Genomic DNA, 72089 nt, shown 5'->3' on the forward strand with positions numbered 1-72089 from the left:
CATTGAATTTTGCAAATGCGGTTCGTCCAAGCAGGGCGTGATAGCCGCTGCGGAATGGGACTATGTCGAAGATTAACTCTTCGCTCCAGAAGTTATCCAGGGATCCGAATACCACTTCGAGTGTAACCGAGCCTGTACAGCTGGCCTCTACACCTGGTATGACGCCTTTGAAGGTTGTCTTTGTGGGTTTAATCCTTGAAGGATCGATGCCCATTTTTCGCACTGTGTCCTGATAAAGCAGGTTCAGGCTGCTGCCGCCATCCATTAGGACTCTGATAAGGTGAAATCCGTTGATAATTGGGTCTAGGACCAATGCAGCGAATCCGCCGTGACGGATGCTGGTGGGGTGGTCGCTTCGATCGAAGGTGATCAGGCAGGAGGACCATGGGTTGAACTTTGGGGCGACTGGCTCCAACGCATAGACGTCCTTGAGAGCACGCTTCCGCTCCCTTTTGGGGATGTGGCTGGCGTATATCATGTTCACCGTCCGAACTTGCCGGGGAAATCCCTTCTGTCCTTTGTTGTTCGGCGGCCGGGGCCCCTCCTCGTCATCGCTATGTAGCCCCTTGTCTCTGGTTTCGGCACTTAACTTGCCTGCCTGCTTGAACACCCAACAATCCCTGTTGGTGTGATTGGCTGGCTGCTCGGGGGTTCCGTGTATCTGGCACGAGCGGTCGAGTATCCGGTCTAAGCTGGATGGGCCCGGAGGGTTTCTTTTGAATGGCTTCTTCCGCTGACCGGGTTTAGAGCCTCTGAATCCGGCATTGACTGTCGTATCTTCAGTATTGTCGCCGTTGATGTGGCACTTATGCTTGTTGCGACGTGACCTGCCGTTGTTGTCCTTGGTATCCGAATTGTCGGGGCTCTTGGTTATGTTATTGCTACGAGCTAGCCAGCTGTCTTCTCCCGCACAAAAGCGGGTCATGAGTGTTGTGAGGGCTGCCATAGATTTGGGCTTTTCCTGTCCTAGGTGCCGGGCAAGCCATTCGTCTCAGATGTTGTGCCTGAAGGCTGTAAGGGCCTCGGCGTCCGGACAGTCGACTATTTGGTTTTTCTTGGTTAGGAACCGTGTCCAGAATTGTCTGGCCGATTCCTCTGGCTGCTGGATTATGTGGCTTAGGTCATCAGCGTCTGGTGGTCGCACATAAGTGCCCTCGAAGTTGTCAAGGAATGCGGATTCCAGGTCCTCCCAACAACTAATTGACTCTACTGGGCTGTTAAGCCAATGTCGAGCTGGTCCTTTAAGCTTGAGCGGGAGGTATTTGATGGTGTGTAGATCATCACCATGGGCCATGTGGATATGAAGGAGATAATCCTCGATCCATACCGCGAGATCTGTTGTGCCATCGTATGATTCGATGTTTACGGGTTTGAAGCCCTCGGGGATTTGATGATCCATTACTTCGTCTGTGAAGCATAGTGGGTGTGCGGCGCCCCTGTACTGGGCTATATCACGATGCAGCTCGGATGAGCTTGGTCTGTTGTATTCGGCCGAGCCGTACTTATTATGTCCAGCGTGACGGTTAGCGTCACGTGAAGCGGGGCGCCCATGCGATCCGTAGATCGATCTTGTTTGCCTTGCCTTATTCTCCAAGATGTCTCGCAGGTCTGTTGCGTCTTCCCGTACTCTGGTATGTTTTGAGCGGTGCCGGGGTGCGGCTTGGGTCGAGGGCCTGAAGGCCTCTCTATCGCGGCCACGGGGTGGCCGATTAGGCGCATCGTACGCTGGTGATGTAAGTTTAGTTGCTTCCTCCTCAAGTTGGGGTAGCAGCCTGCGCTTTGGGTAGCTCTTGGAGGGGCATTCTAGTTTATACTCTTCGGCCGCCAGGACTTCGGTCCATCTGTCGGCTAGCAAGTCCTGGTCAGCTCTAAGCTCCTGTTGTTTCTTCTTGAGGCTGCTTGCCGTGGCCACAAGCCTGCGTTTGAAATGCTCTTGTTCGACGGGATCCTCTGGCATGACGAATTCGTCGTCGTCGAGGCTTGCCTCGTCTTCGGAGGGAGGCATATAATTGTCGTCCTCAACCTCTCTGTCGGCCGCTCTCTCATGAGGGCTGGCTCCTTCGTCCTCCTGCATGGAACCCTGCTGGAGGGGGTTGTCTTCGGCACTATCCGGCGTGTTGTTATCTCCGGTGCCGACATCGCCGTTTTTGCTTTGGCGGGACTTAGAGCGGCGCCGCTGACGTCGGCGCTTGGGTTGCTTCTTGGAGGGATCATCCTCCGTTTTTTCCTTGCCATCCCCCGCTTTAGGGGTGTCCACCATGTATATGTCATATGACGAGGTGGCTTTCCAGTTCCCTATAGGTGCTGGTTCTTGATCGTCTCCTTCATCGGCGTCCATGCCGTCGATGTCTTCGGAGTCAAAGTCGAGCATGTCGGTTAAATCGTCGATAGTGGCTACAAAGTGGGTGGTGGGTGGGCCTCGAATTTCTTCGTCGTCCGTATCCCAACCATGCTGGCCGTAGTTCGGCCAGGGCTCTCCTGACAAAGAGTGAGACTTTAGTGAATTCAGGATATCGCCAAAAGGCAGTGCTGAAAGACGTCCGCGGTGGTGAACTCCATGACCGGAGCCCAATCGGGCTTGATCGGAAGAGGTGCGGGATATACGGAGTCCGGAGCGGAGTCCAGCACCTTGGAGTAACGGGCCTTGCGAAGGACCAGGCTGGTATCCGGCTCTATCGCCGTAGAGATTGCAGCTTCCGGGGCGGCGTCCAACCGTCCATCCCCGACTAGCGCAGTGGGCTCCGAGCTAATGGTTGGAGCGGACACCTGAGCGACGCTCTGAGCGTTGTTCGGCGGCAGAGCTAAATCATGCCCATCGTGACAGTGCGGCGCGCCCGGTCGTGGCTCGAATCCGTCGAAGATCAAGTCCTCGCGGATGTCGGCCGTGTAGTTTAAGCTTCCAAACCTGACCTGATGGCCAGGGGTGTAGCTTTTGATCTGCTCCAGATGGCCAAACGAGTTGGCCCGCAGTGCGAAGCCGCTGAATACGAAGATCTGTCTGGGGAGAAAAGTCTCATCCTGGACCGCATCGCGATTGACGAGCGAAGAAGCCATCGGGCCTAAAGGCGACGACACAGAGGAACTCTCATTGAAAGCACCAATGTCGGTGTCAAAACCGGCGGATCTCGGGTAGGGGGTCCCGAACTGTGCATCTAGGCGGATGGTAACAGGAGACAAGGGACACGATGTTTGTACCCAGGTTCGGGCCCTCTCGATGGAGGTAAAACCCTACTCCTGCTTGATTAATATTGATGATATGGGTAGTACAAGAGTAGATCTACCACGAGATCAGAGAGGCTAAACCCTAGAAGCTAGCCTATGGTATGATTGTTGTTCGCCCTATGGACTAAAACTCTCCGGTTTATATAGACACCGGAGAGGGCTAGGGTTACACAGAGTCGGTTACAATGGGAGGAGATCTTCATATCGTATCGCCAAGCTTGCCTTCCACGCCAAGGAAAGTCCCATCCGGACACGGAACGGAGTCTTCAATCTTGTATCTTCATAGTCCGGGAGTCCGGCCAAGGGTCTTAGTCCGGCCATCCGGACACCCCCTAATCCAGGACTCCCTCAGTAACCCCTCGGTATTTGATACTGGTTCAGTTGCTAAGAGTAGTAACTCGAAACGGGAGTTCCATAATGAACATAGACTAGTTAAGGGTGAAGTGACGATGTGTGTTGGAAATGGTTCCAAGATTGATATGATCATCATCATCGCACACTCCCTATACTTTCGGGATTAGTGTTGAACCTAAATAAGTGTTATTTGGTGTTTGCGTTGAGCATGAAAATGGTTTGTTGGATCTCGATCGTAGTGATACACATATTCATAATATTGAAGTCAAAAGATGCAAAGTTAATAATGATAGTGCAATTTATTTGTGGCACTGTCGTTTAGGTCATATCGGTGTAAAGCACATGAAGAAACTCCATGCTGATGGAATTTTGGAATCACTTGATGCTTGCGAACCATGCCTTATGGGCAAGATGACTAAGACTCCGTTCTCCGAAACAATGGAGCGAGCAACAGACCTACGGAAATAATACATACTGATGTATGCGATCTGATGAGTGTTGAGGCTCACGGCGGGTATCATTATTTTCTGACCTTCACAGATGATTTGAGCAGAAATGGGTATATCTACTTGATGAAACATAAGTCTGAAACGTTTGAAAAGTTCAAAGAATTTCAGAGTGAAGTGGAAAATCATCATAACAAGAAAATAAAGTTTCTACGATCTGATCGTGGAGGAGAATATTTGAGTTACGAGTTTGGTCTTCATTTGAAACAATGCGGAATAGTTTCGCAACTCACGCCACCTAGAACACCATGGCGTAATGGTGTGTCCGAACGTCGTAACCGCACTTTATTAGATATGGTGCGATCTATGATGTCTCTTACCGATTTACCACTATCGTTTTGGGGTTATGCATTAGAGACAACTACATTCACGTTAAAAGGGCACCATCTAAATCCATTGAGACGACACCATATGAACTGTGGTTTAGCAAGAAACCTAAGCTGTCGTTTCTTAAAGTTTGGGGTCGATGCTTATGTGAAAAAGTTTCAACCTGATAAGCTCAAACCCAAATCGGAGAAATATGCCTTCATAGAATACCCAAAGGAAACTGTTGGGTACACCTTCTATCACAGATCCGAAGGCAAGATATTCGTTGCTAAGAATGGATCCTGTCTGGAGAAGGAGTTTCTCTCGAAAGAAGTGAGTGGGAGAAAAGTGGAACTTGATGAGGTAACTGTACCTGCTCCCTTATTGGAAAGTAGTTCATCACAGAAATTTGTTCCAGTGATTCCTACACCAATTAGTGAGGAAGTTAATGATGATGATCATGAAACTTCAGATCAAGTTGCTACCGAACCTCGTAGGTCTTCTAGAGTAAGATCCACACCAGAGTGGTACGGTAATCCTGTTCTGGAAGTCATGTTACTAGACCAATATGAACCTACGAACTATGAGGAAGTGATGATGAGCCCAGATTCCGCGAAATGGCTTGAGGCCATAAAATCTGAGATAGGATCCATGTATGAGAACAAAGTATGGACTTTGGTTGACTTGCTCGATGATCAGCAAGCCAAGTTAAATAAATGGTTCTTCAAGAGGAAGACAGACACTGATAGTAGTGTTACTATCTACAAAGCTCGACTTGTTGCGAAAGGTTTTCGACAAGTTCAAGGTGTTGAAAATGATAAGATTTTCTCACTCATAATGATGCTTCAGTCTGTCCGAATCATGTTAGCAATTGCCACATTTTTTGAAATCTGGCAAATGGATGTCAGAACAACATTCCTTAAATGGATATTTCTTAAATAAGTGTTGTTATGATACAACTAGAAGGTTTTGTCAATCCTAAAGGTGCTAACAAAATGTGCAAGCTCCAACGATCCATCAATGGACTGGTGCAAGCATCTTGGAGTTTGAATATATGCTTTGATGAGTTGACCAAAGCAAATGGTTTCATGCAGACTTTTGGAAAGGCCTGTATTTACAAGAAAGTGAGTGGGAGCAATACAGCCTTTCTGATAAGTATATGTGAATGACATATTGTTGATCGGAAATGATGTAGAATTTTCTGGAAAGCATAAATGAGTGTTTTAAAGGATTTTTTCAAAGGAAGACCACGGTGAAGCTGCTTACACATTGAGCATCAAGATAGATCAAGACGCTTGATAAGATTTTTCAATGAGTACATACCTTGATAAGATTTTGAAGTAGTTCAAAATGGAACAGTCAAAAAGGAGTTCTTGCATGTGTTGCAAGGTGTGAAGTTGAGTAAGACTCAAAACCCGACCATGGCAGAAAATAGAAAGAGAATGAAAAGTCATTCCCTATGCCTCAGTCATAGGTTCTATAAAGTATGATGTGTTGTGTACCAGTCCTATTGTGTACCTTGCCATAAGTTTGGCAAGGGGTTACAATAGTGATCTAAGAGTAGATCAATGGATAGTAAAGAAATGTTTCTCGGTGATGGGGGTGATAAAAGAGTTTATCATAAAGAGTTACGTCGATGCAAGCTTTTACACCGATCCAGATGACTCTAAGTCTCAATCTGGATACATATTGAAAGTGGGAGCAATTAGCTAGAGTAGCTCCATGCAGAGCATTGTAGACATAGAATATTTGCAAAATACATACGGCTCTAAATGTGACATACCCGTTGACTAAACTTCTCTCACGAGCAAAACATGATCACACCTTAGTACTCTTTGGGTGTTAATCACATAGCAATGTGAACTAGATTATTGACTCTAGTAAACCCTTTGGGTGTTGGTCACATGACGATGTGGGCTATGGGTGTTAATCACATACAGATGTGAATATTTGTGTTAAATCACATGGTGATGTGAACTAGATTATTGACTATAGTGCAAGTGGGAGACTGAAGGAAATATGCCCTAGAGGCAATAATAAAGTTGTTATTTATATTTCCTTATATCATGATAAATGTTTATTATTCATGCTAGAATTGTATTAACCAGAAACTTAGTACATGTGTGAATACATAGACAAACAAAGTGTCACTAGTATGCCTCTACTTGACTAGCTCGTTGAATCAAAGATGGTTGTGTTTCCTAACCATAGACATGAGGTGTCATTTGATTAACGAGATCACATCATTAGAGAATGATGTGATTGACTTGACCCATTCAGTTAGCTTAGCACTTGATCGTTTTAGTTTACTATTATTGCTTTCTTCATAACCTATACATGTTCCTATGACTATGAGATTATGCAACTCCCGATTACCGAAGAAACACTTTGTGTGCTACCAAACGTCACAATGTAACTGGGTGATTATAAAGGTGCTCTACAGGTGTCTCCGATGGTACTTGTTGAGTTGGCATAGATCGAGATTAGGATTTGTCACTTCGATTGTCGGAGAGGTATCTCTGGGCCCTCTTGGTAATGCACATCACTATAAGCCTTGCAAGCAATGTGACTAATGAGTTAGTTGTGGGATGATGCATTACGAAACGAGTAAAGATACTTTCCGGTAACGAGATTGAACTAGGTATTGAGATACCGACGATCGAATCTCGGGCAAGTAACATATCGATGACAAAGGAAACAACGTATGTTGTTATGCGGTTTGACCGATAAAGATCTTCGTAGAGTATGTAGGAGCCAATATGAGCATCCAGGTTCTGATATTGGTTATTGACCAGAAATGAGTCTCGGTCATGTCTACATAGTTCTTGAACCCGTAGGGTCCGCACGCTTAACGTTCTGTGACGATTTGTATTATGAGTTATGTGATTTGATGACCGAATTTTGTTCGGAGTCCCGGATGAGATCGGGGACTCGATGAGGAGTCTCGAAATGGTTGAGCCGTAAAGATCGATATATTGGAAGGCTATATTCGGACATCGGAAACGTTCCAAGTGATTCGGGTATTTTTCGGAGTACCGGAGAGTTACGGGAATTTGCCGGGAGAAGTATTGGGCCTTATTGGGCCATACGGGAAAGATAGAGGGGCTGCATAGGGCAGGCCGCATGCACCCCAAGGCCTAGGCCGAATTGGACTATGGGGAGGGGCGGCGCCCCCTCCTTCCTTCTCTTCTCTCTTCCCCTTCCTTCTCTCCTACTCCTACTACTTGGAAGGGGGGAATCCTACTCCCGGTGGGAGTAGGACTCCCCAGGGCGCGCCATAGAGAGGGTCGGCCCCTCCCCTCCTCCACTCCTTTATATATGGGGAGGGGGGCACCCCATGGACACAGAAGTTGATCATTGATCTTTTAGCCGTGTGTGGTGCCACGCTCCACCATAATCCACCGCATTCATATCATAGCGGTGCTTAGGCGAAGCCCTGCGTCGGTAGCTTCATCAACACCGTCATCACGCCGTCGTGCTGACAAAACTCTCCTTCGACACTCTGCTGGATCGGAGTTCGTGGGACTTCATCGAGCTGAACATGTGCAGAACTCGGAGGTGCCATGCGTTCGGTACTTGGATCGGTCGGATCGTGAAGATGTACGACTACATCAACCGCGTTGTCATAATGCTTCCGCTCACGGTCTACGAGGGTACGTGGACGACACTCTCCCCTCTTGTTGCTATGCATCACCATGATCTTGCGTGTGCGTAGGAATTTTTTTGAAATTACTACGTTCCCCAACAGTGTTGATGATGAACTCCTTGCTCTTGTGCTTCAAATGATAGTCTCCCCAACACTCATCTCTCTCTCACAGATTTGACTATGGTGGAAATATGTTTTGAGTGGAAAGCAACTTGGGGAAGCCTAGAGATCAAGATTCATATGGTTGGATTGGAATATCTTGGTATCAACACATGAGTAGGTGGTTCTATCTCAGAAAATAAATGGTGGAAGTGTAGGCACGTTCTGTTGGCTCTCCACACGAACGAAGAGTGGGTGGAGGGGTATATATAGCCTCCACACAAAATCTAACCGTTATACACAGATTCCCAAACTCGGTGGGACCAAATCATGAAACTCGGTCAGACCGATTCAGGTCAAAATATGAACGTTAGGATTTTCGGTGGGACCGATACAGTCAACTCAGTGGAACCAATTTGCTAGGGCTAGGGTATAACGTAATCTTGGTGTGACCAGTCACATCAACTCGGTGGGACCGATTTCAGTAATAGGCACATTGAGAGTTGGTCAGGCAAACTCGATGGGACCGATTCGCTCACTTCGGTGAGACCGAAGTGTTATGAAAAGGAAACAGGGAGTTTGCATTGTAGACTCGGTGGGACCGATTCGCCCACCGAAGTGTTAAAAAAAGGAAACAGTGAGTTTGCAATCCCATCTCGGTGAGACCGAAATCCCTATCGGTGAGACCGAAGTGACTAGGGTTTGTGGCAGTGGCTATGTCAAATGAAACTCGGTGGCGCCGGGTAGATCAAATCGGTGGGGCCGAATTTGACATTTAGGTTTGGGACATATGTGGAATTGAAGAAGTAGTTGAGGGTTTTGGAGCATGTCACTAAGCAATTTGAGCAAGAAATCCATTAAGCAACACCTCATCCCCTTTTAATAGTATTGGCTTTCCTATGGACTCAATGTGATCTTGGATCACTTAAATAAAAATGAGAGTCTTGAGCTTGTTTTCAATATGTATCCTTTGTATTTTGAGGGGTCCACATCTCTAGTCCATGCCATGCCAATTATTGAACTCTCTGAAATGATCATCTTGAAAGAGTATTAGTTCAATGAGCTATATGTTATTAAGAATTACCAAAACCACTCAGGGATTAGTTGCACTTTCACTTGGTGACGAGGACGTTGCTGATGGTTGGCATGCAGAGCATCAGGAGCGCGCCAGCAGCGGTGGGGCACTTAAGTTGGTCCTTGGAGTCGAAGTTGATGGTGTGCTTCGACCACCTGAGAGGACGCACCGCCTCAAGCTTTGAGAGGGCAGCGTTCACCTCGCGAGGGAACTGCTTAAAGATGTGATGTGAGGCGGCGGCTGATACGTCTCCAACGTATCTATAATTTTTGATTGTTCCATGCTATTATATTATCTGTTTGATTGTTTTATATGCATTGATATGCTATTTTATATTATTTTTGGGACTAACCTATTAATCTAGAGCCCAGTGCCAGTTTCTGTTTTTCCTTGTTTTTGAGTTTCGCAGAAAAGCAATACTAAACGGAGTCCAAACGGAATAAAACTTTACGATGGTTTTTCTTGGACCAGAAGACACCCAGGAGACTTGGAGTTCAAGTCAAAAGAGCCACGAGGAGGCGACAAGGGTTGAGGGCGCGCCCCCCTACCTTGTGGGCCCCTCGGTGACCCCCTGACCTAGATCTTCCTCCTATATATTCACATATATTCTCAAACCCTCAGAAGCATCCACGAAAACACTTTTCCACCGCCGCAACCTTCTGTTCCCGTGAGATCCCATCTTGGGGCCTTTTCCGGCATCCTGTCGGAGGGGGAATCGATCATGGAGGGCATCTACATCAACTCTTTCCGATGAAGCATGAGTAGTCCACTTCAGACCTACGGGTCCATAGCTAGTAGCTAGATGGCTTCTTCTCTCTTTTTGATTCTCAATACCATGTTCTCCTTGATGTTCTTGGAGATCTATTCGATTTAATACTCTTTTGCGGTGTGTTTGTCGAGATCGGATGAATTGTGGATTTATGATCAGTTTATCTATGAATATTATTTGAAACTTCTCTAAATTATTATATACATGATTTGGTATCTTTGTATTTCTCTTCGAATTATCGGTTTGGTTTGGCCAACTAGATTGGTGTTTCTTGCAATGGGAGAGGTGCTTAGCTTTGGGTTCAATCTTGCGTGATTTCACCCAGTGACAAAGTAGGGGTAGCGAGACACGTATTGCATTGTTGCCATTGAGGATAAAAAGATGGGGTTTTCATCGTATTGCTTGAGTTAATTCCTTTACATCATGTCATCTTACTTAATGCGTTACTCTGTTCTTATGAACTTAATACTCTGGATGCAGGCAGGAGTCGGTCGATGTGTGGAGTAATAGTAGTAGATGTAAAATCACTTCGCTCTACTTGACATGGACGTGATGCCTATATTGCATAATCATTGCCTTAGATATCGTCATAACTTTGCGCTATTCTATCAATTGCTCGACAGTAATCTTTTCACCAACCGTATTATTTGCCTTCATGAGAGAAGCCTCTAGTGAAACCTATGGCCCCCGGGTCTATTTTCCATCATATTAGTTTCCGATCTACTATTTTGCAATCTTTTATTTTCAAATCTATAAACCAAAAAACCCAAAAATATTTTATCTTTTGTTTAGTTCTATTTATCTATCTCTTTCAGATCTCACTTTTCCAAGTGGCCTTGAAGGGATTGACAACCCCTTTATCGCGTTGGGTGCAAGTGTTTGATTGTTTGTGCAGGTATTGGTGATTTGCACGTTCTTCTCCTACTGGATTGATACCTTGGTTCTTAACTGAGGGAAATACTCATCTCTACTTTGCTGCATCACCCTTTCCTCTTCAAGAGAAAACCCAACACAAGCTCAAGAAGTAGCAGGGGCCTAAGCACCACCCAGGATGCAAGCAATCGCCTGAGGCTCCTGGAAGCCCCCGGCCCGTCGTATTCTGATTGTCATCGTTTCTCCTTCGTGGCGGCGGTAACAAAGGAAGGCTAGCATTGCCCTGAGGGCGGTCCTCGCGAGGCTGGTCTTGCCAAGGGCCATCACGAGGCTGACCCTACCAAAGGTCCTCGCGAGGCTGATCACGCCAGTCCTGACGAGAGTCACGGTTGTCCCAGCAGCCTCCATCACGGCCTCCTCCATGGCCGTAGCGCGGTCTCCGTGCTTAGGGCGATGACCGAGGCACCCGTCACGGAGCGCCCTGAGCTCCTGGCAGTCGTTGGAGTTGTGGATGTGCATGTTGTGGAAGATGTAGAATGGGCGATTGCCCCTCGAGGGTTCGTCGTGGTCACGGCTGTGCTTCATCTCAGGCTTGGCCGCGAGCACAGCGGGGTGATGTATACTCCAGAACCTTCTTCTTGTAGACGTTGTTGGGCCTCCAAGTGCAGAGGTTTGTAGGACAGTAGCAAATTTCCCTCAAGTGGATGACCTAAGGTTTATCAATCCGTAGGAGGCATAGGATGAATATGGTCCCTCTCAAACAACCCTGCAACCAAATAACAAAGAGTCTCTTGTGTCCCCAACACACCCAATACAATGGTAAATTGTATAGGTGCACTAGTTCGGCAAAGAGATGGTGATACAAGTGCAATATGGATAGTAGATATGGGTATTTGTAATCCGAAATTATAAAAACAGCAAGGTAACTAATGATAAAAGTGAGCATAAACGGTATTGCAATGGTAGGAAACAAGGCCTAAGGTTCATACTTTCACTAGTGCAAGTTCTCTCAACAATAATAACATAATTGGATCACATAACAATCCCTCAGCATGCAACAAAGAGTCAATCCAAAGCCACTAGTAGCGGAGAACAAACGAAGAGATTATGGTAGGGTACAAAACCACCTCAAAGTTATCCTTTTTGATCTATCTATTCAAGAGTCCGTAGTAAAATAACATGAAGCTATTCTTTCCGTTCGATCTATCATAGAGTTCATGCTAGAATAACACCTTAAGACAAATCAACCAAAACCCTAATGTCACCTAGATACTCCATTGTCACCTCAAGTATCTGTGGGCATGATTATACGATATGCATCACACAATCTCAGATTCATCTATTCAACCAACACAAAGTACTTCAAAGAGTGCCCCAAAGTTTCTACCGGAGAGTCAAGACGAAAACGTGTGCCAACCCCTATGCATAAGTTCACAAGGTCACTGAACCCGCAAGTTGATCACCAAAACATACATCAAGTGGATCACGTGAATATCCCATTGTCACCACAGATAAGCACGGCAAGACATACATCAAGTGTTCTCAAATCCTTAAAGACTCAATCCGATAAGATAACTTCAAATGGAAAACTCAATCCATTACAAGAGAGTAGAGGGGGAGAAACATCATAAGATCCAACTATAATAGCAAAGCTCGCGATACATCAAGATCGTATCACCTCAAGAACACGAGAGAGAGGGATCAAACACATAACTACTGGTACATACCCTCAGCCCCGAGGGTGAACTACTCCCTCCTCGTCATGGAGAGCGCCGGGATGATGAAGATGGCCACCGGTGAGGGATCCCCCCCTCCGCAGGGTGTCGGAACAGGGTCCCGATTGGTTTTTGGTGGCTACAGAGGCTTGCGGTGGCAGAACTCCCGATCTGTTGTTGTCCTTGATGTTTTTAGGGTATATGGACTTATATAGGCGAAAGAAGTCGTCGGGGGACGCTCGAGGGGCCCATGAGACAGGGGGGCGCGCCCCCCACCCTCGTGGCCACCTTGAAGCTTCCTTGACTTCAACTCCAAGTCTCCTGGATCACGTTCGTTCCAAAAATCACGCTCCCGAAGGTTTCATTCCATTTGGACTCCGTTTGATATTCCTTTTCTTCGAAACACCGAAATAGGTAAGAAAACAGCAATATGGGCTGGGCCTCCGGTTGATAGGTTAGTCCCAAAAATAATATAAAAGTGTATAATAAAGCCCATAAACATTCAAAACAGATAATATAATAGCATGAATGCTTCATAAAGTATGGATACATTGGAGACGTATCACGGGGCCCTTGCGCTTTGCCTCCTTAGCCTTGGCCTTCTTGTCTTCTGGGTCGGCCTCAGGAAGCTCCAGGAGGGAGAGTCAGCCTTCCTCAGCCCTTGCGCGCTTGTTTGCCAGGTTGAACATCTCCAGGGCCGAGTCTAGATCCTCGTGGATGGAGAGTTCCTCCTTCATCTTGACATCTCGGACCCATCAGTGAACACTGAGATGATGGCCTCGTCCGAGGCCTTCGGGATCTTGAGGCGAACATTCATGAAGCGTCGTATGTACTTGTGCAGGGTTTCGCCCGGCTGCTGCTTCGCTCACCGTAGGTCACCCACTAAGGAGCGCGGTCGCGGGTGCCATGGAAGTTGGTGATGAAACGCTCGCGAAGCTCGTCCAAGGAGGAAATCGACCCTCCGGGAGGTTCAGGAGCCAAGACCGTGCGCCATCCTTGAGGGCCATGGCGAACCAGTTGGTCATAACCTTCTCATCATCGCTCGCCGCTTCGATGCTCAGCGCATAGAGCTGGAGGAACTCCGCGGGGTCGGGGGTGTCGTCATAGCATGGAGGCATATCCGGCTTGAACTTGCTGAGCCAGACGATGCAGCACAGTTCCGTGGTGAAGGCACGGCAGCCCGCCGCGCTCGGGGGCACAACGCGCACGGGAGGAGCTCGGTCTTGATGCCCACGCGCCACAGGCTCTGGCGGCGCAGGGTCCTGGGGCTGGCGCTGGGAGCGCGCGCGTCGGCCTGCGGTTGCTACACCACCTAACGGCTTGCTTCATCCATCACCCACGCCTCGCGTCGTCGGTCATGCGGGGGAGCGTCGTGCCTAGCTTCCTGGTCAGCACCACGCCGAGGAGGTGGAGGAGGCTCGTCGTAGGCCACGTCACCCGCTTGGGATGGCGGGAGAAGGAGCGAGCGGGACGGCACAGGGGCCTCACCGGCGGTGTTGACGAGCTCAGCAATGTGGCCGAGCCAGTCTTCGTAGAGGTCGTTGGTGGGGCTATAACGCAGGAGCTCGCGCGCCATGAGCCGCACAGCCTGCACGTTCTCTGGGCCACGGCGAGCATGGGAGGACGACACCGCGGCGGGAGTAGGTGACGGAGTGGCGGTGCAGCCATCACGCCACACGGGAGGCAGCAGCGACGAGTCCTGCTGCTCGTGAGCCGCAGGGTCAGTGGCAGCGTTGGCCACGGGAGAGGCAGAGCGGCGAGGAGCACCGTTGCCCACGGGTGCCGTCTAGGCGACACGAGCGGCTCAGTGCTCTGCACGGACATGGCGTGCGTTGGCCATGGGGGAGGCGGAGCAGAAGCGACGCGGAGGTGGAAGAAGGACTTCGACACGCCCCTACCTGGCGCGCCAATGTCGGATTCTGGGCTCCGTAGACCCACAAAGGTTCGAACTCTGTGGTGTGTGCGAAGAACTCAACCTCTCAAGTTTCCAGCTCGCCGCTCTACAGCCTAGCTTTGCTGGGTTCGCGTGAGCGAGGAGGAAGATGGACACAGCCAGGTTCGGGCCACCTTGCGGTGTAAAACCCTACTCCTGCTTTGGGGTGGATTGGTCTCACGAGGAGTTTTGAGGATGAACTAGTAAAGTGATTGAGCTGCCTTGCGAGGGCTCGGGAGGTGAGGAATGAGTCGACAGCTCGAATCGGACCCCCCCCCTCTACGGTGGTGGCTAACCTATATTTATAGTGGCCTTGGTTCTCTTCCCCCAAAACATAGGCGGGAAGGGATCCCACAACGGCCAATTTGAAAGGGGACAAGTAGTACATCTTATCCTGACGAAAGGTGGTATTTGCGTGCAAAGCTTCTGGTCATGACGCAGCGGTGGACTCGACGATGACCTCTGTCCTGCCGAGCCCGTGGTCTTGGTCTCGTTGCACCGGAATGGAAACCTTTGACAGATTCCTCGGGAACCCATGCCTGTCCTTGCCTCCTTAGCACCAAAGAGGAAATTGTCTTCTCTACGCCCGGTGGCGCCTGCCTGGCCTTGGTCGTCATGACTTGCCTCACCGCAGCCTCGTGAGGCTGGGTACCTGCATAGAAAACTCCGCTCCTCAGGAGGCAGCCTGGGGAGGCCGCTCCTTCTGGAGGTCTTGGTGTCGTCCGCCTCGCGAGGCCAAGGGGGCCCCGCGAGGGCCTTGTCTTGGTAATCTTGCCAATGGGTCGTGCCAGTCTGTCGAAGAAGCCACGCTGTGGGCCACAGGCAGACAAGTCTGGGTATCCTGGTTACCAGAACGCCGACAAAGGCTTGGGGCTTGAGTAGAGTGGATGAGGTGTGGGAGACTTGTCGGTAGAGCGTCCCTACCGTAATCGTGTGGAGTGTGGATGTTTTGCTCCACAACGACAGTGCGGCACCTCATGATCGGGATCCAGATCCGACGGCCCGGAGCTCAGGACCTGAAAAAAGTGCAGTTGCGCTTTTTAGAATTTAGGCAAGATAAATGGTGTGGCGAAGCGCAGGAGGCGGGCGTCCAGCTACCTTCATCCTTGTTGTCACCTCGGCGGCCCTCCATGTCGGTCGTCGTGGTTACCAGGTCAGTTTCCACGACAACAGCAGGTGAGTCCCAGTTACCTCCCCCTCGATCCCCATGGGCCATATTATTTCGAAACCTGTTGCTTGGTTTATACTTTGAAGTATTGTGTGTTGGGCGTGGTTTCTTGATGAACTTTCACTGAATAAGCATCTATCTTATCCCCTACGCATTAGTTGGTTACGCACAAGGGCTAGCTAGGGATTTGGATCCTACAATGCATATATGCACCGTTAGTCTGATTCAATCTCTCCAGCTTCTTTATGCCAATTAGGACAGCATGTTATCAATATAGACAGTACATTATACTCTTATTTGTGTAACTCTTCCTTCAGAGCCTTATTCTCCTGAATATTTGTGCAACTTGCGTTGCTTTTTGCTCTGCTAAACTTGTGGATATAGCTGTGTTTTCTTACCCTTTGGAGAAGTTCCATTCAGATGTAGCTCACAGGAGCTTTCACAGTGGACGGTTCATACAGAGGATGCGACAGAAAACTGCATCTTTGCCTAAGTAATACCTCACGGTCCATACAAGATATCTTGAGTACTTATCTGGTTTACATTTTTGTGTAGTTTTCATCTGGTATTCTTCTATACGATCACTTCATTTTGTCCGTAGGATATGCGTCAGAATGATAATAGTTTAGGAGCGCCATTCAGAAAACTGCATCTTTGCCTACGTAATACCTCAAGGTCCATATAAGATATCTTCAGTACTTATCTGGTTTTCATTTTTGTGTAGTTTTTCATTTGGTATTCTTCTGTATGATCAATTCATTTCTCCGTAGGATATGTGTCAGAATGATAATAGTTTAGGAGCGCCATTCTGTACGATGGTTTAATTCAGACCATGACAATGTTCTTGCATATGTTGTATTTATTTTCATGTTCTTCTATTTTATATGGTATTACTTTAAAAATGGTTACCTTTTGCATGTTCATATAATTTTCGCACACCTGGTTTTTTAACCAAGAGTATTGTTTGACATACAGCGTCCAGTTGGAGCAAGGAAGGATTAATTACATTTGCTTGATATATGATTGAGGGTACAATACTAGATCAAGTCAAGTGAAGAAGTAAAAACTTATGTGCCATTGAAAATAGTATGTCATGGCTGCTTTTCAAACATAAGGGATGTCCATTGCTCTCCAAAGGTACAATTCTCACATTGCACTCGCTTCTGAATTTTTGTGGTTTACTATACTGATATAATGCAATTTTACACTTAGGTTGATGTGGCATCTTGCTTTGTTGTGAGCTGCCAACTTCCTGGCATCTTGCTTTGTCCTGACAGTAGCTTGCTGAGCTTGGTTCTAGGAAGATTTGTGCATGCAAAGAAGCAGTGACTTTGGCTGAAGGCCTGAATTCTAGGAAGATATGTGTAACCTGGGACTACTTAGGAGTTGTCAAGGAGATAAATCAAGGAGGAATAAGGCCATGGAATTCATCTGCAAACGACAACAAGTTATGGAAAATGAACTACTCCCTCTTCTTTACCACCTCCCATTTGAGCTCCAACAGCATGCATCTATATTCAGTTTTTGATGATCCCAGTTTGAACTGGAAAGAGGTTTTCCACAGCAAGCATGCAGGTAATGCTCCCGTGTGTTAATATTCTCGATGGAACTTACACTTGGCAACTTACAATGTTACCCCCAAGACATGCTGAATTATCATTAATACAGAGTGCATAAGCTGGAGTACCGCAACAAATAGAGCAATTTGTCGGCAACGCCGTTCAATTCTTAATTCTCTGGCTGAGCAATTTGACGCTAAAATTTGTAATCATAATATCCCTTTCGCGATTGATCAGACTTTTGGCTGTGTAGTCCACAAGTCATTGTTATTTTTGTTACTTTTGCTCTGCACATTCACTGGATATTCAGCTGTACATTAATTTGTTGGGCTGATTTCACTCTTTCATGTACCAAGTTGTTTGTTACACCCTTTAACGGTCTTATATTTCCTTACCGAGGGAGTATATATTAAATGCTCGTGATCGACCGTCTTCGTCATCTGGCAGTGACGATGCAAGTAGTGATTCTGAAAACAATGTGCCCAGACAACTTTGGAATTCTCATGTTTCAGTGAATTTGATTGTATAGCTGTGTAAATTAGTTTTATGGTACCGTTTCAATTCTGACAATTATGGACACCAGCATTCGCCCTGCTGCAATTCACCATCAAATGTTCAATGAGAACATCTAAAATTAAGCGTTCTCCTCCTACACCGCTGTCAACAGAGCACTAAAAGCAATAGCTGTTGATACGAACAAGTGCTCATGTGTCCAAATGATTTTATATATTTCTCATGTTTTAGCAAGTACCATTTTGATTTCTTGTACTCCCTCCGTCTCAAAATTCTTGTCTTAGATTTGTCTAGATACAGATGTACTCCCTCCGTCCTTTGAAGAGTATACTTCCAACTTTGTTGGAAAATCAAATACTTTTATGTTTGATCGTATTTATACAATAATGCACCAACATTTATGCCATTAAATTAGTAGCATTAGATTCATGATAAAATATATTCTCATCATATACCTATTTGATTTCATAAACATTGATATATTTTTGCACAAACTCGGTCAAATATTGAGATAGCTTGACCCTCCAACAAAGTTTTTTTTTTTTGCCTGGTAATACGTGTCTCATTCATATCATAAAGAACAAAGTACAAGTCACGTAAAAACCGACATGACAAAACAGAAAAGATGGCAGAACATCTCTGAGCTTGACACTAACGCCCGTCACCTGCCTCCGGCACCACCACAGCAGCCACCGAAGAAAAGAATGACGGATCACCTCCTCACCCGAGCTCGACGCGGCTCCATCGCTGATATGCAGCTTTGCGGACCTCCAAGGTGGCTCACCAAAAGTGAAGCCATTGCCGTTGAACGAATCAGACCGGGGCAACACTCCGGACACGCCATCTAACTCCAGATCTGGCACCCCACCACGACTAAGATGCCGAAGGAGGAAACCATACCTGTCATCCACGAACCACGAACCCAGCACACGTTCTGTCTTCCAGATGTCGTCGATGCATACCACAATCTGCATCCGCTCCTGGACTACCTCCCAAGCTCCACGCCGACGCTGGAGCAAACGTCGTCGCAACGACGGAGCCCGAGGACACAGGTCCACCACGAGGATGCCGCCGCCGCCACGCCATCCTTGCTTGAACAGACTAATTTCTAGATCCATCCCCAACCATAGGACCGATGGCCTCGTCAGGAAAGGATCTGAAGAATATTTATTCAGCGTCGTCATCGTCGCCGGCGAAGCAAAGACGATGAACAACCTAAAAACCTAGACTATGAAAGAGTAAAAATGATCCACACGCGTGGATCCGGCGACCCCCCTCACCACCGACGACCGAGGTCGACGGCGGAGGGGAGCCGCCGGAGAACGGCGTTGAAAATCGGCCTCTGGCGGCAGCTAGGGTTGCAGCCGCCACGTACAAGAGGAAAACAGCCTCGTAACCCACCAACAAAGTTGAAAGTACATTCTTTAAAGAACGGAGGGCGTATCTAATACTAAAACGTGACTTGAACATCCGTATTTAGGCAAATCTAAGAAAGGAGGGAGTAATTTCCAAGATGTTAATGCTGTATTTACTTCTCAATCAAAGGCTCAATACCCAAGAGAGAGCGTTGAAATTCAAGGTGGTTTATACATACACAAGCCACAAGTGATCCGACAAATCTAACTAGACGCTTCAGCACACAAACATGATAGACAATACATTCATCCGAATCAACTGAAGCCTCCAGGATGCATAGGCATATCGACACCAACAAACGATATAAACCCCACGAATTACAGAACACCCAAAAGAGCCACTTCATTGTGTATATGAACCCAAGGAATGACATAACACCAAAAGAGCCACTTCATTCATTATAGCAAGTCTACTAAAGTCGCAAACATCACTGCCATATTACACCAACACGACTTGCAAGTGAGGATGCTACGTTGAACATAGAATTGGAAACAGGATATTGAGCAAAAGCTGGCATGACTTTTAAGTTCGTAGAAGTTGCACGTCATGACTACTGACCGTGCCAGGGTTTTGACCAGATAGTGGTATCTACTATCAGCTACGGACATGGAATCACAACCATCCTTGAAAACCGACGAGTAGTGATCAACTTTGAAAGTAAATCTGCGCAGGGTACTCTCTACCGTTCTAATGCTGCTTCTTATCCTTGGACGGACCCTTGGGAATCTTGGACAGGCACTTCTCATCGAAGATGGCGTAGTACTTCTTCAGCTCGACCATGGCCTTCTCTCCAAAAGCATCGATCTTGTCCTCATACTTCTCGTACAGAACAGGCACGGTGTAAAGCACCATGAAGACTGCAAACAAGAAGGCATGATCAGTGAAACAATGCTACGCAAGCTTATTGCACATATGTAAGTAACAAACAGACTGTAGCAAGAAACCACATTTACCTATGTAGAACAAGGTCAGGAAATTGCAGCAGCTGCCAAGGAAAGAGAGGATCCACAGGCCTGCAACCACCTGAGAACAAAGAGACGACACAATATAAGCGACTGATAACATAAACAGGGTTTAAGCAGTGAAGGCTAAAGGAAACTAAATCACACAACCAATCAACGTACAATCAGGAATTTCTTCAGGTCACGGCCTTGACCAATCGCCCTCAGGCTAGCAAAGCCCCTGTTGATCTCGTATCGCAGCGAGCGGGCAACATTGACAGCCAGGTCCTCGGGGATCTTCACCTCTGGAATGTTGGGAGGGCACCTGAAAACAATTGCAAGCAGTTGTTTACAACCAAAAACTAGAGCAATTGCTAAAACTGTTAGGATCATTGTGATTACACAGCATTGATCCAGGTTAACCAGGCATTGTCATCCTATAACTGATCTGGGTGCAAATAACAAGGGAAATTTAGTGAAGCTCACTTGTTGACGAAGGCAGAGGCGTTGGACCAGAGGAAGAGGATGCCCAGGGTGAGGATGAAGCCGTGGCAGAGGAGGGTGAGGAGATGGTACTCCAGGACCTCAAACAGCAGCCAGATGGCGGTGGCGCCCGCGAGCACCCCACCGGAGATCTTCTTGTTCCTCCACAGGAAGAGGTCGGCAGCTGCAAAAATAACACATAAGCACAGCACATCAGAAGCCCAGACCAACAAGCAATCTATCAACTCCTAGAAAACAAACAGAGCATCTCAGGGTTTAAGCTAGTACTAGGATGCAGCAGAGCAGAGCAGCAGAATCGCACAATCACTTCAATCACAAATAGTACTAATCTGATGTATGCTACCCTATTCACACCCTGCGGACGGGCAATGCCGCGGAACCTGGGCTCGGAAAATCGCAGATCGGGACGCTTCCTACGCACACTAGCAATCAGCGAGACCTATCTCGACGGACACGAAATTTTCCAGAGAGACCAGAGCAACCGCAGGTTTCCTCTTGAGCGCCCGGGCAAGCCCCGCGGGAGCGCGAGACCCCGGTGCGGCCGGATCTACGAAACCACGCGGCGGAAGCGAAGCGCGCGAGCGGGGGGAGGGGGGGACTCACGCTTGCCGCCGCCGAGGACGGAGTGGACGGGCTTCTCGCGGCCGAAGAGGCGGTAGATCTTGGCCTTGACGGACGACGACGACCCCGACTTCCTCTCGTCGTCGTCGGACGACGAGGAGGACGAGGACCCGCCGTGGAACTTCTCCGTGATCTTGTCCATCACCGACTCCTCCTTGTGCTCCGCCATGGATGCTTCGCTCGCTCGCCCGCCGCTCCCCCTCTCTCCCCAACGCGACGCTTCTGTTTGGCAACGCCTTTTCTGCCTGCCTGCCTGCCGTCGCCGCTGGAATCTCAATCCCTCTCTCCTTTCCTTTCCCGTGCTTCGGGGCCGCGTGTTTTGTGCCCCGCGTGACGCGCCCCCCAGCCGTCCATCTCGGCACGGACGGCTCAGGGAAAACGCCCGCGCGGGGCCGCCTCCTGCTCGCGTGGGTCCGGCCCCGGGAGTCGGGGGCGTGGGGCCTACCGGGCAGTGAGTGTGGGGAGACGGGGTGGGTGCACGGGGCGAGTACTTCTCGGCAGCAACGGCCGCGACAGGGATGGTGGAGGAGTCATTCCTGCCGTGGGGCCCACGCAGGTGGGGGCCGGGGTGATGATAATGAATGGGACGGACGGGTGGAGATCGCGAGGAGGGATGGGGAGCCGATGGTGTGTGGGCGACGCGTGGCGGGGCCCTGGCATCCGTCGGCGGGGACGGGGTCGCGGCTCGTGCAGGCTGGAACCTTCTGGATGGACGCCGGCTCGGTTCGGTCCCGTCATTTTTATGGGCCGGAGGGCACAGTTGCCGAAAACGAAAGTCTTTGAAATTTTGTCCGGATAATTCTTTTTGCGAGTTTTTCGGGCGGTTCAGCGTCGTGAGCAGCACGTCAAGATCGTTTGCAAGCATCGTGATCTCGAGCTTTGACATGGCGGAATTAACAGCTGAGCATATATAGATAGCTCTAGAGCCGGAGCCTAGAGGAGTGGAGGTACACATACAAAACGCACTGACATGCACACAAAGACTCTCTAAACAAAAGACTTGCATTTTATTCTCGCCGTGACATTTTGAATTGCTCGGAACTTCCGAACCAATATTTCGTTCGCCAAGCTTTGTTTACATACTTGAATTCAGGGGGACAAAATCTTCAAAGCAAGACCGATGCTAGATGCATTTTGACTAGTTTGAACTTATTGTTTCTATCATTTTACAGTTTCAGTTGTTGGAAAAAGATTTCACTAAATAATTTCACTCATTTTTAAAAGTTGATTCCACTAAACAAAAAAAAACACTCATTTGAAGTAACCGATTCACTCATTTGAAAATACAGATTTTGCTAATTTCGTAAATATTACATTGTTCCACTCTTTCAAAAAATGATATTTACATTTTCCCACTATTTCATAACAGTGTTTTTGACTGTTTCAAAAGAGTCATCTTTATTACTTTGCTCATATAAAAAAGTTTCACTCATTTCAAAAAACTATTTTCACTTTTTGATTTCACTCATTTCAAAGAGGAATATCTCTATCTCTTATCTCTTATATCTTATATCTTATACTACTTAAAAATAATGTAACATTCTCATTTTACCCTTCTTCCCATCACCCCTTCGTCCAACTTTCCATGTATATGATAATCAATCACTTTAATTTACTTACCTTCTGAATCAATTTCACTTTAATTACTTACCAGACTTCTAATCAAAATATAAGGTAATTCACGGGCAGAATTTGATCAGCATTTATTTACACAAATCACATTATTATTGACAGGTAAATCACAAGCTAACGTACTAGAATGTTTATATCCGGTTGCACCGCACGGGCATTGTTCTAGTCATTTACAAAAAGTGGATTTCACTCATTTCAAAAGAATAGATCGTTTATGTATCTCTTTTGGAAGAATCAAATTCACTCTTTCATTCTTTTAGGAAATATGAAAACCGAAAGAGATGACATAAACCTAACATCAAAGTGTGAAACTATTGTTCACTCATTTTCCAAAAAAAGAAGTGATTAGCTCATTTCAAAAGCAGCTCTAAACACCGACGAGGTTTTCCACTTGGCCATAATACTAAGAGATGAGGCTTGTGGAAAATAGGCCTAATACTAAGAGATGAGGCTTGTTTTCTTGTGAGCTGGGGTCCATGGCCCAGGTTAGCCCCCATGAAGCTCTGCCACTGATGAGGCCCATGCACGCCATGGAGTATTTACACACGAGTAGAATGGACCTAGATGGACCGTAAATTCAAAACAAATAGCAAAAAAATAAAAAAAATAAACCAGATTTTTTGTGGCAAACATTGACAAAAGTTTGCAAAATTTTATAATGGAATGACATTCATGAAGTCATGGCAAAAAAAGATGCTCCAAAAGTGTCGTGGAATTGTCACGTCAGATGTCCTAGCGTAAGGACTTAGTCGTGGAGCCATCGCAACTAGGAAGCTTAAAGGGGTTAAACGGGACAAAGGACATGAGGTTTATACTAGTTCGGCCCCTTACGGTGAAGGTAAAAGCCTACGATCCAGTTTTGGGTGGGATTGCTTATGAATCGATAACCATGGAGTGAATCCGCTTGACCTAGTTCTCGATCTGACGTTACTTGCCCTGAACCGCCGTCGGGTCGTCCCTTTATATACAGAGGTCGACGACCAGCGGCTCACAGAGTCCTGGCCGGTTCATAAACAAGTCCGGCTCGGTCTCTCTCTATTCCTTACTTACAATACAAGTTTATGCATACATGGCGGTTTATCTCTACAGGCCTTAAGCCTTTTAAGTGAGCCGTCATCTTCAAGTGTCTTCGTGGGCTTCATCGTGGGCGTGACCCGGCCCCTCCTGGGCGGGTCATGCCTAATAGTTATATTCCCAATATTAGGCCCCAGATTGATTTGAACTGGTTCATGGCAATCTTCAACACTTTAAAAAATCTTGTGCTCCCTGCTTGTGTGATAGCTTTAACCCGCCATGATGTCATCCTCTAGATTATGGATAACCCATCGTGATGTCATCAATCATCAATTTACACTTTATCCAATGTACCTCAACGGATTCTTATCTTAAAGACCATCCCGAAAGTTGAGGCGTCCTTGTAGTTGGATAACTTATGCCTTTGGTCTCCTCATTTTTCGCGCCCAGTCCTCAGTTTTCCTTATAAATAGACCCGACCGGGTCCTTTCTAATTCTTCTCCTTTCCGCGTCTTCTTCCTCGCGCTCCTATTGTTGCTCGAGCTCCGTCGCCGCCGCCGCGCCTCTCGTCTCCGTCGACCTCGGCCGCTGCATCGACCTGAGTCTGTCCAGAGAAACGGCGGCGAACCTCCGCAGCAACCCTGCAACCGTAAGCCTTCCTCTTCCCTTGCTCCAGATCTGCATTAGGGTTTGTAGGTTTTTTTCCGTGTTCTTCGCCATTCGAGCTCAGCTCTTCATAGTTCTAATGCTGCAGCCTCCTCTGATCTAAAAATAGTACAGAACTTATGCGATAGCTGTTCCGCACTCATTTTTAATACTAGTAGATCCCTTTATATTGCCAAGAGGCCTTCTTAGAACTGATGAACTCATCTGTGCTTTGTTTTTAGGTCTAGAATATTTTTCTTTTCTGAACAACTGTTTGATCCAAAATAGCAACTACACTTTGTGGAACTTGTTTATGCCGCACTTAGGCAAAAATCTGTAACTGTTAGATCCCCCTAGCCATGGCGATTCTTATCACCGGTTTAGAAGATAATGTTTTAGCTGATAATCTTGACCGCCCATGGCGGCTTAAATAACTAAACTGTCAATGATGCTTATGGCAACTTAAATAATTCATCATAATTATCCTCATACCATTAGGCCCCGAGATAAGCCGCCATCTTAAATATTGACACTTCCTTCGGCTTATATTTGAACTGGAAATTTTTATCCTTTCCTAGGCTTTCATCATCATGGCACCTAAGACAAGCACTTCATGCAACTGGGTCCCTGATACGTCTCCAACGTATCCATAATTTTTTATTGTTCCATGCTATTATATTACCTGTTTTGGATGTCTATGGGCTTTATTTTACACATATATATCATTTTTGGGACTAACCTACTAACCGGAGGCCCAACCCGTATTGCTGTTTTTTTTGCCTATTTCAGTATTTCGAAGAAAAGGAATATCAAATAGAGTCCAAATGGAATGAAACCTTCGAGAGCGTGATTTTTGGAATGAACGTGATCCAGAGGACTTGGAGTGCAAGCCAAGAAGCAGCCGAGGCAGCCACGAGATAGGAGGGCGCACCCCCCTGTCTCGTGGGCCCCTCGGGTGGCCACCGACGTACTTCTTCCTCCTATATAAGCCTACATACCCCGAAAACATCCATGGAGCCACCGAAGAAATATTTCCACCACCGTAACCTTATGTATCAACGAGATCCCATCTTGGAGCCGTCGCCGGTGTTCTGCCGGAGGGGGATTCCACCATGGAGGGCTTCTACATCAACACCATAGCCCTTCCGATGAGTTGTGAGTAGTTTACCACAGGCCTTCGGGTCCATAGGTATTAGCTAGATGGCTTCTTCTCTCTTTTTGGATCTCAATACAATGTTCTCCCCCTCTCTTGTGGAGATCTATTCGATGTAATCTCTTTTTGCGGTGTGTTTGTCGAGATCCGATGAATTGTGGGTTTATGATCAAGTTTATCTATGAATAATATTTGAATCTTCTCTGAATTCTTTTATGTATGATTGAGTTATCTTTGCAAGTCTCTTCGAATTATCGATTTAGTTTGGCCTACTAGATTGATCTTTCTTGCCATGGGAGAAGTGCTTAGCTTTGGGTTCAATCTTGCGGTGTCCTTACCCAGTGACAAAAAGGGTTGCAAGGCACGTATTGTATTGTTGCCATCAAGGATAAAAAGATGGGGTTTATATCATATTGCTTGAGTTTATCCCTCTACATCATGTCATCTTTCTTAATGTGTTACTCTGTTCTTATGAACTTAATAATCTAGATGCATGCTGGATAGCGTTCGATGTGTGGAGTAATAGTAGTAGATGCAGGCAGGAGTCGGTCTACTTGTTACGGACGTGATGCCTATATACATGATCATGCCTAGATAACCTCATAATTATTCGTTTTTCTATCAATTGCTCGACAGTAATTTGTTCACCCACCATAATACTTATGCTATCTTGAGAGAAGCCTCTAGTGAAATCTATGCACCCCAGGTCTATCTTTTATCATTTAAGCTTTCAATCTACTTTTATTTGCATCTTTATTTTCTGCATCTAGATTATAAAATACCAAAAATATATTTGTCTTATCATATTATCTCAATCAGATCTCACTTTCGCAAGTGGTCGTGAAGGGATTGACAACCCCTTTATCGCGTTGGTTGCGAGTTCTTTCTTTGTTTGTGTAGGTTCGTGGGACTTGTGAGGAGCCTCCTACTGGATTGATACCTTGGTTCTCAAAAACTGAGGGAAATACTTATGCTACTGTGCTGCATCACCCTTTCCTCTTCAAGGAAAACCAACGCAAACTCAAGACGTAGCAAGAAGGATTTCTGATGCCGTTGCCGGGGAGGTCTTCGCTCAAGTGAAGACATACCAAGTACCCATCACAAACTCATCTCCCTCGCATTTATATTATTTGCCATTTGCCTCTCGTTTTCTCTCCCCCACTTCACCCTTGCCGTTTTTATTCGCCCTCTCTTTCCCAATCTCCTCTCTTTTCCGCTTGCCTTCTTCTTCCTCTCTCTTTTGCTTGCCTTTTTCTGTTTGCTCGTGTGTTAGATCGTTTACCTTGTCGTTATGGCTAGTCCCCCTATCCTTGTTATTACTCTCGAACATGAAATTCTCAATTTTAAGCAAAGGAAGGGAGAAAATTTAAAAGATGATTGGCATAGAATTTGCAATGCTCAAAATAAATCCACTAGGAAGCTTTCTACTTCCGTTCTTCTTCGCAATTTTTATGTAGGCATTACTCCTTGTAATAGATGCGTTCTTGATACCGTTGTCGGAGGGGATTTCTTGAATAGTCACACGTTTGAAGCTTATAATGCTATGTTAGATTTGTTTGGTCCACCACCTCTTTTGGTTAATGGAACTGTTTTAACTTTGGAACATGTTATGCAACGGCTCGAGATCATTGAAAATAAAATTGCCACTTTTGAGTTAATTGAAAATTTGGATAAAAAGATTCATAATCAAATTATCCAATACGGATCTAGGTTTGGAGTTACTTTGAAAAATCTTAAAGAGAAAGAACCTATAGTTAATGAAAAAATAGATCTAGATTCTGCAAGAATCGGTAAACTTAAGGATATCATTACTAACTTAGGTTTCGCGTTTTCCTCCATGGAAAACACTCCAAAAATCCCTACCAAAACCGCCAGGTTTATTTATGTTCCTAAAAATAAGGGTGAATCTTCTAATAAGGGAGACGCGGATCTCAATTCCATAAGTGATCATCCCAACTGTCTCTCTATCGTTAAGGAACCTTCCGCTATGAACGAATTTCTTGAATTTTTGCCTAAAGGTTTTATCATTGCTAAAAAGGGAGAAACCCCTAAAGATTATAAGTGCTCTACCTATGAATCAAGTGCCAAAGATGGCACTACTTAGATCTATCTTCGCTTTTATGCCTAGCTAGGGGCGTTAAACGATAGCGCTAGTTGGAAGGCAACCCAATTTTCTTTGTGTTTCTTGTTTTTGTTCCTGTTAAGTAATAAAATTTGCATCGACTTTCTGTTTAGATGTGTTTTCATGTTTTATTTAGTGTTTGTGCCAAGTAGAACCTATAGGATAACCTATGATATGAGTTGATTTGATTCTGCTGAAAAACAGAAACTTTGCGCTCACGAGAAAAAATTCAATAAATCACAGAAACGAGATTTTGCGTTGATTATTTTTGCTGCTGTTCAATAAACAAATTGTGTAGGGCTTCCTATTTTGGTAGGATTTTTAAAATTCCAGAAGTTTGCGTTAGTTACAGATTGCTACAGATTGTTCTGTTTTTGACAGATTCTGTTTTTCGTGTGTTGTTTGCTTATTTTGATGCATCTATATATGGCTAGTATGTAAGGGTATGAACCATAGAGAACTTGGAATACAGTAGTTTTAACACCAATATAAATAAAGAATGAGTTTATTACAGTACCTTATGTGGTGGTTTTGTTTTCTTTCACTAACGGAGCTTATGAGATTTCCTGGTGAGTTTTGTGTTGTGAAGTTTTCAAGTTTTGGGTAGAGCTTTGATGGATTATGGAATAAAGGGTGGCAAAAGCCTAAGCTTGGGGATGCCCAAGGCACCCCAAGATATTCAAGAATAGCCAAAAGCCTAAGCTTGGGGATGCCCCCGGAAGGCATCCCCTCTTTTGTCTTTGTTCATTGGTAACTTTACTTGGAGCTATATTTTTATCCGCCACATGATATGTGTTTTGCTTGGAGCGTCATGTATTATATTAATCTTTGCTTTTTAGTTTACCATAATCATCCTTGCTGTAAAACACCTTTTGGGAGAAGCCTCCTTGATTGAAATTTACTAGAATACTCTATGTGCTTCACTTATATCTTTTGAGCTTGATAGTTTTTGCTCTAGTGCTTCACTTATATCTTTTAGGTGGCGTTTGGTTCATGGGCGAGAATGACTTGGCCGAGGATATCCTTAACCAGGTGGTTGGGGATAGCCAATTTATGTCGTTTGGTTGTGAGGGATTGGGTGAGTTGGATAACCACATCTTATTGTTTGGTTGGGAGGATAAGAGGTGGCTAGGGATAGGCATGTGTGTGTTTGGTGAGAATAGAATTAAAGTTGAACTTCATAATCCAACACTCAACACTATAGTCCAACATCATAGACAAGTTATAACTATTTTCTTCACTGTAGCGATGCTACGGGTGTCTCCGTCGGACCTGTAAAAAGAAACGAGACAAAGAAGAGCATCAGGTCGCATGTAAGAAAGAACAGCAAAACTTGCCTCTCATGTTCCTAATTAGCCAGAGCTCTCTCCAATTCCCACAACCAGAGATCTCGCAGTTCCCAGCCACCAGAGCTTCACGTTCCCCGCCGCCAGATCTCCCCGTACCCCGCCGCCGGCGCTTCCCACTCCCCACTAGCCCATGACCACATCCCGCCGCTAGGAGATAGAGAAGAGGGAGGGGAAGGACAGACGCGGGAGGATTTGAACCTGAAACGCACCAGAGTCCTTGCTGAGTTGTACCGCCGCCCCGATCTAGATCATCATCGTCGCCATCGCTGCTGCTTCTTTGTTCAGGCGAGGGAGTTGTGAAGGTTTGCTCGGGTGAGGGGTGAGACAGAAGAAGGAAAAGGAAAACGATTTGCGCACAGGTGGCTACCCTCATCCGCGATAATCTCGCGACTTTCCTCAGCCAGCTTTTAGCCTAATATTCCCAGGCATCCAGCTATCCATATCCTCTCTTGCTCTCCAACCAAACGAGTGGCATCCTGAGGAAAACTGGTTATCCCTGTCCCTATGGTGGATAACCACACAACTAAATGCCACCTTAGAGCACGGCGGTGGTTTAATTTTGAAGAAATCTTTGATCTCTCATGCCTCACTTATATTATTTTGAGAGTCTTTTAGAACAACATGGTATTTGCTATGGTTATAAATTGGTCCTAGAATGATGATCATCCAAGTTGGGTATAATAAAAACTATCATAGGAAGTAAATTGGATGCTATAATCAACTTGATACTTGATAATTGTTTTGAGATTGGGAGGTAGTGATATTAAAGTCATGCTAGTTGGGTGATTATGAATTTAAAGAATGCTTGTGTTGAAGTTAGCAAGTCCTGTAGCATGCATGTATGGTTAAAGTTGTGTAACAAATTTGAAGCATGAAGTGTACCTGGCTTGTGCATCCTTATGAGTGGCGGTCGGGGACGAGCGATGGTCTTTTCCTACCAATCTATCCCCCTAGGAGCATGCGCGTAGTGCTTGGTTTTTGATGACTTCTAAATTTTTGCAATAAGTATATGAGTTCTTATGACTAATGTTGATTCCATGGATTATACGCGCTTTTACCTTTCCATCATTGCTAGCCTCTTCGGTACCGTGCATTGCCCTTTCTCACCTTGAGAGTTGGTGCAAACTTCGCTGGTGCATCCAAACCCCGTGATATGATACGCTCTATCACACATAAACCTCCTTATATCTTCCTCAAAACAGCCACCATACCTACCTATTTATGGCATTTCCATAGCCATTCCGAGATATATTGCCATGCAACTTTCCACCGTTCCATTCATCATCATCATGACATACATTACTTTTGTCATATTGCCATTGCATGATCATGTAGTTGACATCGTATTTGTGGCAAAGCCACCATGCATAATTTTTTATACATGTCACTCTTGATTCATTGCACCATCCTGGTACACCGCCGGAGGCATTCATATAGAGTCATATCTTGTTCTAGTTTCGAGTTGTAATTCATGTGTTGTAATCAATAAAAGTGTGATGATCATCATTATTAGAGCATTGCCCAAAAAGAAAAAAGAAAGAAAGGCCAAAAGAAAAAGAAAAAGAAAGGCCAAAGAAAAAAAGAAAAAGAAAATAAAGAAAAAGAAAATAAAGAAAAAGAAAGAAAAAAGAAAATAAATAAATAAAGGGGCAATGCTACTATCTCCTTTTCCACACTTGTGCTTCAAAGTAGCACCTTGTTCTTCATGTAGTGAGTCTCATATATTGTGCTTCAAAGTAGCACCATGTTTTCATGTAGAGAGTCTCATAAGTTGTCACTTTCATACACTAGTGGGAATTTTTCATTATAGAACTTGGCTTGTATATTCCTATGATGGGCTTCCTCAAATGCCCTAGGTCTTCGTGAGCAAGCAAGTTGGATGCACACCCATTAGTTTTCTTTTGTTGAGCTTTCATTCATTTATAGCTCCAGTGCATCCGTTGCATGGCAATTCCTACTCCTCATGTTGACATCAATTGATGGGCATTCCCATAGCCTGTTGATTATCCTCGTCAATGTGAGACTTTCTCCTTTTTGTCTTCTCCACACAATCCCCAATCATTATTCTATTCCACCCATAGTGCTATATCCATGGCTCACTCTCATGTATTGTGTGAAGGTTGAAAAAGTTTGAGATTATTTAAGTACGAAACAATTGCTTGGCTTGTCATCGGGGGTATAGAAGTTGGGAACATCTTTGTGTGACAAAAATGAAGCATAGCCTAACTACATGATTTTGTAGGGATGAACTTTCTTTAGCCATGTTATTTTGAGAAGACATGATTAATTTTATTAGTATGCTTGAAGTATTACTATTTCTTTTGTCAATATGAACTTTTATTTTGAATCACTTGGATCTGAACATTCATGGCACAATAAAGAGAAATTACATTGAGAATTATGCTAGGTAGCATTCCACATCAAAAACTCTGTTTTTAACATTTACCCACTCGAGGACGAGCAGGAATTAAGCTTGGGGATGCTTGATACGTCTCCAACGTATCTATAATTTTTGATTGTTCCATGCTATTATATTACCTTTTTTGGATGTCTATGGGCTTTATTTTACACATTTATATCATTTTTGGACTAACCTACTAACCGGAGGCCCAGCCCGTATTGCTGTTTTTTTGCCTATTTCAGTATTTCGAAGAAAAGGAATATCAAACGGAGTCCAAATGGAATGAAACCTTCAGAAGCTTGATTTTTGAAACGAACGTGATCCAGAGGACTTGGAGTGCAAGCCAAGAAGCAGTCGAGGCGGCCACGAGATAGGAGGGCGCGCCCATCCCTCCTGGGCGTGCCCCCCTGTCTCATGGGCCCCTCGGGCGCCACCGACGTACTTCTTCCTCCTATATAAGCCTACATACCTCGAAAACATCCAGGGAGCCACCGAAGAAATATTTCCACCACCATAACCTTATGTACCTGCGAGATCCCATCTTGGAGCTATCGCCAACGTTCTGCCGGAGGGGGATTCCACCATGGAGGGCTTCTACATCAACACCATAGCCCTTCCGGTGAGTTGTGAGTAGTTTACCATAGACCTTCGGGTCCATAGTTATTAGCTAGATGGCTTCTTCTCTCTTTTTGGATCTCAATACAATGTTCTCCCCCTCTCTTGTGGAGATCTATTCGATGTAATCTCTTTTTGCGGTGTGTTTGTCGAGATCCGGTGAATTGTGGTTTTATGATCAAGTTTATCTATGAATAATATTTGAATCTTCTCTGAATTCTTTTATGTATGATTGAGTTATCTTTGCAAGTCTCTTCGAATTATCGATTTGGTTTGGCCTACTAGATTGATCTTTCTTGCCATGGGAGAAGTGCTTAGCTTTGGGTTCAATCTTGCGGTGTCCTTACCGATTGACAGAAAGGGTTGCAAGGCACGTATTGTATTGTTGCCATCGAGGATAAAAAGATGGGGTTTATATCATATTGCTTGAGTTTATCCCTCTACATCATGTCATCTTTCTTAATGCGTTACTCTGTTCTTATGAACTTAATACTCTAGATGCATGCTGGATAGCGGTCGATGTGTGGAGTAATAGTAGTAGAGGCAGGCATGAGTCGGTCTACTTGTTACGGACGTGATGCCTATATACATGATCATGCCTAGATAATCTCATAATTATTCGCTTTTCTATCAATTGCTCGACAGTAATTTGTTCACCCACCGTAATACTTATGCTATCTTGAGAGAAGCCTCTAGTGAAACCTATGGCCCCCGGGTCTATCTTTTATCATATAAGCTTTCAATCTACTTTTATTTGCATCTTTATTTTCTGCATCTAGATTATAAAATACCAAAAATATATTTATCTTATCATATTATATCTATCAGATCTCACTTTCACAAGTGGCCGTGAAGGGATTGCCAACCCTTTATCGTGTTGGTTGCGGGTTCTTTGTTTGTTTGTGTAGGTTCGTGGGACTTGTGAGGAGCCTCCTACTGGATTGATACCTTGGTTCTCAAAAACTGAGGGAAATACTTATGCTACTGTGCTGCATCACCCTTTCCTCTTCAAGGAAAACCAACGCAAGCTCAAGACGTAGCAGTCCCATCTGTTGGCACCGAGCAGACTCTCAAAGACTTTTTAAAAGTTGGCTATTTGCCAAAAAGGCATGTCATGTCATACCGTGCCCCTGACCCGGCTGAAGAGAGACCTCAACCCAAGGAAGCGGAGGTGATTGTTTTCACAGATCATATGAACCGGGGTTTCTCACCACCCGGCTCCAAATTCTTTAGAGATGTCCTGAATTTCTTCGATCTCCACCCTCAAGACATCGGACCTAATTCCGTGTCTAATATCTGTAACTTCCAAGTGTTCAGCGAGGTGTATCTTGGAGAAGAACCCAACGTGTTACTCTTTAGAGAGTTATTTTACTTAAACTGCCAATATGACCATGAAGCTGCAAAAGGGACAGGAAGGCCAAGAGAGCCGCCAGGAGGGCCACCGCAAAGAAACGTGGAAAGAAACCCAGCGGTTCTGAGCAGCTTTAGCTAGATGATTCTTCTGAGTCGGAGGTAGCCCTTGACTCCCTTGGCTCATTTTTTAATTACCTTATTGATACTGATTATGATCAGGATGACACGGGCACGAGCCGCGGGGTGGAAGAAGAGGTAAATATCATTTCCTCTGACTCAGAGCCTTTGTCGCGCCCAAAAATCCGCCAAGTAACCCGGAAAGTAAGATTTTCACATCCTTTAGCTTATCAAGATCCTCAATTTCTTTTGAAGCGACAGATTCATGAGAGCCGGAGGCAAACCCGTACCAGTAAAGATGCAGAGCTCTCCTCCGGCTTACCCTGTGGCCACTGTGATTGTTGAAGAAGCAGATCTTTCCAAGTACCAGGCGGGTTACGATGCCGAGAACCGGAGAATCCCAACACCACAATATGCCCTGACAAGCTTGATTCCACAAACTCGTAAGCATACCTTCGCACCTGAGATTGACCCGGCCGGGCTAGTTGATGACAAAGCTGAATTTAAAGCTTTGAGTGGCATTGACTGGTCGTCGTCAACCTTTCAGGCCCAAGAGCAGGACGAAGAAGTGGAAAGGGTTGATTCGGAAGCTTCGGGCAACCAAGAGAACTAATCAGTTGGGCGGCTCATGTTTGTATCCTGGCTAAAAAACAATAATCATTTTGACTCAGGGAGTCATGTAATAGGAGTAGAAATGACTTTGTTGTGCCGTGCCTTCATGCATGTTTTGATGCCTTAACACTTATTTAAATCGCCATCATATGTTTACTCCTGTCTTATGCTTTTCTATTTCCTTTGCGCATAAGAAATCATGTAATCAGTCCTGCACAGATATGTAGATCACAGAGACCCTCGACGGCTCACCGCAGGGCGGGTCATAATTATCCCACACATATTTTTAAATGTGAAATATAAGTTATAAACAATTATGATCAGAAATTGTAATATAACTATGATAACATCATACCTGAGATATCAAATTTCTACTGCCGGTTTAAATGACCTCAACAGCAAGGGTGATGACTCAGTTTATAAACCATGACCTTCTCTTGGAATTTGTCATACGCTGGGCAACTGATTACTTCAAAGTTAAGCCGGCTCAAGAGAAAAACTTATATGTCTTAAATCATGGACAAAAAGGGTCACAAGATAAATCCAAAGAGTTCTTTCAAAAAAGGCTTAAACAAAAAGAAACGAAAGACAAACTTAAGGCTTCTGATTCGAATACGATCAGTAAACCATCCCAAAGGGGTTAAGCTAGGGTTCGAATACGACCATGTAGCCCCTAGTGGCTTTGGCATTGCGCCGATCAAGAGGGTACCGACAGTTATGTTCTCTTTGGTTCGAATATGACCTACGTTTGAACAGGAAGCCCCTAAATGACCTTAAGAATATTTAACGACTCTGATTCGAATACGATCTGGGTCGGACCCAAGAGGGGTTAAGCTATGATTCGAATACGATCAAGAAGCCCCCAAGTGGGTTTTGGCATTGCGCCGATCAAGTGGGTATCGACAGCTATGTTCTCTTTGGTTCGAATACGACCTATGTTTGAACAGGAAGCCCCCAAGTGACCTTGAGAATATTTAACGACTCTGATTCAAATATGATCTGAGTCAGACCAAAAAGGGGTTAAGCTATGATTTGAATATGATCCAGCCCACAAGTGATCATGTTTGTTTGAACAGCTATGATTCGAATATGATCAGGAAGCTGTGCCAAAGGAGTTAAGCTAGATTCGAATACGATCAGCCCCCAATGGTCTTTTTGAGTTTATGACAATGAAGACATATGATCTTTGGGGATGAAAAGGACAGAGGTCCTGCTTTATTACTTAATATATACATCATCAAGATATGTACATCATGAGAGCCAGTGGCTCAAGTGTAGTAAGGCCGAAGATGAGCTATATTCCACGGCCGGCGGGTCTCCTCCTCCGACTTACGTGAGTCTTTGTGCTCTCGAACATCGATAAGGTAGTATGACCCGTTGTTTAAATTCTTGCTGACCACAAAGGGCCTTCCCAAGGTGGGGATAACTTGTGTGCATCAGTCTGATCCTGGATAAGCCGGAGCACAAAGTCGCCTTCTTGAAAGGTTCTAGACTTAACCCGACGGCTGTGATAATGTCGCAGGTCCTGTTGGTAAATCGCCGAGCGGGCTGCCACCAAGTCACGCTTCTCATCCAATAGGTCAAGTGCCTCCCGACGTGCTTGCTCATTGTTAGCTTCCACATAAGCCACCACTCGGGGCGAGTCATGGCGGATGTCACTAGGAAGAACCACCTCTGCTCCATAAACCATGAAGAAAGGGGTATAACCCGTAGATCTGTTGGGGGTAGTATTGATGCTCCATAACACTAATGGTGACTCCTCCACCCAACAACCCGGCGTTCGTTGCAAAGGAACTAAAAGCCGGGGTTTGATACCCTTCAAAATTTCCTGATTGGCTCTTTCTGCTTGACCATTGGACTGGGGATGAGCCACTGATGAGACATCAAGCCGGATATGCTCACGTTGACAAAACTCCTCCATAGCCCCCTTGGACAAGTTAGTACCATTATCAGTTATGATGCTATGGGGGGAACCAAAATGGAAAATCACCTTTTTCATGAATTGAACCGTCGTCGCCGAGTCACATTTACTGACCGGCTCTGCTTCCACCCACTTTGTGAGTTTATCCACTGCCACCAAAAGGTGAGTCTTTTTATCCTTGGATCTTTTGAAAGGCCCAACCATATCAAGCCCCCACACAACAAATGGCCAAGTAATTGGTATCATCCTCAATTCTTGAGCCGACACATGAGTTCGTCGTGAAAATTTCTGACACCCGTCACATTTACTGACCAGATCTTCTGTGTCTGCATGAGCCGCCAGCCAATAAAACCCGTGACGGAAAGCTTTGGCCACAAGGGACTTTGAACCGCGCGTGATGGCCGCAATCTCCTTCATGAAACTCACAAAGAATCTCTTGGCCTTCTTCAGGAGATACACAACATTGAAACGCCCCAGTGACACTGCGATGGTGTAACTCGCCATTGGCAATCGTCATTGACTTAGACTACCGGGTTATCTGTCTAGCCAAGGTTTCATCCTCAGACAATTCTCCCCGGGTCATGTAAGACAAGTATGGCACTGTCCAATCTGGGATGACATGAAGAGCCGCCACCAACTGTGCCTCCGGGTCAGGCACAACCAAGTCTTCCTCTGTAGGTAACTTGACAGAAGGATTATGCAAAACATCCAAGAAGGTATTCAGGGGTACCGGTTTACACTGAGATCCAAGCCGGCTTAAAGCATCGGCCGCCTCGTTCTTCATGCATTCTATGTGTTCCACTTGATAACCCTTGAAGTGTCCAGCCACAGCATCAACGTCACGGTGATAAGCCGCCATGAGAGGATCTTTGGAATCCCACTTGCCTGAGACCTGTTGAGCTACCAAATCTGAGTCGCCAAAGCACCTTACCCGTCTTAATTTCATCTCTTTAGCCATCCGAAGACCATGGAGCAAGGCCTCATACTCAGCCGCATTGTTAGTACATGGAAACATCAACCTTAGCACATAACAAAATTTGTCACCTCGAGGAGAAGCCAAAACAACTCCAGCCCCCGAGCCTTCCAATTGCCTGGATCCATCGAAGTGGATTGTCCAGTATGTGTTATTCGGCTTCTCTTCAGGCGCTTGTAACTCTGTCCAATCGTTGATGAAATCCACCAGTGCTTGAGATTTGATAGCAGTTCGAGGCACATATTTCAAACCATGAGATCCAAGCTCAATGGACCACTTGGCGGCTCGTCCTGTAGCCTCTCTGTTCTGGATTATATCCCCCAAAGGAGCAGAACTGACCATAGTGATGGGATGACCCAGGAAATACTGCTTAAGCTTCCGGCTGGCCATGAACACCCCATAAACAAGCTTTTGCCAATGTGGATACCTCTGTTTGGACTCAATGAGCACTTCACTGATGTAGTAAACCAGATGTTGAACCGGATATTCCTTACCAGACTCTTTGCGATCCACCACAATGGCTACACTGATAGCCCGTGCATTAGCGGCCACATATAGCAGCAGTGGCTCCTTGTCAATAGGAGCAGCAAGAACCGGCGGCTCAGCCAATTGTCTCTTCAAATCCTCAAAGGCAATATTAGCCGCATCACTCCAGACAAAATCATTTGTCTTCTTCAGCATCTGATACAGCGGTATGGCCTTCTCGCCTAACCGGCTTATGAACCGTCTTAAAGCAGCAATACGACCCGCCAAGCGCTGAACATCATTGATACACTTGGGTTTTGCCAAAGAGGTGATAGCCTTGATCTTCTCCGTGTTAGCCTCAATGCCTCTGTTAGAAACCAGAAATCCCAAGAGCTTGCCTGCTGGCACCCCAAAGACGCACTTTGCCGGGTTAAGCATCATGTTGTACACCTGGAGGTTATCAAAGGTCTCCCTGAGATCATCTATCAGTGTTTCCTTCTCTCTGGACTTTACCACAATATCATCCGCATAAGCATGCACATTACGGCCAATTTGAGTATGAAGGCAATTCTGCACGCAACGCTGATAAGTCGCCTGGGCACTCTTAAGCCCAAAAGGCATAGAAACATAGAAGAAGGCTCCAAAAGGAGTAATGAACACCATCTTCTCCTGGTCCTTGACCGCCATCTTGATCTGGTGATATCCAGAATAAGCATCCAAAAAACTCAGACGCTCACATCCCATCGTTGCATCAATAATTTGATCAATACGCGGGAGAGCAAAGGGATCAGTCGGACATGCCTTGTTTAAGTCTGTGTAATCCACACACGTACGCCAAGTGTCATTCTTCTTGAGCACCAGCACCGGGTTAGCTAACCACTCCAGATGAAACACCTCAATGATAAACCCGGCCGCCAAGAGCCGGGACACCTCTTCGCTAATGGCCTTGCGTATCTCTTTGTTAAACCGCCGAAGGAACTGCTTGACACGCTTAAACTTCGGATCAATGTTGAGAGTGTGCTCAGCGAGTTCTCTCAGTACACCCGGCATGTCAGAAGGTTTCCATGCAAAGATGTCCCGATTCTCACAGATGAACTCGATGAGCGCGCCTTCCTATTTGGGATCCAGATTGGCACTGATACTGAATTGTTTAGATGAATCGCCAAGAACAAAATCGACCATCTTGGTATCTTCCGCCGATTTAAACTTCATCTCCGGCTCACGCTCTGTGGTAGGCTTCTTCAAGGATGTCATATCTGCCGGGTCAACATTGTGTTTGTAGTATTTTAACTCTTCTATGGCACAGACCGACTCAGCATAAGCCGCGTCACCTTCCTCGCATTGCAGAGCCACCTTCTGACTGCCATGAACCGTAATGGTCCCTTTATGACCCGGCATCTTCAGCTGCAGATACACATAACACGGCCGTGCCATGAACTTGGCATAAGCCGGCCGCCCAAACAGAGCATGATACTGGCTCCTGATCTTGACCACCTCAAAGGTTAACTTCTCGGCCCTGGAATCATACTCATCTCCAAAGGCTACCTCCAGCTCGATCTTACCAACTGGGTACGCCGACTTACCAGGAACCACACTGTGAAAAATAGTGTTGGACTGCTTAAGATTTTTGTCTGTTAACCCGAGATGGTGGAAGGTCTCATAATAAAGGATATTAATGCTACTGCCTCCATCCATGAGCACTTTAGTGAACTTGTACCCCCCAACTTGAGGCGCTACCACCAAAGCCAAATGACCCAGATTGTCAACCTGGGGCGGGTGATCCTCCCGGCTCCACGTGATGGCATGTTCAGACCACCGCAAGTATGGATGAACTGCCGGCTCAACGGCGTTCACTGCCCTCTTGTGAAGCTTCTGATCTCGCTTACATAAGCTTGTGGTGAAAACATGATACTGTCCACTATTCAATTGCTTTGGATTACTCTGATAACCAGACTGTTGCTGCTGCTGCTGCTGACCTCCCTGGCCAGACTGTTGATTGTAGCCGCCTTGACTACCCTAATTAAAATTGCCTTGATTGTTCTAGTGGCCCTGAAAGCAGGAACCAGAACCGCCACCTCCATTTTTCGGGCCATGAAAGCCGCCACCTCCTGAACCACTGCCCGACCCATGATTACCATTGAATATATTGGAATTTTTGAAGTCCTTCATGATAGTGCAATCCTTCCACGGGTGAGTAGTCGGCTTCTCTTCTGTGCCGTGCTTCGGGCAGGGTTCATTTAACAATTGTTCGAGAGTAGGACCTGACCCGCACGATCAAGGAGGTGGCCTCCCCTTACGCCGCTGATTGTTGCCCTGTGCATTGGTGTTAGCCACAAACTCCGAGCTACCATCCGCCTTACGCTTATTATTGCCGCCTTGACTGGCTAGGTTAGGCTGAGTGCCCTTAGCGTTGCTGCTCTTCTTTCCCTTCCCTTCCCTCTCATCGTCGGACTCGGGATCCTTGGTACTATCAAAGTCAGCATATTTAACCAGAGCCGCCATCAGCTGACCCATGTTAGGACAGTCTCGTTTGAGCCGCCCTAGCTTTATCTTCAGAGGCTCAAAACGGCAATTCTGCTCTAACATTAATACTGTAGAGCCGGCATCCATCTTATCAGAGGAATGTATTATTTCCTTGACCTGGCACACCCAATGGGTCGTAGACTCACCCTCCTGTTATTTGCAACTAGTTAGGTCCATAATCGACATGGGCTGCTTACATGTATCCTTAAAGTTCTGGATAAACTTCTCCTTTAATTCTGTCCATGAACCAACATAATTAGGTGGCAACGCCTTCAACCAATTACGGGTCGTTCCATCCAACATCATGGTAAAGTACTTGGTCATCGTAGCATCGCTAACTTCTACTAACTCCATGGCCATCTCATAACTTTCAATCCATGCTCCGGGCTGTAAATCGGCCGTGTAATTCGGTACCTTACGAGGCCTCTTAAAATCCTTGGGCAACCGCTTGTTACGTAGAGCCGGCACCAAACAAGGCACACCCCCGGTTCTGGTGACCACTCCTGCCTCAACCGACACTCCTGGATAAACCGACAGGGGCTGATAAGCCGCCTGCTGAGCCGCCTGCTGAGCTGTTATTTCCGCTGCCTGCTGAGCCGCCACCTGCGCTGCCTGCTGAGCCACCTGCTCAATTTGCTGACACACTTTGTCCTGATTATGCACATTAGGAGCCCCACCCTGAGCCGGGTCGTATCCGCGCTGCTGATTACGGTGCTGGGCATTGCTTGACACGGCTAGTGAATCCAAGTGCCTGTTATAACTCTTGCTCCAGCTCAGGCGTGGGGTAGAATGAATCCTGTCTCTACTGTAAGTGTATGCCTCCTGTTGTGCTAAAGCTGTCTAAAGAATAGCCCTGACCCTCCATGTTTCAACTATTGTTGGTGAATCGCCATCAGCTGGGAGAGCCACCATTCGTGCTGCCGCCGCGATTATGTTCTCCAGTGGGTTTGAATAATGACCCGATGGTGTCCGCACATAAGGAGGCGGAGCAGTGTTTAGACGTGCGGGTCTCATAACCTGTGGTTGAATCGGCATGTTGGTCTCAGGCACTGTGACCTGGTTTAATCCTGGCGGGTTACTAGGTCCTGCTCCGGGTGTTTGGAAAAGGTTCCTATGATCATAAACAGGAGGCAGACGAGATTGAGCCTTCTGGTACCTTATCCTCATAACCTCATTTGACGCGTTCTGCTCCATCGTGAGCTGGAAAGCCTGTGACTGAATCTACTGTGCTCGGGCATTCAGAGCCGCCCGCTCAGCAGTCATCCTGACGTCTTCCGCCGCGAGGTCTTCTTTAGCTTGTGCTATTGAAGGAAATATGCCCTAGAGGCAATAATAAAGTTATTATATCATGATAAATGTTTATTATTCATGCTAGAATTGTATTTACCGGAAACATAATACATGTGTGAATACATAGACAAACATAGTATCACTACAAAAAAAAGACACATCCGTGACATTTTGGGCCGAACGAATTTTTTTTCTGTCATACATATGACACTTCTATGATGATAATTGTGACAAAACCCGGTATCATCATAGATGTGGTGGGCTCCTACTTCTATGACAAAAAATCATGACAGAAAATGGGCTTTTCGTCCTGGGCGGGCCGGAGACGCAGTTGCATGACATTCTTTGGGCCGTCCATGACGGAAAAAACCGTTGTAGAAGCGAGGGGGAGGAAAATTTCGGGGAGTTGCCGGTTATGGTGGGAGGTCGGGGGCCAAGCGATGCACGTTTCTCTCGTACACATACGCGCGTGTGTGCGAGGCATTGGCTCTAACTGAACCCGAGCGAGGCATTGGGCTCTAACTGAACCCGAGCGATTGCACTGCAGGCTACGCGTTACTGAACCTGAGTGGTCGATCGATGGCTGTTAATTGAACCCGATGGAGCGATTCCTTCGCTACTGCTGCTAACTGAAGCCGATCGATTGGATGAACAGTGAGCATTGCGGGGGGTGGGGGGTGGGGGTGGATGAACAGTGAGCGGTGGCGTTTCCTCTGGATGAACAGGACCCCATGTGGAGGGCTGGATGAATAGTAGACGGTGGAGGGGTGGCCGTGGAGGGGTGGTTGAACAGGACCCGTGGTGTGGAGGGCTGGATGAACAGTAGATGGTGGAGGGCTGGATGAGTAGTAGATGGTGGAGGGGTGGTTGAATAGTAGCTGGTGGTGTAGCGTGCGGTGGAGGCTAGATGAACAGGAGCCCGTGGAGGCTGGAGGAGGTCGACGGTAGCCCGTGGAGGCTGGAGGAGGCCGACGGTGGAGATGAACAGTATCCCGTGGAGTCCCGTTTTGCGGTACGCCACACCCCTCCCAATGAACAGGACCCCCGTTTCGACCGTAGTGCTCCAACACAAGTCCGTTTCGTCCGTTTTGCGGTACGCCACACCCCTCTCGATGAACAGGACCCCCATTTCGACTGTAGGAGGTCCGTTTCCTCCGTTTTGCGGTACGCCACACCCCTCCCGATGAACAGGACCCCTGTTTCGACCGTAGGAGGCCCGTTTCCTCCGTTTTGCGGTATGCCACACCCCTCCCGATCAACATGACCCCCGTTTTGACCGTAGGAGGTCCGTTTCCTCCGTTTTGCGGTACGGCACACCCCTCTCGATCAACAGGACCCCCGTTTCGACCGTAGGAGGTCCGTTTCCTCCGTTCTGCGGTACGCCAGGCCTCGTTTCCATCACCTGTTCTGTTCAAGCCGGTTGGCTCCCACGCGTTTTGTTGCTTCCCGATAAACACGACGCATTTCGTTGCCTCCGCATGAACACGATGCATTCCGTTGCCTCCCCATGAGCACGACGCATTCCGTTGCCTCCCCATGAACACGAGCCCTTGATGTACGTATGCACGACTAAGCGTTCGAGACCCCGCCCGTATGTACACATATGTGGCCGTATTTTCTTTCTTGCCCCCTGGCCGCTGTACGTACGTGTACATGCTACGTGCGCGCCTCTACTACGACACGTGCGCACCTCTACTACGACACGTGCGCGCCTCTACATCGACCAGTATGTATGTACACATTCGCAACCAGGATGACAATGCTACATACGCTTCAACCAGGTGGGTCCCGACTGTCAAGCACTTCCTTGCCTGCAAAGATGTAGCTGGTGGGTCCCAGCAGTCAGGGGGGCGAATCGTTTTGTTTTTGTTTTTTTGCCCGTACACACTTCCTTGCATGCGAATGTGTAGCTGCAGGGTCCCAGCAGTCAGGGGGGCGAATCGTTTTGTTTTTTTTTGCCCGGACGCACTTCCTTGCGTGCAAAGGTGTAGCTGGTTGGTCCCAGCAGTCAGGAGGGAAAAGTTTTTTTCATGAAATACGATGGCCCGTCCGGTGGGTCCCTACTATCAGGTGGAGGAATCATTATTTTCCGCATAATAAGGAGGCACTTCCTTGCTGCGGCCGTGGACCCAGCTGTCAGCCTCTCGATGTACAGTCCACGTCCGATGGAAGTCGTTCCTTGACCATGTTGACCACGCCGCACCGAGAGCACCAGGGTGGTGGACGACGGCAAGGCCTAGGAAAAGGACGACGCGGAGCCGGTGAAGATGCGGCAGTGGATGCCCATGAGGAGAGGAGTATGAGTATTCACTCGTTCGGCTGTGGTGTGAGGCTGCCGTCGCTGCAGGGCCTGGCCTAAGGTGGGAATAGTAGGGGGGCGGTGAGGCCTCCGCGGCAGCACAACCGGCCATGGGAGGTAGGAGCAGGCGGCACGACCGGCGCTGCTTTGGGCGGCTGGAGCAAGAAGACCAGAGGTTGAAGAAGCACTACGGCCATTGGATGGACATCGTACGGTCACTAGAGCTAGAATCATTCATACTGACTAAGTTGACAAAGCCCTCCGTCCCCGTCAACTTAGTAGGCCCACAAGTCAGCTTCCCACCAAGGTGAGTCCCAGCTAGCAGGGGGAGTATTCATTTTTTTGTGCGTAATAAAGAGGCACTTCCGATAGGTCTGAGCTGACAGCGGGGGGAACGTTTTTTTCACGAAATACGGTGGCCCGTCCAATGGGTCCCAGCAGTCAGGGGGGAAATGTTTTTTTTCGCGAAATAAGGTGGCCCGTCCGGTGGGTCCCTGCTGTCAGGTGGAGGAACGATTACTTTGCGCGTAATAAGGAGGCACTTCTTTGCGGCCACCGTGGACCCAGCTGTCAGCCTCTCCACGTACAGTACTCTTCCGATGGAAGTCGGTCGTTGACCACGTTGACCACTCCGCGCCGAGAGCACCAGGGCGGTGGACGACGGCGATGCCTAGGAAGGGGACGACGCGGAGCCAGGGAAGACGCAGCAGTGGAAGCCTATGCGGAGAGGAGTACGAGGGTTCACTGGTTCGGCTGCGGTGTGAGGCTGCCGTCGCCGCAGAATAACAGTGGGTGTGGGTGAGTGGAGGGATGGCCTGGCCAGCGGTGGGAGTAGTATGGGGGCGGTGAGGCCTCCGCGGCAGCACAGCCGGCCACGGGAGGCAGGAGCAGGCGGCACGACCGGCGCTGGTTTGGGTGGCTGGACCAAGAAGACCAGAGGTTGAAGAAGCACTACGGCCGTTGGATGGACATCGTACGGTCACTGAAGCTAGAATCGTTTATATTGACTAAGTTGACAAAGCCCTTGGTACGCTCCAACTTAGTAGGCCCATAGGTCAGCCTCCAAAACGGTGCGCCCCAGATGTCAGGGGGAGGAATAATTTTTTGGGCGGCTGAAGCTAAGAATATCTGAGATTGAAGAAGAAGCACGACATCTGTTGGATAGATATCCAACGGCCACTGCTGCTAGAACCGTGTGTTGACTATAATAAGTTGACAAAGCCTTGCATACACGTCAACTTATTTTTTTAGGGGACGCGTCACTTAGTAGGCCCACAAGTGTGTGGCAGAGAACTTATAGCCCATTTCCGTTTTGTAAGAATGTACAGCCCATTTTTTGAATTCTAATGGAATTTACAACAACCCATTTACAGTTTGTTAAAAGTACAACCCATTTTCTAGCTAGGACAACGATTAATAATTTCAACCAACCGTTGAAGACAGAATTCAATAAAATTTCCCACATTTTGATGGGATCCGAAATATTTTTATCCCGAAATTTCTAGTCAGATTAAATATAAATTTGTATTACGTAAAAATCCAACGAAACATTGCACGCGCAACAATGAAAATTTAAGATTTTCAAAATCCATAAAATATTTTATAAACTGATTTCGTGTTTGGTGCATTTTTTATAGTTATTGCCCAGTTTTTATAATTACATCCCATTTATTATTTTTAAAGCCCATTTTCCTGTTAAGCCTAATGCATCCCTCCTAGGAAAGATTTGCAGCCCAGCGGGGCGGAGAATAACAAGTTGACCTTGCCTGAGTATTCCTCAAAAAGACGTATAGCTGGGCTAGCCATTTTCATCTTGAAAAAAGTAGTATCTGGGCTGGATATCTGGCCTAGGCTAGACGGGCCACAGCCCGCCTAGTTAATACACTGCTCTCCTCTGAACAACAAAGAAATCATCGCCAAGAAAAACTCTGCAGTGCTCACGCCTCAAAAACACAAATACTGCTCGAGCTGCTTGGTCCCAGCTATCGGCCGGACCTTGTGCAATTCTCTCGTTTATATTGACTACATAGGTTGACAATGGTGTGGGACCGTGATGTGAGGAAACTAGGAGAAAGCAAAAACAAATATAGTTTTACATAATAAGGAGGCACTTGCATACGTACGACTATGGCCCTAGTGGGTCCCTAGTGTCATCCAGTCAAACTAAAGTCATCTCCTGAATCCTCATGTTCGTTGACCATGTTAACAATGCTCGGCGCCACAGCGAGTGCAACAACTCGAAGGACAACGGAGAGGGCCTCGCGGGCCCTACAGAGGTCTGATACAGCGCCCGCTGCTCATTCAGGAAGCCAGGATCATCGGACACCTATGAGCACCTTCGAGAAACTGAGACGGCATGAAACGGTAAGGCCGCGCTTAGGAGCTCTAGTTTATTTCAAACCTGTATTAACATACAAGTGTTATTTACTCGTCATCTGAAGGCTCGAGGTCTGTAAGTAAAACCGGCGGGTTACGCGTGTAATTTGAGAGACCAGTGTATATTTTACGAGCACTTCTATATCGACGACATTACCAGACGATACATGCACGACGTGCGTATCATGCCATCCATGGGAAAGGCTGAAACAACAGCTAACGGCTGGATTAGCAATCGTTCGAGTGTCGTTTAGCGTTTTTATCGTGTGTGAAGTATTTCCGATATTTTACTAGTCGAAATCGACCAACCAAGCGCCTTCGCCCGAGACCATCTGCTTTAATTTACAAGCAGTTTTGGTTGGAAAACGACGATCCAATCACGGCCTAATATCATGAGTTGGTCGGAAGATCATGAGTTGGTCGGAAGATCCAAGCAGTTTTGGTCTGAATGAAACATCAGACGATGAACTTCTTACGCACGGAAACAACAGAAGAGGATGATCTTCTTAACAAGCAAATCACTGGCATTAGATCGACATGCAAAACAATACGAAGCATTATTCTCAGGAGGCACGGTGAACAGCTCGTGATGCCGCATGCCACAACATTCCAAGCTCAACTTTGCAATCAAACACAAGGCCTGGCATTACATAGACAATATTCAGAACAAACTCTTAACACAGGAATATCTCAGCAGAGTAATTATTTACTTCTAAACTGAACACAGGAATAGGAAAAAACACTCGACGCTGCTCACAGCAAGGGCGTCCCACTCAAAAATATCAAATGCATGTCTTCTGGCTAACATCAATGAGCAAATTTTTATCGTGTGTGAAGTATTTCCGATATTTTACTAGTCGAAATCGACCAACCAAGCGCCTTCGCCCGAGACCATCTGCTTTAATTTACAAGCAGTTTTGGTTGGAAAACGACGATCCAATCACGGCCTAATATCATGAGTTGGTCGGAAGATCATGAGTTGGTCGGAAGATCCAAGCAGTTTTGGTCTGAATGAAACATCAGACGATGAACTTCTTACGCACGGAAACAACAGAAGAGGATGATCTTCTTAATAAGCAAATCACTGGCATTAGATCGACATGCAAAACAATACGAAGCATTATTCTCAGGAGGCACAGTGAACAGCTCGTGATGCCGCATGCCACAACATTCCAAGCTCAACTTTGCAATCAAACACAAGGCCTGGCATTACATAGACAATATTCAGAACAAACTCTTAACACAGGAATATCTCAGCAGAGTAATTATTTACTTCTAAACTGAACACAGGAATAGGAAAAAACACTCGACGCTGCTCACAGCAAGGGCGTCCCACTCAAAAATATCAAATGCATGTCTTCTGGCTAACATCAATGAGCAAATTTTGACAAGGTTTTCCAATTCCAATATATTAAACTAACGTCTTCTTGCTAACATCAATGATTAAACTTTGACAAGCTTTTCCCATTCAAAATATGTAATGCCTATGATCGTGTCCTGTCGTAGCTTCTTGTACTTGTTTGGGCACTTTTTGCCCAGGGCACTCCACGTGTTGTTAAATTGCCAATGGTCTCTGCAGACTAGTCATGTCACCGGTGTCTAATAATACTCTATAAAGCTTCTCGGTCATTCCTTCTGTAATGTACCGCAACCAGTGACTGCTTTTTTCTGCAAAGTGGAACGACCAACTGGACCCAATAACGCAACAGTTTGCCTTGGACACATTGGCTCCTTTTGTGCAGTTCAACTAAAATCGAAGTCGGAATAAAACTGAGCTTTAATTTTGATATCCATGTAAGCAACAATAGGTATAAGGGAAACAATTACTGAGAAATAACGGTTGATGACTTGTCTTAATGGGAAACAAAGCAGGAGAGAAGCAATTCTCCATCAGTGTGATTCATTCATATTGACTGAGACATTATCTTAACAATGCCTTGTTTCAACATGTATAAAGAACGACAAAGCAGAAAAGTACCATTCCTAAAACAATGCAACTGATTCATTTTTAAAGAGACACTATCTTAACAATACCTTGGTTAAACATGTAGAAAGAACTACAAAGCAGGATAGTACCATTGCTAATAAGTGTTGCAGTTTTGAACTAAGATTCATTAGTTAATTAATTCTGGCAGTGGCATTGCTTAATTTTACCAACGACATTAGATTAACGAAAAGCATAAACAGTTCCAGGGGAGAGTGGGCGCAACAACAATATGTGCTTCCATCTACTTATAAAGGGGGTGATGCAGAGTTTGTTGTAACAAAGCAACAAGCATCATGTTTGGGTTGGTCCCATTTTTGTTCACTACTTAATGGGAAAAGACAGCAATACAATAACTTCAATTCAACATTTATTTAAAATAGTACAAATACAGGTAGCACAACATCTCAAAGCACACTGCACAATCATGTGGATGAAGGCATGTACTGACCTTTCATGAGAACTGTCGGGGGTTGGATACGACATATGCCAAAGGATGGCTTATCATGGTGGGAGCGAGTAGAACATCGCCGGTGCCTGGAAGCGGGATGAGGCGAAGACATGCACGCCGGCGGAACTTACCCAGCTTCAGGGCTCTCCTAGGAGATAACACCCCTACTGCTGCTCTGCGGGGTCTCCGCATGATCACTAAGGCAAAGTGACTACAATGGTGCTCCTGGAGCTGTTTCGGGAGGTAGGAGAGGACAAGGCTAGCTCTCTCCTCCCTGTGCTATATGGTCTATCTCTATCTAGGTCCGAACCCTTTGCATGGGTGCCCCTGGGGGTTTATATAGGCCTACCCCTCGGGGGTACAATAGTAATCCGGCTGGGCGCGGGTCCCAGCCGTCTGTCTCTCAGGCCGCCGTCTTTCCCGCCGGCTTCTGGGGCCCGCCGACTGGCGGGTCCCGTGGACAGGCTTGATACTGTAGCAACACTCCTGATGACGCAGGCTCGGTCATTGGGTCGTGACAACAGTGTCGCCATCTATCGGGCGATCACTGTCGCCATTCCCCATCCTATCTGGTTAATGACTCGTGGGGCCCTGGGGAGGGGTCGGCCGACTCCAAGGAGGCCGACTCCCACAGGTCCGTCTTCGGGGCACCCAGGCCGCCTTCGGCCCACCCACTGACAGGCGGCCCCGCCGTCTTCGGGCTGTACAGGCCGGCGTTGTGGGCACAGTGCGTGGTGCACTGTGGCTGAGGTCAGGGCAGGCATGGCAACAGTGTCGCACCTCGCCGGAGATCTTCCAGCGATACGGCTCACTGTAGCCATGCCGGCCCTTTGTAAGCAGGGGGGAACGGCCACGCCGTGACCGTACCCCACATCGTACTTCGGGATGAGGGAGGAGTCATGGGCCGACTCTCCATAGTCAGCCTCTCTGGAGGTCGCCAGCTCGGAGTTGGCTTATCTCGGAGTCGCTGTCTGGGACTCGGCTTGTCTTGGAGTCGCTCCTGGGACTCGGCTTGAGGGGCGCGGCCTGCCCCGATGTCTTGAAAGGTCCTGGGACTCAGGTTAGCCTACCCGTGACCCAATACTCCGACAGTAGTCCCTGAAGCTGGTGAAGCCCTGCGGGCACTGCTTTGTGGGGCTTCAACAGTTTCAACCTTCCAGGAGCGGACTCTGGAACTCGGCTGCCATCTTCCCTTGGGCCGACTGTCGAGAGTCGGATGTTTAGCGAAGAGCCACAGCTTGAAAGTCGCGGCGGGAAACCAGGCGGCGTGCCTAATACGCTTCCCCGCAGTCATCAGGGCGGTCCTATCGCGCGGCGCCACGTGGAGAGGGCAGTCTGCCTGCCCACGCGCGCGACGGGATGGGCCGTCAGGTGGGGCCCGCCACTACCGTGCCTCGGCATACGGTCGGATCCGCTGCGGTCGTGGACGGTTAGTTTTCCCACATCGTTACTGCGTGCAGTAACTTCGTGGGGTAGAGCGTGGGGCGGCGTGGGGGCATCGTGCGCAGTTAATCCCACGCCCGCCCCCTCGGCTTCTCAGCCCATAGGGCTATAAGTAGGCGGGGGGAGCGGAGCGGCACAACACGCGCGCCCTTCTTCCCCGCTCCCCCGCTTCGTCTTGCCTTCTCTCCTTCCTGCCTCCACCATTGAGCAAGAGCATTCCGCACCACGGCGATGAGCTCCTCCTCCGCCGCGGCTCCCGCCGTGCGCTCCGGCGTATGGGACGGCTCGAAGGTTGAAGAGGAACACATCGAGTTCCTCCGTCGGACACGCCGTCTCCCCAGCGCGGACCTCGTGCGCGCCCGCGCCGCGCTGGAGGGGGAGATCCGGCCGGCGCAGGAGGAGGGCGAGCGGGTCATCTTCCGCTCGCACCTCATGCGCGGCCTGGGGCTGCCGGCGAGCGGCTTCTTCCGCTCGTTCTTGGAGTTCCACAGCCTTCAACCGCACCACCTTACTCCGAATACGGTGGTGTTGCTCTCCGCCTTCGCCACTCTGTGTGAAGGTTTCCTCGGCGTTCTCCCCACCATCGAGCTGTTGGGAGAATTCTTCTCTTCTAAGCTCGGCACGCACATCGCCGGCGTGCCAGCTCAGTGCGGCGCCTTCATCGCGATGCGGCGCTCGACGGCCGACAACCCCTTTCCTCCCATCACGCTGATCAAGTCGGTGAAGATGTGGCAGCGCTCATACTTCTACATGAAGAACCTCGCCTCCGACGGCGACTGGGTCAACCTGCCGCCTTACAATGCCGCCCCCCTGACTGGGAGGCTCCCCAGCTGGTCTCACAAAGTCAAGACGCTGACTCCTGCCGGAGCCGCCGCCGTAGCGCGACTCCGAGTCTTGACGCAGTCGGAGGGTCTCGTCGGGGCCGACTTGCTGGCCGCCTTCATGGCGCGCCGAGTTCTCCCGCTCCAAGGTCAGCCTCATCTGATCTATCAGATGAGCGGCTTCCGAGACCCGAGTTGGATGTGCACCAAGGAGATGCCCCGCGCGGAGGTGGCAAACATGGTGAATTATATCGCGAACTGCGAGTTTGGGGAGGACTGGCAGTTCGGCAAGGAGCCGTACTCGCGCGACAACCCCCCACCAGTGGTAAGTCGCGTCCCTCTATTGTTTTGTCTTTTTTCTGGCCGACTCCGGCTTCTGACTCTTGTCAGTTTCTTTTGAGCTAGAATCCCCTTATGCCGCCTGCAGCCGGCGCCACGAGACAGCCCTGCGAGTATGTCCCCGATCGTGCGGAGAGCGACGTCGACGACCCCGACTTGGGGGCGGCGGCGATGGAAGCCGACGTCGAAGGCGGGGGAGGAGGAGCAGAAGGCGACTTCAGGCCCTCGGCCACCTTCGCCGACTGGCCTGACGATGACGCTGAAGGGGAAGTCGCCCCGCACCACCAGCCGAGGGTCGGCTCATCGGCCGCCGGCTCCTTCGCCGGCCTGGCTGGCCAAAGCGGCGCGAAGAGGCGTCACGCTGGGCCGAGTGCGCCCGGCGGCAAATTGAAGAAGCTCAAGGGGGTGGCCGCCGTGACCAGACGGGAGGAGGCGGCCGCGAAGGCCAACCGCTTCCGAAGGGAACTGAGAAGGCCGCCGCTAGTCTCTGCGTAAGTCTTTACGCTTTTGTATTTTCCTTCGTTGACTTTTGTCCGAGTCTTCTTTTATACTCCCTCCATTCTTCTTCAGGGCCCCTCTTTCCCTTGAGAGAGTCGCCGTCCCCTCCGTCATGGGGTCGGCAGAGACATCCGCCAATACTCGGCGGGCCAACCCTGCCGCCGACCTCCGGGAGGCGACGGAGCGGAATGCGCGAGAGAAGCGCGAGGAGGAGGAGGCCGACAAGGCGGCAGCCTCCGCCCAGAAGAAACTGGAGGATGCCGAAGCCGCCCTTGCGGCGAGACGACGCATGGAGGAGGCTGCGCGTCGCCGATCGGCGATGCTCGTCCCCCCACTGCCGTCTGCACCGCCGCCTCCGGAGTTCACGGGGCAGACTGGGAAGGCCAGCACCGAGAACCCCGTCGTGGAGAAGGAGAGCGGCGAGGCTTCCATGTCGTACACTCTCGTGCCGCCACCGCCGCCTCCACCGCCGTCTGGGAGACCGCACGGCAAACAGCCGGTGGGTCCGTCGGAGCCGCCGGTCACGGATGAGGCCGAGGAGCGGCTGCTTCTCCAAGTCGCCTCGCCGGTGCGCTGCCATCTTGAGAGGGCGACTTCGGCGCCGCGACCTCGGGAGACCGGCGTCGCCAGCTCAGCAACCTTAGACGCCGAGGCCACAAGCGCCGCGCCCACCGGGTGGGTGCACAGAGGCGGCATCGGGCCGCTGAATCAAGCGCTTCTCGATGTTCAGGCAAAGCTGCGCGCTGAAGGCGACGCTCTTCAAACTTGCACCAGGGCGCATCTGGCAGCGCGGACGGCCGTCCGAGTACGTTTCCTTCTTCTTTTTGATTCTTGTTTTTCTCTGTGGGGGCGCGCCAGCGCACCCACTGGGTGTAGTCCCCGAGTTCCGGGCCGGCTGCTGAGCAGGCGGTTCGGAACTCCCTCTGGCGAGTTCCAAAAATCTACTTTGTCTTTAATGACTTATTGCAGGAGTATCACAACCTCCGCGCCACTGCCTTCAACCACAACGTTGAGGAGTTGAGCAAGCGGGCTGCCGACTTGTTGGAAAGCCGGAGTAAGTTGTTCTTCTTCGCGGGGGCGCGCTGGCGCACCCACGGGCTGTAGTCCCCGAGATTCGGGCCGACTGCTGAGCAGTCGGGCCGGATCTTCCCGGTGATCTTCTTTGATGACGACTTATTTGTCTCTTCTTTCGTTCTTCAGAAGCCAACGCCGTTCTTCAGGAGTAGTTGGGCGAGGCCAATACCGCCCGGCGTGCCAAGGAGGAGGAGTGGGGCAAGCTTGCCACGGAGCGCGACCTGCTGGCGGCGCAGATGGCCGAGCAGAAGGAGCTGCTCAAGAAGGCGCAGGACGAGGCCAAGAAGAAGGAGGCCGCTCTCCTGGCCGAGTTCGAGAGCGAGCGCTCCTCCTGGACTGACAGGGAGACGATGCTGACCTCCGGCTTCCACGAGATCGAGGATATCGTTGATGGTAAGTTTCTTTCATTTCTTCGGGCTTCCGACTATGTGTCAGGCCGACTTCTGATTTTTCGACTTGCTTCCTTTTTGTCTTGGCAGACTTCTTCCCTGGTCAATCGCAGGCAGTCCCTCTGGCCATCGAGGCTGCTCGTGAGGCGCGAAGGGCAAACGGTGAGGAGATCGCCGCTAATGCCCCCCGAACCGTTGATGAGCAGCTCCTGAGCATTGAAGCCCGTCTTCGTCCGGCCCACCGGCAGATGCGCCGGCTTTAGCGTGCCGGCGCCCAGGCGGTTGCCGCTTTGTTGCCGGACATGCCGGCTTTGCGCACCGCCAGTCGGACTGCCGACTGGCTGGAAGTCGCTGCCGGTCGTCTTGAGGCCTGGAAGGGCTCCTCGGCCCGGGCCGGAGCGTGCCAGGCCTTGGAGTTCGTCAAGGCGTGGTATCCAGGGCTGGACCTGGACCGTCTGGCCGCGTTCCGGTCAGAAGCCCAGGCCGAGCTTGAGGCCATGGAGGGCGCCCTTATCGAGCGTGCGGCGGCCATCGCCGAGTACACGGACACCAGTGTCTTCGTGCCTGAGCGGGCTGAAGGCGGCGAGGAAGTGCCGCCAGAGTGGTTCGGGATGAACCCGGAGTATGGCGAGGATTCGGCGGAGGTGATCGACTACAGCACCAAGGAGGAGGATGAGGTGGAGGCCGAAGGCGAGGCGGAGGTGCCAGAAGATGGAGCAGGCGGCCAGCCTCAGCTCGACCGCGCCTCCAGCAACGAGCCGCGTCGAGAGAAGGCGACTGCCGCCGGAGGCGATCAAACCGAGACCACCCAGCCAACTGCCCCGGCGCCTGACACCGCCATCTCCTCCGATCCTCCGATCCTGGACGCCGCCTCCTAGGCTGCTTTTTGCGCCTTTGCTTGTCTGTCTTAGTAATCTTTTGAAAACTTTGTTAGATTCGAACAATTCCACCCGCGGGTTGTATCTTGAACTTCTATTCGAACATTCGGCCAAGGGCCTATGTAAATATTTATCCGATTTCCATCTTTCCTTGCTTACTGCTCTTTAGGCTTTTCCCTTTGTTGCCTTCCTTTGGTCGCTACCTTGCCAGTCGGACAGCCGCTCTGCGAACTGTCGCTGGGTCAAGTGCTTGGCTACTTCGGGAAGGCAAGTACTTGGCCGTTTAGAGTTTCTTTAGCAAGTCGGATAGAAAGCGACAAGCCGACTACCCAAGAGTCGGCCGTCCTTGATAGAGGTTAATAAAGACGGCGAGCCGACTACCCATGAGTCGGCTTTCTGCTTCAGAAATGCTGGAGGCCATCTTACGCTATGTTCGTGCTTTAGGTCCTTAGCCATTTTTCGTGTGAGCACCCGTTCTTCCTCACCCCTGCCTGCCTCACAGTCGCTCTGCAAGCTGCGGCTTTGCCAGGAGGCGGATTGGGCACCGCGCATTACTTGTCTGACTGCGGGAAGCTCCTCATAGCGCAAGGCGGCGAGTCCCCGGGCCGACTAGTCTGGCCCGGTGCCAAGCGGCTTGTAATGAAAGTAATGTACTCGAAGGCATAATTCTTATCATACAGATAGCAAAAAGGGCAGTCCCCGAGCTCGTCTCGGGGGGCCCAAAGTCTTAGTACTTTAATACAAAAGGGTAGTGCGATACATGCTGCATCAACTGTAAAATCTTCGAAGAAGATTTGCATTCCACGGGCGCTCTGTCTCTTTGCCGGAGTCGTCCCTCTTGCGTGCTCGGGGCTTCTGAGCGTCAATCAGATAGTAGGCGTCGTTCCCTAGCACCTTGCTGATGATAAAGGGGCCTTCCCAAGGTGCCAATAGCTTGTGCTGGCCAGCTGTTCGCTGGATCAGCCGGAGCACAAAGTTGCCCTCTTGAAAAGATCTTGGCCTGACCTTCCTGTTGTAGTATCGACGCAGACTCTGCTGGTAGATGCTGGACCGGCTGAGTGCCAATAGTCGGCCCTCTTCCAGCAGATCAACGCTGTCTTGACGTGCTTCTTCTGCTTCTTCCTCGGTGTACATAGTGACTCGCGGGAAGTCGAACTCTATGTCCGTTGGGATGACGGCTTCGGCACCATAGACGAGGAAGAAGGGTGTGAAGCCGGTTGACTTGTTTGGAGTCGTGCGCAGACTCCAGAGGATGGCTGGCAGCTCCTCAAGCCAACAGCCGACAGATCGCTCCAGCGGTACGACGAGTCGAGGCTTGATGCCGGATAAGATGAGGCCGTTCGCTCGCTCCACCTGGCCGTTTGACTGCGGATGGGCAAGGGACGCTAAGTCCAGTCGGATGCCCTGCGTTGCGCAGGAACGAGCCAAGGCGCCTTTGGCAAAATTCATGCCATTGTCGGTGATGATGCTGTGTGGAATGCCGTACCGAGTTGTGATGTCAGCGATGAAGGTCACTGCAGTCGGACCATTCAACTTCTTGATGGGTTTCACCTCCACCCACTTGGTGAATTTGTCCACTGCGACAAGTAGGTGAGTCAAGCCACCTCGTGCCATCTTGAATGGTCCCACCATGTCCAGGCCCCAGACTGCAAAGGGCCAGGCGATGGGGATAGTCTTCAGTGCGGAAGCTGGCTGAAGTGGCTTGGAACGGAAAATCTGGCACCCCTTGCACTTTTGGACTAACTCTTTGGCCTCTTCCAGGGCGGTTGGCCAGAAGAAACCGTGCCGGAAGGCTTTGGCGACGAGTGCCCTGGAGGCCACGTGGTGACCACACTCGCCCTCATGGATGTCTCTGAGGATTGCTTGGCCTTGTTCTGCCTCGACGCAGCGTTGGAAGACGCCGGTAACGCTGCGCCTGACCAGCTCTCTGTTGACTATGGTGTAGGCTGCTGCTCGGCGTTGCACTTGTCGAGCCAAGATTTCATCAGTTGGCAGCTCTCTGTTTACTAAGAACCTGAGGATGGGCTGGGCCCATGAAGGTGCTGCTATTTCTTCAACTGCCACTAGTGCGACTAGGACAAGGGCGGCCGGGCTGGGAGGCGGCGGGTTGGAGTCCGCAGCCACTTGCTGATTTGACAAAGTCCCGGGGCCGACTGGAGCAGTCCCCGGGCCGAGCTCTGGAGTCTTCGATCTTGCCACTACAGTCCCCGGGCCTGGTTCTGAAGTCCCCGGGCCGGCTTCGACTGTGTGTTTCTTGGAGTCGGATCCGTCCTCCTCAGGTGGATCCGACACAAAGATTGAATCTGATTCTGGTGACGGCTTGATAGAAGGCTTGAGGAGGCGCCGGAGGGCGACACCGGATGGTATTGCCTGGCGGGTGGAGCCGATTCATGCCAAGGCGTCTGCTTGGTCGTTGTCGTTCCTTGGCACGTGGAGGAACTCGCACCCCTCGAAGTATCCGCTGAGTTGCTGGACGAGGAAACAATAGCTCGCCATATTTGCGTCCTTGGCGTCCCAATCGCCAGATGATTGTTGGACCAACAAGTCAGAGTCGCCATAGCATAGGATCCGGCGAATGCCGAGTTCTTTGGCAAGCCGGAGCCCGTGGATGAGCGCCTCGTACTCGGCCACGTTGTTGGAGGCAGCGAAGTGGATCTGCAGCGCATATCTGAGCTTGTCGCCATTGGGGGAAGTGAGGACGACGCCGGCTCCCAAGCCGGTGTGCATCTTGGAGCCGTCGAAGTGCATCCGCCAATGGGTGGAGTCGGGCACTGGCGGTAGACACTGGGTCTCGGCCCAGTCGATGAGGAAGTCAGCCAGTGCTTGTGACTTGATGGCGGTGCGGGGCTCGTAGTAGATGGTGTAGGGGGCCAGGTCGATGGCCCATTTGGCCACTCAGCCAAAAGCATCTCGGCTTCCGATGATCTCGGCCAGTGGAGCTGTGCAGACCATAGTGATTGGATGCTCTTGGAAGTAAGGCTTTAATTTCTTGGTGGCAAAATGCACGCCGTAGCACATCTTCTGGTAATGGGGGTAGTTCTGCTTGGAGGCCGACATCACCTCGCTCAAGTAATATACCGGTCTCTGGACAGGTAGCGCCTTGCCTTCCTCCTTGCGCTCGACTACAATGACTGTGCTGACTACTCGGCTAGTGGCGGCAATGTATAGGAGCATGGGCTCTTTGGGAGTCGGAGCCGCCAGCACATGGGGAGTAGTCAACATCTTCTTTAGTTGGAGAAAAGCCTCGTCCGCCTTGGGAGTCCACTCAAAGAAGGTCGTCTTCTTCATGAGCTGATACAAGGGGAGAGCCTTCTCACCCAGCCGACTGATGGATGCCAAACAGCTGGTGAACTTCTGCACATCTAACAGTCGTCTGGGTGCTTCCATCCTCTCGATGGCCTTGATCTTCACAGGGTTGCACTCTATGCCGCGTTCGGAGACTAGGAAACCGAGGAGCTGGCCGACTAGTACTCCAAAAAACGCACTTCTCTGGGTTGAGCTTGATCTGGAATCGGCGCAGATTCTCAAATGTTTCCTTGAGGTCCTCCAGCAAGGTTCCACGCTTCTCCGTGTTCACCACTACATCATCCACATAGACGTGGGCATTTCTGCCGAGTTGCTTCAGGAGGCACTTCTGCATGCAACGCTGAAAGGTGGCGCCGGTGTTTGTTAAGCTGAACGTCATGGTCAAGTAGCATAAAACTCCAAACGGCGTGATGAAGGTGGTCTTCAGTCTGTCGGCCGGGTTCAGCTTGATCTGGTGATATCCCGAATATGCGTCTAGGAAACTCAACAGCTCGCATCCGGCTGTGGAGTCTATCACCTGATCGATTCTCGGCAGAGCAAATGGGTCCTTGGGGCAAGCTTTGTAGAGGCTCGTGTAATCAATGCACATCCGCCACTGCTTGTTCTTCTTCCGCACCAGTACTAGGTTTGCCAGCCACTCTGGAAAAAACACTTCCATGATGAAGCCGGCTGCCAGGAGCCGGGCTATTTTTTCTCCAACAACTCTTCTTTTTTCTTCTGACAGGCGGCGCAAGGGCTGCCTGACGGGCTTCATATTAGATCGGACGTGTAATTTGTGCTCGGCGAATTCCGTCGGGACACCAGGCATGTCCTTGGGGGACCATGCGAAGATGTCGCGATTCTCACGGAGGAAATCGACGAGCTCGCCTTCCTATTTGTTATCAAGGCCTGTGCCCATGACAGCGTATCTCTCCGGGTGTTCCGGGTCCAACGGTATCTTCTTTGTTTCTTTGGCCAGCTTGAATGATCCTTCTGCTTCCGACTCCTTGTGGTCGGGCGGTAACTCGGGCTGCTTGCCGGCCATCACCACGACCCGATCAAGAAGCCATTTCTCAGCCGCGATCACCAAGGACTCGGCCAGCAGACGACTTTCGGCCGCGCAAGCGGACGACTTCCTGTAGTCGCCGGACACGGTTAGGATTCCCTTGGAACTCGGCATCTTCATCTTGAGGTAGGCGTAGTGGGGGACCGCCATGAACTTGGCCAAGGCGGGTCGGCCAAGCAATGCATGATATGGGCTCTCAAGGTCCACCACCTCAGACCAAATTGGCTCTCGGCGGAAATGATCCTTGTCTCCGAAGAGGACATCTATCAGGATCTTGCCGATTGGTGAGCAGGAAAGGCCAGGGACGATTCCGTGGAACACAGTTCGGCTGCTCTGAAGCTGTCTTCGCTTGATTCCTAATTTCTCCATTGTATCTTTGTACAGGATGTTGATACTGCTGCCTCCGTCTATCAGTACTCGCGAGAAGTGAGCGGCCCGCCTATCTGTGGCGAGAGTGGCGCCTAAAACCAAGGCGTAGGAGCCCGGACTCGGCATCACCTCTGGGTGATCAGCTCTGCTCCAACTGATAGGCCTCTCGGACCAACGCATGAACTCTGGAGTACTTGATGCAACCACATTCACTTCTTGCTGCTGTTGGCGCCTGCTGCGTCGGTCATCCGCTAAACTGGTGAACACCACATAGGCTCCGTGCTCATCCGGGAACTCGTCTTGTATCGCACCGACTGGCCTGACGGCCGGCTGCTGGGGCGGCTATGGAGGAGGCGGCCCAGCAGGAGGGGGAGGGAGCAGGCCGTCCCCCTTGGCGATTCTGGTCAGCCAGTGGCATTTCCTGGTGGTGTGGTTTGACGGCTTCGCGCCGCTGTGGAACTTGCAGGGACCATCTAGAGTCTGCTCGTAGGAGAAAGCCGGCAGCCAGTTGGACTTGCCGCCCTTCTGTCGCTTTGCCGGAGGCGGTCCCTCCAACTGCTGGTCTTCTGTTGTTGCCACTTGTCGACTATTGGAAGTCGGCTGCGGGGCTTTGCGCTTTTGGTCATTCTGCTATTGCCGCCGACTGGTGTCTCCAGCTGGAGTTCTTGGAGCCTGAGAGGCGACTTTGCCAGTTGTGCTGACCCGAATCTCCGCCTTCATGGAGGAGTCGGCCGTGGCGTACTTGTCCGCTGTGATCAGCAGCTCATCGAGGATCTTCGGCTCGTCGCAGAGGAGCTTGTGCTTGAGGAGGGTGCCTTCTCTGCACCCGGCAGTAAAGTACTCGATGGCCTGCACCTCGTGCACACCCTTGCAGGAGTTCCGGAGTTCACCCCAGCGCGTGAGGTAGTCGCGAGTAGACTCGTTAGGGCCTTGCACGCACAAGGAGAGTTGGCGTGGCTTGGGAGGTCGCTTGTACGTGCTGGTGAAGTTGCGGACGAAAGCCTCGGTGAAGTCGACCCAGCTGTTGATGCTGCGGGGCTTCAGACTGTTCAACCACGTCCGGGCCGAGCCCTGGAGCATGAGCGGGACGTATCTTACGGCAACACGCTTGTTGCCATTCGGTATGTTGACGATTGTGGAGTAGTCGATCAGCCAATCTTCTGGCTTCACGGTGCCGGTATATTTGGGCGTGTCTCGGGGGAGCATGAACCCTTTGGGGAAGGGCTCATCTTGGATGCGGGGTCCAAAGCAGGGGGGACCCAACTCGTCTTCTTCTTCCAGCGCCAGGGATCGGTGGAGTCGGTCGATCCGGTGGCGGGCGTCGTTCTCTCCGACTCCCTCTCGGCGGCCAGGGCGGTCGCCGAGAGTCGGATGTTCCAAGGGCGGCAGGGAGACTCGCCTTTCTCTGCGAGGAGGGGGAGGCAGGTAGTCGTCCCGCCGTTCCACCTCTTTGGGGCGGCCGTCTTGGTCGCACTCGATGGTGAGGTGAGTCCGACTGTGGCTGACAGCCGGCTCCTTGTCCTTCTTCCCACGGGCCCCGCCAGTCGGCATCCGAGACGTCGCACCTTGGTCTTGGCAAGGCGATGGGTCGTCGTTTTGGCGCTGCGGCACCTCGGTGCGACATCCGGCATCATTCTACGCGGCAGCCGCGTCGAGGAGCTGCTGAACTCGCTCCGTCATTACGCGGCGCTCTTCGCCTTCAAAGTTGTCGAGCTCGTCTGCCGCCGCCTGGGCGGCACAGATATTCTTTGCGGGCGTGGCATACACAGGGCGATCAGCCCCGAAGAGGTTGGCGATTGCCGCGCCGCGCTGTCGGACCGCGCCTAGGTGACTAGGCCCGGTCGGAGCCGGCGAGCCGCCTACGGCGCGATCCATCTCGCGTTGGTAAGCTTCCGACAAGCGCCTCATGCTTTACAGCTTCTTCGCGCCTTCGACGAGCTGAAGGCGGAGCGCCTCCAGCGTCTCTGCGTCGGCGTCTTCCAGAATCGGCACTGCAAGGCCTCGCAGGGCCGCGTCAAGCGGGTCGTGCGCTACTTCACCGGAGCGCTCGCCGTGCTCGAGGACGAGGACCTCAGTGAGGGTGCTTCCGCCGCTCCCCGCACAAGGGAGCGGCTTGTCGTAGACCACCATGTTGGTGGGGAACGCGTCGAGCGACGCGATGTCGGAGTCGACCAGCATCGGGTCGGTGGATCCTATGGACTCCAGGTCCGCGGCAGGCTCGCTGGCAACGTGGACTTGGTCGAGGAGGCCCACGAGGAGGCTCTCGGGGACACTCGTGCCTGCATCGGACGCAGGCTCATCGGAGAGGCGAACCTCGACGATAAGATCGGCGAGGCAGCTGGCCGCACAGGCGATCTCAGCGTCGTGCAGCGCGTCGGCACAGACGCCATCCGATGTGCCGGGCTGGCTGTGCTCGCCGGGAGGAACAGGGTTCCCGTCCAGAGCAGATCTCCGGACGACGGTGCACCTCGCCCCACGGTGGGCGCCAAATGTCGGGGGTTGGATACGACATATGCCAAAGGATGGCTTATCATGTTGGGAGCGAGTAGAACGTCGCCGGTGTCTGGAAGTGGGATGAGGCGAAGACATGCACGCCGGCGGAACTTACCCAGCTTCAGGGCTCTCCTAGGAGATAACACCCCTACTGCTGCTCTGCGGGGTCTCCGCATGATCACTAAGGCAAAGTGACTACAATGGTGCTCCTGGAGCTGTTTCGGGAGGCAGGAGAGGGCAAGGCTAGCTCTCTCCTCCCTGTGCTATATGGTCTATCTCTATCTAGGTCCGAACCCTTTGCATGGGTGCCCCGGGGGGTTTATATAGGCCTACCCCCCGGGGGTACAATAGTAATCCGGCTGGGCACGGGGCCCAGCCGTCTGTCTCTCAGGCCGCCGTCTTTCCCGCCGGCTTCTGGGGCCCGCCGACTGGCGGGTTCCGCGAACAGGCTTGATACTGTAGCGGCACTCCTGATGACGCAGGCTCGGTCATTGGGTCGTGACAACAGTGCCGCCATCTATCGGGCGATCACTGTCGCCATTCCCCATCCTATCTGGTTAATGACTCGTGGGGCCCTAGGGAGGGGTCGGCCGACTCCAAGGAGGCCGACTCCCACAGGTCCATCTTTGGGGCGCCCAGGCCGCCTTCGGCCCACCCACTAACAGGCGGCCCCGCCGTCTTCGGGCCGTACAGGCCGGCATCGTGGGCACAGTGCGTGGTGCACTGTGGCTGAGGTCAGGGCAGGCATGGCAACAGTGTCGCGCCTCGCCGGAGATCTTCCAGCGATACAACTCACTGTAGCCATGCCGGCCCTTCGTAAGCAGGGGGGAATGGCCACACCGTGACCGTACCCCACATCGTACTTTGGGATGAGGGAGGAGTCATGGGCCGACTCTCCATGGTTGGCCTCTCTGGAGGTCGCCAGCTCGGAGTCGGCTTATCTCGGAGTCGCTGTCTGGGACTCGGCTTGTGTTGGAGTCGCTCCTGGGACTCGGCTTGTGGGGTGCGGCCTGCCCCGATGTCTTGAAAGGTCCTGGGACTCAGGTTAGCCTACCCGTGACCCAATACTCCGACAAGAACGCCAGGATAAAATACAAATCAGCTAACACAAATAGGAAATCCAATCTCCTTTTGTGTAGTTGCACTGAAATCAAGCAAAGTGTTTCACGCAGCGAAGCAAAATGTCGCAATAGCAACAAGTTGAATAGATATCATGTGGTTGAGACCAAGATTTGAAACAACTCGACAGGAACAGTGGAAACAAATCTCGGATCTCCTTTTGTGCAGTTCCACCAAAATTAAGCAAAGTAACCGGTGTGACATTCAAGTTGAACTGCACAAAACACTCTTAAAACATAAGTGTTTCGAGTAGCGAAGCAAAATGTCACAATAGCAAAAAGTTGAATTGATACCCCTGTTTTAACAGAGGCAAAAAAAGGAAACAATTACTTGCCGATAAAGGAGGATCAAACAAACGGTGACAGAAAGAAGCATCTAACTTATCTTGGATGGAAAACAAAGTAGGATAGTAGCATTTCTAAAACGGTTGCATTGATTCATATTAACAGAGACACTCTCTTGAAACAACATTCGTTAAAAAATGTAATTTACTTTTAACAGTGGCATTACTTCAATTTTCCGGCGGCATTCTTAGATTAACAACAGCAAAATAGCTGTATGGGACATGCTAGCACCATGTGCGTCCACACGTATAAATGGGTGATGCAGAGTATGTAGCCAAGCAGCATATCTGTGTTGGTCCCATATTTGTTCTCTTTGAACTTTTTTCCTATGCGAGGGCAGCAAATCTAGTCCTGCACAAACTACCCGACCCCCCCTGTTTCTTTCCCTTTTCAACAAAGAGATCGGTTCCTTACAGATGTGTTTACTGGGTTACCCCCTTTTTCCCTTTTCGACCAACAAAGCGGTTGGATAGCCAGTCTATACTACTTTTCCTCCCTCTTTCCTCATTGAACCACGTCCTAGATTCATGCTCCACCCCACCGCACCTTTCTTTCCTCTTTGAACCAAGACCTAGATTCGACTACAGATCGAAAAAGATCCACATGCAGCTAGAGCAACGACGGTTTTAGAGAAACTTATACCTTAGGGTCGTCGGGATGTGGCAAGGTGTGCTGCGGGAGGCCGGATCTGCCCACACTACGTACGGCAGCGAGGAAGAAGGGGTCGGTGGCCCTCCCGCATAGGCGCTGGGTGAAAGAGAACAACGCAGCCGGCAGTGGATTGCCTCCCTCGCCGAAGGCGATAGAGTTAACGCTGCACCTCCTCCCCTTCCCAGTGCGACGGGATACGAACGCCTCCTTCACCAGCTGTGAGGGGGGAGAGAGAGACAAGAGGCCAACACAGTCTTGTTTAGATCTAGTGAAGAGAGGGTGAGAGACTGTGAATATAGCAAACCCTAGCAAATGAACGCTGAGCCTCCAGCGTGTAACATATATGTATTGCGGCGAGCGTGTGGAGAGTGCAAACCCTATCTTGATGGGAACTAAACCAGGATAACCGAGAAAAAAAGCATTTCTTCATTTAACTAGTGATAGTACTACCACCATATGGACAATGACCGCACAACCACCATGTACTTTTTGTCGAAACAACATGTATACCTCCACCAAGGCATAAATCAGGACAATTTTTTAAGGGTCTGTCTAGGACACATCTAGATGTCTAAGTTGATGTCCACTCTGTTTGTGGTCTATTTTTTTGTTTCTTGTTGCTACATTATATACTTGTGGGAGCTTAGATGTGATATCCTTAAATAACATTTAGATGTGAATTAGACAAACTGATTTTCTAACGTACCAAGAAAGAAAACTCGATCAAAAACACGCCCCCGCTTCCAGGTCGCGAGAGTCGTCGCGCACACACACATAGACATAGACATGCATATCCGTGGTTAAGTAAAATTCCATTTCCATCTCCATCTCCAATCATATTTGTCCAACTGGCACATTATTTACGTTGTTAATTATATATGCAACAATATTAATGTACAATATCTCTTGTTTGCGCACGTCCGGACCGCTGCCACGGCCGGTCCTGACCAACCCGAACCCTCTTCATCACCCGCGTGTGCTTCCTGCCCGAAACGGTCAGTGCCGCATTCATGCCCGGCCAGAGCGGATGCGACCTCTCACTGGCACCGGCATTGAGGCGGCACGCCGGCCAAGAGAGCGTCGCCCTCGCCGCTTCCGGGTGTGCGCGGCTGCTCCGCGTTCAAAGGTTGCAATAGCCGGCTACAACATGCATGTAAAAAGTTCTTGGGAGTCCGTGCTACAGCTAGCTATCCTCCCCCAACTCATCAATCTCTTCCAGTAGTGCTAGTAGTACTCCATGGCGCGATCCATCGACAAGCAGGCGGGAAAGTTATCGTATACTTGGTTTGCGGTGAGTGGCATGCCGAGCGACCGTGTGGGGTCGAGCCGTGGAGGAGGGTGAGACACGAACATGACAAACGTGATTTAAACATTAGTTTTGCTCGATGGCGCGATCCAACAAAACGAAACGTTGGTTTCTCTCCGTTTCCATTTTTTCTCCGGAAAAACGGAAACTTTCCACTCCATTTTCATTCCTATTCCAAGGTTGCCACGTTACAACATTCCATCAAATACAAAGGAAAACTAACACGCATGCTGATGCATCTCAATGATTCACAGATCATAGCCAATATTTACTTCACAACGTAAGAAAAAAGTTGTGAGAGCGTGTACAAAAGAAAAACTACTGATGGGGTCACTACGACTTAAACCCTAAACCCTAAACATGATTTAATTCCCTGGCCAGGTGGAACCTGTCGAAGGAAAGACGGCTGGCACCCTCGGAACATACGATGCTTTTGTGCAGTTCCACTAAAATCGACCTGAGCATCCCTGATGGCAAAGATATTGAAGAAGTGTGATTAGAATAATAGTACTGGCACTAGTTCATGAGACATAAACTCATCACAAGTAGAAGCTGGTAGAAGTAGAGAAAGGTCGACATGGAGATGGAGCTACGGCAGTGGAGCAAGCCGGCTCCAAAAGGAAGATGGACTACCTGGGACGTCGGGTTGTACCTAGAAGGGCGGTTGGGACGCGGCATCGGCCCATACCGCGGTGACCCCCAATTGGGACGCACTTACCGTGGGTTTTCTCCCTCGCCGATGTCGACCACGTCTACGCAGAACATTGTTCCCTTCCCCCAGCTGCGGGATCAGGCCCGTCGTTCTATGCTTGTGAAGAGAGCAACCTTAGCAAGCATGCTTGTAGCTTAGGCTCCTGCTAGTGTATATATAGTGGTTTTCTTTTTCTCTCCATATCAACCACTTTATATTGCGTACGTGTCATTCAAGAGTGAAATGATGGTTGCTTCTTCCGACTAACTTACTGTGTGATTTGACTGCCCCTTAGTGGCCCCTACACGTACTCCCCCTACGTGTATGCAACAGTCACATGTACACATGGACGCAAAAACGCGCGCGACGCCCTAATGCATGCATATCCGAGCACACGACGAAACACACACGGTCACGCTAAGTGCTCAACCTACACGTGCATGCACACACATACTCAGTCAGGGTGAGCTAGTGACTGTATAAACACCGGAAAATATATATATTGAGCGCAATGACACTACTAGGGAAAATGCTATACACAGAGGTATAGCAGTAGCGTTGGTCAAAACTCGGCGCTAGCGCTACTTAGTAGTAGCGCTTGTTGCAAAACCACGCTACAATCATTATTTTAGCAGTAGCGCGTCTCCACAGAAAAGCGCTACTACTAAAATTCTCTCACTGGTGCCGGTAGGCTAGGAATAGTAGCAGCGCTTCTCGCAGAAGCACTCTACTGCTAAAAACATTGTAGCAGCGTGTTTCTTCTTTACAGCGCTACTGCTATGGAAACGAAAATAAATAGAAAAATAAGTAGAAAAGTAAATGAAAATGAAAGAAATAGAAAAAGGAGAAATGAACAAAAGAAAATGTAAATAAAACAAAAGAAAAAGAGAAAGAAAACAGAAAGGGTTAGCTGCAGCGCGTTTCTCTGGAACACGCTATAGCATAGAAAGCGCTGCTGCTAGTTTGACTCAAATCCCGGGGGCCCTGGCGCAAAATTTTGCTAAGTCCTTTTGCCCCCTCTCTACTCCCCCCTGTCCCTCAACTGCTCCATCACCGACGTTGCCCTACCGCGCGCCTTCGACCACACCGCCACCGCCGGAGGCCGCATTCGACCACACTGCCACCGCCCGAGGCCGCCCCCTCGACCTCACAGCCGCCGCCCGAGGCCGTCGTCGTCGACCTCACTGTCGCCTCCCTCGAGCTCGCCACCGCCGCCCTCGACCTCACCACCGCTGCCCGGGCCAGAGCCTGCCCTTGCGCCGACGGTAAGGCTATGCCTCTCCTGTCCCTACCCTCCTATTTCTCTCTGCTAGGGCAATTATATATATGTGTTGATACTGTGTTGATGTTCATATGAACCCTAGGTGTTCAAATGAACCCTAGATTTTTTTAGGGCAGTGGGCATTTTATAGCATTTAGGAAAAATGATTTGCAATTTTTTAGGAAATTAGCTAGGGCAATTTTTATGAAAATTCCTAAACAGTAATTCCATTTAGCTTTAAACTAATAGAGGGTATATAAATAATAGTAGCATTTAGATTTAAATTAACAGAGGGTATAAACAAAAACACTTAGCTATAAAAAAATATTTTGACTACGGACCTGAATTTGTTCCAAATTTCATTCAAATGAAATTTGAATTATTTGGACTATGGACCTGAATATTTTTGAAGAAATTGGGTGTAGGTACTAAGGTCTTGCTGTGGAAATTCTGGTGAGGTCAAGAGGGTTAGAGAAAATGTAGTTCCTAGACTTCTAGCTTTAGACAAAAAAAAGTATTTAGCTATAAATAAAAAACAATAGCTATAGCATTTAGCTATAAACAAAAAACTGAATTGTTTTTCTTTTCAAAAACTTGGTCAAACAGAACAGTAGCTATATGTCATTGATGTTCATTTGCATATTCCATTATTGTTGATTATATCTTTTCATTGAAGTGGCCATGTTATATAGTGTTTGCTCATGTTATATCTTTTCATTGAAGTTGTTCGATTGTGCCCAAGTGGCTTTGTTGTTTCCAGGGAATGATGCTGAGTGGCCTATGTTTTGCCAGAATGTTGATTGATTTCTGTTCCGGCAAATTTCAGGTTCTTGATTTGTCCACTTTTTAGCAAAGGTCATGGCGAAATTTTCCATGAATTTCGGCATGACTTGTGCTACAAACTAGGACATATCGAGTGCCCGGGATTTGCCGCACCAGGAAGGAGTCAACATTCCTGCAAAACAATAGTCCTTTTTTATGTCATTATTCATTTTATTAGGTCTAGAATTAATTGACTAGATTTAATCATAGGAAACATGGGTAGCAACAATGAAGGACGGGGTTCTGGTGATTGCGACGACGTCTACCTGGCGGCAGACGAATATTTTGGCCTTACCGACGATCAACCAATGTTGTTGCTGGGCCCACCGGTGGCATCGAGGACTGAGACCAACACGCAGACCAGTGCTGAGACTGAGACCGGCGCTGAGATTCAGACCGGCATCGAGACCGGCGCTGAGACCGGTGCTGCCTCGGGGAGCGGAGCAGGTGTAGAACCGAAAGCAAAGAGGCAACGGCTTCCTAACAAACTCAGGACTACTAGGCTAGTGGTCACGGAGGTGGACGACGGCATTTTTAAGCCAAAGGCGCCCGAGGAAGCTCTCTTGTGCTACGACAATCAAATAGGCTGCATCATACGGACAACCGCCACCATCAACGATGAGAAACTACAGAAGATAGAAAATATGAGGAGCTCCCTCCTAAAGAAGTTTCACCAGATATTCATGTTCCCTGGCCGGAATGAGAAGGATTATGAAGATCCAGACGAGGACCCAGCAATGAAGAAGATAAACAAACACGCCATGACCAAGTTCAGCGATGCGTTGGCCTCCTGGAAAACTTGAGTGAAAGCAAGGATCATCGACAAGAAGGAACCCTACTCCGAGATTGTAAAGGATAATCCGACAATCATGGAAGGCCAGTTTCAAATATTCAAGGAGGCTTGCGAGGCCGAAGCTACCAAAAACAAGTCTAAGTACATGAAGGGGCTTCAACAGAGGAATATTGGGAGCCACCACCTCGGAAGCCGTGGTTACGGCGGAAAGAGGTCCAATGGGCCAAGGAGGACGCGGAAGCCGCGAGTTTGGGCATCCAAGACCCCTTGGCGGATTTCACCGACCGGTGGATACTCGACCGTCATATGGACGCGTGCACGGTGTCGGAGACGGCGCCACATGGAAGAAGTACTACCGTGAGACCACGAAGGAGAGAAAGGAAAGACGGAGGTTAACTGAAGAAAACATCGACAAGAAGGTTGAGATTGCGGTTGAGAAGAAATCATCTCAGACAATTGCAATAGCGGTAGCTGCCGCAAAACAGGCGGTTGCAGATTTGTCTACTTCCTTGGTGACGGGCGTTATCACTTGGACAAGGAAAAATCCAGAAAAAAATGCAGAGGACTTTCCCCTTGCTGACTTCTTGGGAGCACCTGCTCCCGCACCGGCTCCTCCACCTGCTCCCGCACCTGCTCCTGCACCGGCTACCGCACCTGCTCCCGCACCGGACGTGCTCGGTGGTGCTTCGTCTTTGGCTGAGCTCGACGCCCTCACGGTATCTGTCACACCGGCCCCCTTCAATATAAATGTATAATCTCCCGTTTTCATTGCCTTTCGGATGTCTCACGTCGCAGACTTTTCTTTGCAGGCCGACGAAACCCCGTGCACCATATTGTACACCATCGGTGACCAGAAGGTGGCCGTGGGGAAGGCGAAGATAATGAAGCCGAAGGAACCATTGTTCCACACCCGGCCGATCCCCCCGAACGTCTTCAAGGTTTCCATGGCCAGTGTCGAACCGGGCCACGAGAATTTGCCTCCTCCAACACTACTGGTGGATGACAAGGAGACACCGCGGCGGCTTGGTGATTGTTGCAATGGGTGGGTCCTGTTGTGGCCAAAGAGTCTGCTTCGTCTGGAGGCGGCCGGGAGCACACCCACGAGCACGCAACCTCAGCAAGGTATGAACATCAACACCCTACCTACCCATTTAGCGTCGGGTGTCGGGTTGGGTGATAGGGGACGGGGTAAGGAGGAGGCTCCATTAGTCGCTGATGACGTCGCCATGGATGAGGATGAGGATGACGATGGCACTGAACAGTATGTCTATACTGGCGCCTCCTCAGGGTTTGAGTGTCATGAGTCGGTGCCTGAATTACCGTCTCAACGTGTTATTTACGACCTTCCGGTAGTAAAGAAGTCTAGGAAGAGAGCGAGGAAAGGCAAAAAAGCTGATTCTATGATCCAGCCGCCTCAGCAGCCTCCGCTTCAGGACCGTATAAATATCCCCGATGCGGATAAATGGCATATCCCCGGTCAACCAATCCTACCTGCAACAGCGCTACGGGCCAGATTCGGCGATCTAAGGAGACTTCATGATGATGTGCTGCGGGTAGAGAAATTCCTCATCGCCTCGAAAGATCCATGATACCCACTCTACGTGGTTAACTTTCCGCGGCAAATGTCGTACGTCGACAGCTTCCCTGCGGATAAGTTCTTCCTCCGATTCGATTACATATTCGACATGTTTCACATGAAGAAGTTGGATTTTACGTTTGTCCGCCTTTATGCCTTGCACATGAACTACATCATTGGGGTTGAGCAGATACGTCATATCTGTGTCGCTGACCCGTACTACATGCACAAGAGCTTCTTGGGAGTCTGTGCAGAGCAGCGTGAATATGCGACGGATTACATCGCCAGTTTCATGCTCGCCAATAAGGACAAGGAGGCGATTCTCGTGCCTTATCATCCTGTGTAAGTCATCCGTGCTGCTATCCTTCCTTCGATTTCAATAATTCATTTGCACGGTGGAGGCTAATTAATTTGAGGTGTACTTATTTTGCGCAGCGGCGGGCACGCCGTCCCCATCATCCTCTACCCCCGATTCTCCCACACTCTTTACTTGGACTCGTCGAAGAACATTCACAAAAAGGATTACACCCACATCAAAGATGTTCTCGATAGTGCTATGTTTTACTACCAAGCAAGGGGTGGAGAGGTTAGGGACAAGAAGAGAAGGGGCAGCAGGGCCGCCTTCAGCCATAAGACCGACTTCTGCTGCATCCAGCAACCAAAGGATTCTCTTAATGATGGATTCTATGTCCTATACCACATGCTGGAGTACAGACGGGATCACCAGAACCTTCACATGTCACCTAGATCTGGCGATGCCCATATTCTGCAATGGGCAAAGGACATAGGAGATATCGAGGATCATCGACTTCGAGCTGAGTTCTATAACATCCAGCGCGAACTTGCCCAAATCATCATGAAAGAGGTCGTTGGAAAAACAGGGATGTTCTACGGAGGACAAATGTCACGGGAAGACGTCCGAACATGCATAGCCTCTCAGCGTCTCGACATGAAGCCTTTCACTAAGCTCGGGGACTATCTCCCTGACCTCGATGGATGGCACGGCATGTTGGAGTGATTGTCGATATATGACAATGTGTCTGTTTAGTCCATACTTTTTGTATGACAAAACTTTGAGTTATGCGCAGTGAAACTTTATTTGTGATGTAATTAAACTGTCCTCCTCCTCGACTAGCGAAGATCACTCTAGTTAGGGCATTTTGGTTACGATGAACTTTGTTATTTATGCTTATGATATGTTGTTTCTATTTTTGTCAAGTCTGTCTCTTTCTGTTGCTCAACTATATATGTTGCATATCATCTACTCATGTGACGATGCAGGTGCATAGATCATCGATGGCGAAGAAGTGCTACGCCAGGAGTATATATACGATGAGTGGTCGGAGTGTCAGGCCCAGGTGTTGCCGGTTTCCGGTTTCCGAGCGACAGGCAGTCGTTAGTTTAGGTTCACGCTAATGCGAGAGAGGGATACGAACTCATGTACTCAAAGTGATAGCTCTTTTCGCGTATACCATTGTTTAGATGGATGACGATGTATTTGCAAGTAATCAAGGACTTTTATCGCTATTTTCGAGATGATGACGAGAGACCACTTTGTGTTGGATGATGATTATGATGAGACTATTTGTATGTATATGCTATGATTATATTCGTGGTCTCGCAGGCATTTGTATGTGTATCATGATGACATTTCTATGTGCTAAAGATTCTTCTATAAAGCCTGTTCAAATACAAAATAAATATGCCCAAAAAACCTGTTAAATTAGTAGTAGCGAGTGTATAGAAGTTAGGAGCAGCGCCTTTATAGCAGTAGCGCGTTGCTGCAAAGGGCGCTAGAGCTACTAGCAGTAGCGTGCTCCCAGTAAGCGCGCGCTGCTGCTACACTTGTGTAGTAGTAGCGCCGGTGACAACGCGCTACTGCTATACGTTAGCTGGAGCGCCTTATTAGTAGCGCCCCACCCCGCGCTACTGATACACCTAAAACCCGCGCTGCTGCTAGCCTTTTCCCTAGTAGTGTGAGCGTATTATGAAGTCCACTGACCGTATTTTTACAAATATATAGTGACAGACAGTGTATTTATCTCGTTTGAAATTAATCCATATTAACCGGAGAGGAGGCAGTATGGACTAGCATTACTTGCGCGCGGTGGCTCGCAGGACAAGGAGAAACTTTTGACTAATGCAAGCTCTCCCTCGCTCAGGCGGTGGACGTGCAAAAGTTAATTCGGTGTCAGATTGCCAGAAGCATACACTATACTAGTGCTACTATTGTTCGACTTCCCGAATAGGCGAACAGCCAAGCGCAAAGTTTACTAGTACTAGTACTACTAATATAGTCTATAAAGGTACAGACTAGTACTCCCTCCAGTCCTCTTTTGTTTGCGTCTAAGGTGAA

The 72089-nt window shown here is 49.0% G+C and overlaps 1 protein-coding gene across 1 annotated transcript; it reads right to left on the reverse strand.

Annotated features, from left to right (window-relative positions):
• Positions 1-19521: 19521 nt before the first annotated feature.
• On the reverse strand, positions 19522-21508 carry LOC123141132 (reticulon-like protein B1). Its single transcript, XM_044560360.1, has 5 exons — positions 21203-21508; positions 20582-20762; positions 20279-20420; positions 20108-20177; positions 19522-20011 (listed from the first exon to the last, which is right to left on the reverse strand). The coding sequence occupies exons 1-5, from the start codon at positions 21387-21389 to the stop codon at positions 19842-19844; spliced, it is 750 nt and encodes a 249-aa protein (XP_044416295.1). The 5' UTR covers positions 21390-21508; the 3' UTR covers positions 19522-19841.
• Positions 21509-72089: the final 50581 nt, after the last annotated feature.

Source organism: Triticum aestivum, chromosome 1B (genome assembly GCF_018294505.1).
Source record: "Triticum aestivum cultivar Chinese Spring chromosome 1B, IWGSC CS RefSeq v2.1, whole genome shotgun sequence".
Taxonomy (NCBI): domain Eukaryota; kingdom Viridiplantae; phylum Streptophyta; class Magnoliopsida; order Poales; family Poaceae; genus Triticum; species Triticum aestivum.

What these genes read in the sequence shown, in the direction of transcription:
- LOC123141132 (XM_044560360.1), bottom strand. Translation starts at nt 21,389, where the DNA reads ATGGCGGAGCACAAGGAGGAGTCGGTGATGGACAAGATCACGGAGAAG. An exon ending in CGTCCTCGGCGGCGGCAAGC is followed by an intron (nt 20,763 to 21,202) that starts GTGAGTCCCCCC and finishes TTATTTTTGCAG; the next exon opens with CTGCCGACCTCTTCCTGTGG. An exon ending in GCCTCTGCCTTCGTCAACAA is followed by an intron (nt 20,421 to 20,581) that starts GTGAGCTTCACT and finishes AATTGTTTTCAG; the next exon opens with GTGCCCTCCCAACATTCCAG.